This window comes from Panthera tigris, chromosome B2, assembly GCF_018350195.1.
Source record: "Panthera tigris isolate Pti1 chromosome B2, P.tigris_Pti1_mat1.1, whole genome shotgun sequence".
NCBI classification, from domain to species: Eukaryota; Metazoa; Chordata; class Mammalia; order Carnivora; family Felidae; genus Panthera; species Panthera tigris.
The window spans coordinates 137,425,838-137,497,926 of record NC_056664.1 but is presented as its reverse complement, the minus strand read 5'-3'; positions in this window follow the sequence as shown (position 1 = coordinate 137,497,926).

The window sequence follows — 72,089 nt, the reverse complement described above, 5'->3', positions numbered from 1 at the left end:
TTGCAGAGTTGGGGTTTCTGGTGGTGTTCTCTGGTCCTTTCTAATCTTTGTTGCTTTTGGTATTTATTTATTTGTTTATTTATTTATTTATTTATTTATTTATTTATTTATTTATATTTTCATCTTCTCTCCCCTTAGATAGTCCCCCTTAAAATTTCTTGTAGGGCTGGTTTAGTGGTCACAAACTCCTTTTATTTTTGTTTGTCTGGGAAACTTTTTCTCTCCTCTTCTATTTTGAATGACAGCCTTGCTGGATAAAGAATTCTTGGCTGCATATTTTTCTGATTCAGCACTCTGAATATATTCTGCCACTCCTTTCTGGCCTGCCAGGTTTCTGTAGATAGGTCTGCTGCAAACCTGATCTGTCTTCCCTTGTAGGTTAGGGACTTTTTTTCCCTTGCTGCTTTCATGATTCTCTCCTTGTCTGACTTTTTTGTGAATTTGACTATGATATGCCTTGTTGATGGTCAGTTTTTGTTGAATCTAATGGGAGTCTTCTGTGCTTCCTGGATTTTGATGTCTGTGTCTTTCCCCAGGTTAGGAATGTTTTCTGTTATGATTTGCTCACATAAGCCTTCTACCCCTATTTCCCTCTCTTCCTCTTCTGGGACCCCTATGATTCTGATATTGTTCCTTTTTAGTGGATTAACCTTATCACTGATTTATCTAATCCTTAAATCATGCTCTTTTGTCTTAATCTCCCTCTTTTTTTCTGCTTCAGTATTCTCCATAAGTTTGTCCTCTATCGCAGATTCTCTGTCCTGCCTCATCCATCCTTGCTGCCATGGCATCTATCCATGATTGCAGCTCAGTTATAGCATTTTTTATTTCATCCTGACTAGTTTTTACTTCTTTTATCTCTGCAGAAAGGGATTCTAATCTATTTTTGACTCCAGCTAGTATTCTTATTATCGTGATTCTAAATTCTGGTCAGACATCTTGGTTGTATCTGTGTTGGTTAAATCCCTGGCTATCATTTCTTCCTGCTCTTTATTTTGGGGTGAATTTCTTCATTTCATCATTTTGAAGGTAGAAAAGGAATTAATGAGGTAGAAAAAATTAAAATTAAAAAAAATTAAAATTAAAAAATTAAAAACACACACACAAAATTGAATAAATGATGCTAGATCCTAGGTATGTCTTGGCCTGGGTTTTGACAGTGGCTTGATAGATTAGAGATGAAGGGGGAAAGAAAAAAAAAGAAAGAGAAAAAAAAGGAAATCATTTGAAAATTTGAAAAAATGAATACACTGAAATAGACCAAAATGAAATGATGGAAGTAAGATAGAATTTGAAAAAATTTACACAAAAGTAAAGAATATAGTAGAAAAAAATTAAAGAAAAATATTTTAATAAAAATTAAACTAAAAATGATTTTTTTACCTTTCTGTGTTCAAGAAAAAGAAAAGAAACAAAAGAGAGCAAAAAAGGAAAATCGTTTGAATATTTGAAAAAGTGAATACACTGTAGTAGACTACAATAAAATGATGGAAGTAAAATAGACTTTGAAAAAATTTACACAAAGTACAAAATGTCGTAAAAAAGGAAAGAAAAATATTTTTAATAAAATCTGAAAATAAAAATGAATTTTTTCTTTTTCTGTATTCAAGAAAAGAAGTGAAAAAGAGAAAAAAAAGGAAAATTGAATAGATAGATCTGCTAACATATTGAAATATGACTGAAATTACTTCGTTTTCCCCTAGAAGTCAGCCTATGAAACAATTTAGAGTCCATAAACTAAGCAGGTGGTGAAACTTGTGTCCTTGAAGAGCGAGGTTGGCCCAGTTGGGCGGGGCTTAGTGTAACATCTCCATTCTCCACTAGATGGTGCTGCTAGCCTACTGGGGTGGATTGTTGTGGTGTTCGTAGGTGTGTATGCCCATGCGCGGGAACGGTAAAAATGGTGTCACCCAGCTACCCAGTCTCTAGTATCGGAACTCTTCTTCCCAATCAGCAATCATACACCATCCTTTGTCTTCAACTTTCGTCCACTGCCCACTTTTACACTGTCCATGACCAAGCCCCAGCTAATACGTCTCTCCCGAGTTTTGTCTCAGATGCGGCTGTTTTCCCCGGCCCCTTACTTCTGAGGGACTGCAGCTTTGACCTGTTCCGCCCCTCTCGGGAGGGTCTCATGGAGCAATGGCTGAATGTAGGCTGAACCTAGGAAAGTTCGTGAGACTGTGCTGCTGCCAGTGCCCAGAGACTGTGGCCGGGTGCCAGCCCACCCCAGAAAAAGTTCACGAGATAGTGTAGCAGCAGCATTTCAGGGATTATGGAAAATCACAACATGCATCTGGCACCAGGCTTCACCCTTAATGACCTTGTTCCCGCACCGGTGAATGTGGCCGTTTTCTGGGGTCTGCTGGGACCAGGTGGCCTCAACAGTCTCTACCAAATGTCCTTCCAGCCGTGGAACCGCTTCTCCCCAGTGGCCCAAGAACCTCCCGGACCCCACTTTGCTCCTGGGGATTTGCCATTCCCACCAGAGCTCCACCAGGTATTGAGCTGCAGAGTTGCAGACTGCGCTCCCCTTGTTTACAGTCTTAATGGAATTTAAACTCTCTCCTTTCTCCTTTCTCCCTTTTTATTTCAGTCTGTGTGGCTGTTTCCAATTTTCCACTTTCCCACCAGTTGCTTTTGGAGAGGGGTGCTTTTCCTGTATTCTCCTCCCCCTCCCCCCCGCCATCTCCATCCTCTCTCCGCACACAAAAGCAGCTCCCTTCCCCTCCGTGGCTTCTCTCCCCACAAGTTCACCTCTCTGTGCTGTGTACCTGCTGAATTCTGTGGTTCAGGTTGTGCAGATTGTTGTGTTAATCCTCCAATCAGTTTTCTAGGTGTGTAGCATGGTTTAGTGTTGGTCTGGCTGCATTTCATGGACGTGAGACACACAAAAAACTTCCATGCTGTTCCGCCATCTTGGCTCCCTCCAGATTATTTTTTCAAATGGGAGCTTCTGTATGAACACTGCTAGACCTTAAATGTTCCTTTGACCCTTTCAACTTTACTTCCTATTTTGAAATACATTCAGCTATATATTTAGGAATATTCACTCTGGAGCATCCATACATACAGAGTAGATGATAGTTAAATAATGAGATAGATATTCTAATAATAACAGAATGAAGGAAAATCTAACATTTTTGTCTGTGTAGTTTATATATTATGTTTTGTGTTACTTTATTTAAGAAAGTGGCTAACTGAACACTGAACACTCTTTTTTTCTGAATGCTAGAATGGTGATAATTAACTGCCCAAAGTTTTGAGTTAAAAAATGAGCATATATCATAATGTCAGTAAAGCAAAACATAGACCATGTTCACCACTGTAAACATCAATTCATATTTGACTCAGTTATAAGGCATTTGTTAAAGCATTACAAATTAGATAAGAACTGCTTTTGGCACAACATTCATCATATCAATCACTGGCCAAGTAGATATAATGGTTCCATTAAAAAACAGGAAGTTCTGTTTTCTTTTCCTTTTTTTCTAGGTGTATTTATTTTGAGAGAGAGCATGTGCGCATGCACACATGAATGTGAGCAGGAAAGAGGCAGAGAGAGAGAGGAAGAGAGAGAATCCCAAGCAGGCTCTATACTCACAGTGTCAAGGCCAACATGGGGCTCTATCTCACCAAATGTGAGATCATGACCTGAAATGAAATCAAGAGTTGAACACTTACCTGACTGAGCCACCCAGGCACCCAACAGTTCTGTTTTCAAACATGAGTTCTTTGGACCATCTTCCAAGACCCTCATTACCCTGGCCTGACACTGAATAGGAAATTCTTCTCCAACTCTGGCTGCTCCTTTGTCTACTATGTGTTCTTTATCTCCTCAAGGTGTAATCATTGGAGTGCTTCCGAGTAGGCCTCATGGCTCTTACTTCTTAGTGGTCTCTTATGGCTTCCTCACTTCCTCTCAGCATCACTTCTAATTCCAGCCATGACTATGGCAGTATTCCCCGTGTGGGTGTCTGCTACTTCATGCTGCAGCAATGAACTCATCTTTACTTTCTACCCTGGGGCTTCTATTATCAGCGTTGGGACCTGCCTATCCATCACTCTAGCTCAGCCTGGAAGTTTCTGTGAGTTAACCTCCCCACCCTTTCGATACACCCTCAACCACTGGAGTGTAGAAGCTGATAGGTAAATATCTCTCCCATTAGTCCACGGTGGGACAACACCATGAAGTATTTTAAATGATTTTCAGAAGGCACTACTGGAATGAAACGGATTGTCTATGCTGGTAACTGACTTGATGATGATGATGTATTATTGTCTTGGCTTTTTTTTCCCTTCCCTCTTTTCTTCTCCATGGTATTTCATCCTGTTCCCTGGGACTGACTGCGTCTTAAATAAACTACTTGCCCGTAAGTCCTGATTTCGGGCTCTTTTCAGGGGAAGCTCAGACTCCGTGATTTCATCCAATCAAATGAATTAAGTACTATTAAAACAATGGTCAATTCTAAATATATATTCCTGCTGAAAGCTTTGCCCCTAAATCTATATTTGGGTAACCAACTATTTACTGGCTATTTCCACTTGGATAACTAGTTGTTTTTGTGTGTATCTCAGGCAACTGGATTTCAGTAAGCCCTTCTTAAGGTGCCCATACCTGGGTCAATGAGAGACAGTGTGTTTGCTCAGTAGTACCTTCCACAAACTGGCCAATTCACTGATGCTGCCACTGCCATTCACACTGATTTTAGCTGAGACCATAGCACTCACTTTGATTTTGGGGAGGGGGGGCAGGGCATTTGTTGGCAAGCATGATTTATTTAGTTTTGCCTTGTCTAATAATTTTTAATTGTCTCTCTGTGTTAATAGTTTCCACCGTCTATTTTTAACTACAGTCTAGAGTTCAGAGTCCCAGGACTTCTGCCCCTAGGACAGACTGGGTTCTCCTGGAGTATCCAGTGCTCCATGAATGACCATGTCTTTCCCTACATGTGGAGGTCAGTCCTCAAGTCTTATCAAACACACAGGAAAAGAAAGAGTGTCAGTGGGGGTGGATAAAGAAGCCGAGACAAGTATGAGTAGCCCCTTAGGAGGGGTCCCAAGAGCTTCTGGAGGTTTCCTCTTTGTGTCTAACTTTAAAAAAAGTTTTTTAAAAAGATGATACCACATAACTTGATGTTGAGTAAGTATGAATATATAGCATTCTCATCTGCGCACTGTCATGGCCCTTTATGTCCTTTATTTAACATTTTACAAATGCCTTATTGTTAGCTGCATTTATGGTAGCATATGTGATTCACATCTCATCTCTCATTCTTGCTTGAGGAAGACCTTCTCAAGTGACTTTGTTTTATTTACCTCTAGCTACCACTACTCTGACCTCTTGCATTGTTGGAAACGTGGTACATATCAGAGTCCTAATAAATATTTGCCTAAGTCACTAACACTCTCAAGAGCTGACCTTGATTTTACGGTTACCGTGTCCATGCAGGATTAGTGACGGCAGCTGTAAAAGTATAGTTAAAGGAAACTGTTGTTCTGTCTCAGTATCTAATCAAAGAATACAGCAAAGAAAGGTTGCATTACTCAAAAATAAATGGCACGTAATTAATAACATAAGTACCAGGACTTTGGAGTGTGTAGTAAAGGTCTAATGAAACTTAGGTCATAAAATAGCCATAGTGGTTCTCCCCTACAAAAATATTGTTAATATCTTTTCTGTGTTTGGGAATAATTTGTGCTGAATCTTTGTAAAAGGAGACCCTAATGTGTGTACTCAATTTGTTATTTTGCACCAATCTCAATTTAATCATAAACCACCCTACAAAGTATGTGTTATCAGCCCATTCTACAGAAAACAAATGGCAAAGTTCAGACCTAGAACTTTCATACGTTGCATCATAATTGTATTTTAGTTAAGTAATCTTTTTGGTAGACATTATACCAGGAGAGTTTTTTCTTACTTACACTTGAGTAATCTAGCTAAAATTATATGAAAAGGGGGATGGTGGAAGAATACAGTAGCTCAAAGAATCAGAGGAAAAAAAAAGACGACCCAGTCTCCAAAAGGAAAGATAGGAAAAGTACATGGGTTTATATGTAGAAGCTGGCAGTCTTAGCAGGACATTTTCACTGGGAAGAACAGACATCTGTGCTCTTCAGATTCTGTATGATTTTGCTGAAGATGAAAATTCCAGGGAGACAGTTTCTGATTGACTTAATTTGGTTCAGGGGTACCATCTCCGGATTTGCAGGGGATGGTCGGACATGTCTGTCAAGATTGCTTCAAACTGGGAGCAAAGCACAGCATCATGGGAAAAAATCAGAATGCTATTACAGCAGGAGAGGGACGCATGCTGAGTAGGCAAAAGAAGATGCTCACCATACACATAAACCCCTTGGAGCTCCGAGCCTACTTAATCAACTCACATGCAATCGCAGGACTAGAAATGTGCTTGACGTACACTGTGCAAATCAACAGTCGCTGAGTGAGCTGCCCTAATTTGTAGAGCCATGCACTGTCACTACCGCACTCTGCCTTATTCCCATTTCCTGCTCCTATTGCACTCTTTTATGTAGCAGATCAAAGATTGCTTTCTTGGACTATTAAGCAACATACAACTAAGACTTTAACTATGTTTTCCCATTTGCCTTTAACACAGTGACAGAATAAATGATATAGTAAAATATCTCATAAAGCATAATTTCAGTAATTAAAGACTATTTGTGGAAAGGTCAATCTAAATTACAGATGTCTATCTTATGGACTAGTTTCATTCTAAATATCTTTTGTAATTAGAAGGACTCGTGGTAAGAAACTTGCCAAATAGAATCTTTTAAGGTCAGTTTTAATTGAACATGCTTTTGTAATTAACACATTCTAAATAGAGATGTTAAAGTCCCTGGAGCCATTTAGCCAGTTTATTCTTTTATGCTTTATAATATTACTCTTAATTTACTTTTAAAATGCTTTCTTCAGAGTTCATGCATAAATTTTAGTCCACGTCAGTTGAATTATGACGAATTTTAGTTGATACATGCTGACGACATGAACATTTAGTATACTTGAACAGAAATTGCTCACAACACAAAAAAAGTAATGTAGCAAATAAATAATGAGCACCTACTGTGTGCTAAACACTCTTCTAGGTGCTGGGGATGCATTAGTTAATATGTTGACATTACCTGACTTCATGGAGCTTAGACTCTAGGAGGAAACTTTCTCTACATAATCAATTTCCTTCTTGCATTTAGAGTTTGATTATGTAACTACACAAACTTTTTATATTTTTAGAAACTCATCGATTACACAAAAGGAGTCTGCATATTAGTAACAAAACAAGACAGTAAGACATCTCTATACCATTTTTTTTTCCAACAGAAATTTCTGCATTGATTGAAATATTTTTTATACGTTACTGTCCAGTAATATAGCTACCAGCCAAATGTGGCCATTGAACACATGAAATGTCACTACTATGAGGACCTGAATTTTAAATTTTATTGAATCTTAATTGGTCTAAATTTAAGTTTAAATTTAAATAGCCGCATGTGACTAGTGACTACCATATTGGACAAAGCAGCATCATGTATTTACTCTAAACCTGGTTGTTGGCAATGCATTCACAAAATCAGTAGAATTTGCTGGTCCCAACTTTGCCACATATGCTTTTAAAGCTAGCAATGACATATACATTTTTCATTTTCCTAGATCCCCGTACCGTTGAAAGTTATCTGCTAAGTACTTTCCCTTGAACTATTTGACTCCAGTTTCTTGCTGTGACAGAGCCAGGGCTGTGATGAGGAGGAAATATGTTCTCATGAATTAATTTATCTCTCAGATCCTGGGAATGTCGTAGTGAATACAATGTTTCATGTTCTAGTTTTGCACTCTGAAGAGTTGAACTTCCTGGGGGCCAGCAGTTACACGTTATTCAGACTGTGATACGTGTGATATTTTCTAACTTTAAATTTTCTTCTTTAGAGAAACTGTATGTGCAAGTGTGTTTCATGATTACCTAAAGGATGACGTATGTAATACCTTGCTCATCTATGACAGTACAACTTATATACATATTCCTTATGGTGTGTTCTTTATTGCTATTTTTTTTTTTGAAAAAATCTTGGATGGGTTTGAAAGAAACCATCAACATGATCCAATGTAAATAGAATATCTTAAAAAAATTTTTTTTTACATTTATTTATTTTTGAGAAACAGAGTGACACAAAGCGTGAGCGGGGGAGGGGCAGAGAGAGAAGGAGACACAAATCTGAATCAGGCTCCAGGCTCTGAGCAAGCAGTCAGCACAGAGCCTGATGCAGGGCTCGAACCCACAAACTGTGAGATCATGACCTGAGCCGAAGTTGGACGCTCAACCTACTGAGCCACCCAGGAGCCCCTAGAATATCTTTAAAAATATATATTTTTAAGTAGGTTCCATGCCCGCCCTAATTCAGGGTGAACTCAACCTGAATTCACCATCCTGAAATCAAGACCTGAGCTTAATAGGGGCACTTGTACCCCAATGTTTATAGCAGCACTTTCAACAATAGCCAAATTATGGAAAGAGCCTAAATGTCCATCAACTGATGAATGGATAAAGAAATTGTGGTTTATATACACAATGGAGTACTACGTGGCAATGAGAAAAAATGAAATATGGCCCTTTGTAGCAACGTGGGTGGAACTGGAGAGTGTGATGCTAAGTGAAATAAGCCATACAGAGAAAGACAGATACCATATGGTTTCACTCTTATGTGGATCCTGAGAAACTTAACAGAAACCCATGGGGGAGGGGAAGGAAAAAAAAAATAGAGGTTAGAGTAGGAGAGAACCAAAGCATAAGAGACTCTTAAAAACTGAGAACAAACTGATGGTTGATGGGGGGTGGGAGGGAGGGGAAGGTAGGTGATGGGCATTGAAGAGGGCATTTTTTGGGATGAGCGCTGGGTGTTGTATAGAAACCAATCTGACAATAAATTTAATATATTAAAAAAATAAAAATATAAAAATAAAAAAATAAAGAAAAATATTTGATCATTATCAAGTAAAGTAGTGTTGAGGAATATTCTAAAAAAAAAAAAAAAAAAGACCTGAGCTTAAATCAAGAGCTGGATATTTAACTGACTGAGCCACCTAGGCACCCCTAGATAGAATATCTTAAAATGCATTTGAGCTCAATACCATATTTCCTGGAATCTATGGATCATGCTTGATTGGATTTGGGAAAATAGCACTTTACTTTTGGAATTCTTCTGCCTCCCATACCTATGGGCTGGGTCCCATAAGATGTATATGGGAATTATAAGAATTAATTTTTGTTAATAATTATGATCTCTTACTTTCTAATTATTTATCTGGATCCAAAGATAAGCTAAGGATTCTCTGCCAGTATCCAAATACATCCATTACCCTATTGCTCTGAATCCCTCCCTTATGTTATGGATATCTGTAAATTCTTTTCAATTAATTCAATTTATTTTTCAAATAGCTCTGATTGGATTACTTGTAACTCTTTGCTATTGAAAGTTTTTGAGATCTTTCTTTAAACAATATCACAAGCAATGATTATGCCTAAGAAAAGAAACAGTTTAATTTTGTACACTCTTTGAGGCTTAAGAGGTTTATTTGAGATATCTAGGGAGTTGAAAAAAATGTAATACTCTGCCTATAACTTGAACACTCCCAGCAGTCACACATTTTCTGTTGCATTTAAACTATGCAATTGAAAATACAGGCAAACCAATCAATTATCCAGTATGAGAAGACAGATTGAAGAGAGGTGCAGAAATGATTTAACTTTGTAGTCAAGTAATAATAGTGCTTAGGAAATGAAGATTGCTCCCTTGTGAATAAATCAGAAAAAAGTGAGATTTGAAACACTGTTATATAATTTTCCATTTTCTCTTTAGAAAATAACCATGTAGGTTACTTACAGGACAATGCTTCCTACATTATGACCAGCTGGAAAACAGATGCAACCAGCCGAACTGATTCCTGGTTAGTTTCGAAGTTAGTAGCTGCGGCTGGTAATTTAACCACAGTAATAACATGAAGTGATTGAAGACCAAGACATTTGACATTTTGACCAAGTAGGATCTCCTGCCTTGTATAGGATCAAATAGAACACCGTCTTAATGTCTTAGAGGTCTGATGTTTAGGTAATTGATGACACAGAATATTGAGAACGGGGTTTGATGTGCACGTGCCCAAAAGCCCTGTGTCAATGGTGAGTAGACAAATATCTGGCAAAAGAAATAATGTGGTTTGGGATGAGAGGATAGACCGTAAGATTTCTAAAATTCATTGAGAACCAAGAATTGTCTTCTTTCCCATTTGGACTTAGTAACAGAAGATTTGTGTTCTAAGTTCGTGTTGTGACACTTCATTTCTAGCGACTAATATGGTACATGTAATAATTATAGCTTCCTGGATAAGGAAGGTCATTGCCTTCTGCACCACAGATGGTTTAGGTCAAATCTAGGTTCTTTTACTTTCTAACTGTGTGACGTTGGTAATTTACCTTTCTGATATTTAGTTTAATCTTCTATCTGTTGTAACAATAATACACATGTTGGGGATATTGTGAAGAAAGCATATGCAAATGTAAATAAAGGATTTAGCACAGTGTTTGGCACTGCAGAATTGGGGAAATTCTTAGCCGAGTGTGACCAAAGGGAAACTATTTTAGATTCTTTTCTTTACTATCCTGTGACTTTCCCAATACCCAGCTGGAAGTTAATGCCAGCTTTTCATGTGCATTGGTTATAGTTTATACTATACGATTCTATTTTAATGAAGTGTTGAGTAGATTGAAAAGATTATGTCATGAGTTTTCTCAATTATCTCATTGTTCTTTTATTTTTTATTTTTTATTTAAATGTTTATTTATTTTTGAGACAGAGAGAGACAGAGCATGAATGGGGGAGGGTCAGAGAGAGAGGGAGACACAGAATCGGAAGCAGGCTCCAAGCTCTGAGCTGTCAGCACAGAGCCCGACGCGGGGCTCAAACCCACAGACCGTGAGATCATGACCTGGGCCGAAGTCGGAAGCTCAACTGACTGAGCCACCCAGGCGCCCCTGTCTCATTGTTCTTTTAAAGCTCTGGAGTTGGGGCGCCTGGGTGGCTCAGTCGGTTAAGCGGCCAACTTCGGCCCAGGTCATGATCTCGCGGTCCGTGAGTTCGAGCCCCGCGTCGGGCTCTGTGCTGACAGCTCAGAGCCTGGAGCCTGTTTCCGATTCTGTGTCTCCCTCTCTCTGACCCTCCCCCGTTCATGCTTTGTCTTTCTCTGTCTCAAAAATAAATAAATGCTAAAAAAAAAATTAAAAAAAAAAAAGCTTTGGAGTTAAAAGAATACCTCTAAATATTTGTAAAAACAAATATTTGAACCTATTTAAACCATATTACCATTTCAACAACAGCAAGAACAAATTATACCACCTAGACTGTGTAGGTCTTTGAAAAAGTGCCAGAATGATGCTTAGTGCTTTGAGGGGTTGCTATGTGTTAGCAAAATGCAACATGTACTTTGAAAGCCATCTGATCTGCTGAACTTCTTACAACGGCCTCCTTCTTTTTCTTACATGTTTATTTATTTATTTTGAGAGAGAGCATGAACCCAGGGAGGGGGAAAGAGGGAGTGAGAGAATTCCAAGCAGGCTCTGCGTTGTCAGCATGGAGCTCGATGCAGGGCTTGCACTCAAGAACCGTGAAATCATGACCTGAGCCGAAACCAAAAGTCAGCTGCTTAACAGATTAAGCCACCCAGGTGCCGCCACAACTGTCCCCTTCAAAAGTGTATAGTGATGACTGAACTATATAGTTTAGTAATTGTGGAATCAGATAGACTTATTCTGTTACATACTGGTTGTGTGAGCCAGGGCAAGTCCCTTAGGATCTCCAAGGTTTGGTTTCTTCAGCTATAAAAGAATTGTTTAGAGAATTAAATAAGTTTATGTACATACACTTCCCAATATAATGTTTGACACATAGTAAATTATCAATAAATGTTCACACTTTTAATATCTTTATTGACACAAAAATGACATACTGTAAAATTGACCGATTTGAAACATACATATCCGTCATCGTTAGTATCTTAACTGACTGGTGCAACCAACACCACAATTAACTGAAATCATTTCATCACCCAAGAAGAAACTCCCATACCCATCAGAGGTCAATCCCGACTTTCCCCAGTAGGGATCCACTTGCCAAGCTTGAAGTTACCACGAACCATTTTCTGTCTCTACAGAGCCACATGTTCTAAACATTTCATACAAATGGAATCATGCGATAAGTGTTCCTTTGTGACTGACTTCTTTCACTTAGTAAAGTGTTTTCAAGGTTCATCCATGTTGTACTGTGTATTAGTATGTCATTTCTTTTTACTCCCAGATAATATTCTACTGTATAGATATACCTTATTTCGTTCATCTGTTTATGGATATTTGGGTTGTTTCCACTTTATGGCTGTTACGAATAATACTACTCTGAACGACATTCCTGTATAACTTTTGTGTGGCAATGTGTTTGTATTACTCTTGTGGTCCTTAGGAGTAGAATTCTGGGTTTTATGGTAAGTCTGTGCTTAGCATTTTGAGGAATTGCCAAACTGTTGTCCAAAGTGGTTGTATCATTGGCACTTTTTTTTTTTTTTGTTATCTGGATGATCATAATCAATTCTCAGGTGAGAATAAACTTGGGATCACCCAAGATTTGGGATGCTTTGAGAGCTGGCATATAAGATGTATCCTCAGACATCGCCTAGAAGACCCCAGTTTTCCTAACACCTGTCTCTGCTAGGGGCTTGGTAGGATTGACTACTACTACATTCCTTTGCTTTTTTTAATCTCTAACACCTAGAGAGATCAGAACACATAGCCCTTAATGAGCTAGTTTTAGAGTCAGCAGAATGTTGCTGGCTTTGAAGAAAATTAGTTTGTTTGTTTTTTTATTAACTTGTGACATCAGGGAGACATCAGAAAGCTGAAACATATAATTGCCTTTTATTACAGTAAGTACCAATAAGGTGGCAAAATAATATTTTAGAAATGACTATTTGGTTGCTATAGTACCAAATGAAAGAAAAATTCTAAAACTTTTTTTTCCAGTAAAATCAGCATAATGGTGGTAATCCAGGGGGATTTGGACACAGAAGTATTCTGATAATGAGGTAACTTACATAATAATCTTATGACCAGAGCCTCTCCACACCTGATGTAGTGGTTATTCAGGCAAATGCTATTCAGGTAGCTCATGTCATTTACATCCTCGATTCACACAGAAGTCTTGCCCTAAGAGAGGGTATTCCTTGTCAGGTCAGTCATTTCTCAAGAGGAAATAAGACTTGTTATAAGTGAAAGTTAGTTAGATTTAAATATACTATATGTAGTTTGAAGCATTGCTAGAGTGGATCATCCATGCTTTCTAAAGTTCTTTCACTCTCCAGCATTTATAGTCTCCTGATTAGTTCATTTTAGCCACTCTGACCGGCATGAGGTGGTATCTCAGTGTGGTTTTGATTTGTATTTCCTTGATGAGGAGTGACATTGAGCATCTTTTCATGTGCCTGTTGGCCATCCGGATGTCTTCTTTAGATAAGTATCTACTCATGTCTTCTGCCCATTTCTTCACTGGATTATTTGTTTTTTGGGTGTGGAGTTTGGTGAGTTCTTTATAGATTTTGGATACTAGCTCTTTATCCGATATGTCATTTGCAAATATATTTTCCCATTCTGTCGGTTCCCTTTTAGTTTTGTTGATGGTTTCCTTTGCAGTGCAGAAGCTTTTTATCTTCATGAGGTCCCAATAGTTCATTTGTAGCAACATAGATGGAACTGGAGAATATTATGCTAAGTGAAATAAGTCAGGCAGAGAAAGACAGATACCATATGTTTTCACTCTTTTGTGAATCCTGAGAAACTTAATAGAGGACCAGAAGGGAGGAGAAGTGGGGAGAAAGTTACAGAGAGGGAAGGAGGCAAACCATAAGAGACTCTTGAATACTGAGCAAACTGAGGGTTGATGGGGTGTGGGGGAGAGGGGAAAGTGGGTGATGGGCATTGAGGAGGGCACCTGTTGGGATGAACACCGGGTGTTGTATGGAAACCAATTTGACAATAAATTTTATATGTGTGTGTGTGTGTGTATACATACATATATGTATATATATATTACTATGTTAAAAAAATCAAGTTCTTGGGCGCCTGGGTGGCACAGTCGGCTAAGCGTCCGACTTCAGCCAGGTCACGATCTCGCGGTCCGTGAGTTCGAGCCCCGCGTCAGGCTCTGGGCTGATGGCTCAGAGCCTGGAGCCTGTTTCCGATTCTGTGTCTCCCTCTCTCTGCCCCTCCCCCGTTCATGCTCTGTCTCTCTCTGTGCCAAAAATAAATAAAAAACGTTGAAAAAAAAAAAATTTAAAAAAAAAAAATCAAGTTCTTTCACTCAGTGTTAGAGAAATCAGTCCACTTTGTTTTTCAGTGTACTGTACTGTTCAAATGGTGCTGGGAAAACTGGACGGTGACATGCAGAAGAATGAAACTAGACCACTTTCTTACACCATCCACAAAAATAAACTCAAAGTGGATGAAAGACCTAAACATGAGACAGAAAACCATGACAATCCTAGAGGAGAACACAGCCAGAAACCTCTTTGACCTTGGCCTGAGCAGCTTCTTACTGGATGCATCTCCAGAGGTGAGGGAAACAAAAGCTAAAATGAACTATTGGGACTTCATCAAGATAAAAAGCTTCCGCACAATGAAGGAAATAATCAACAAAACTAAAAGGCAGCCTAAAAATGGCAGAAGACGTTTGTAAGTGACATATCTGATAAAGGGCTGGTATCCAAACTCTATACAGAACTTATCAAACTCAACACCAAAAACCAAATAATCTAATTAAGAAATGGGCAGAAGACATGAATAGACATTTTCCCAAAGGAGACAGCTGAGTAGCCAACAGATACATGAAAAGATGCTCAACACCACTGATCATAAGGCAAATACAAGTCCATGATGAGATACCACCTCACACCTGTCAGAATGGCTAAAATTAACGACAGAGGAAACAACAGATGTTGGTGAGGATTTACAGGAAGTGAAACCCTCTTACACTGTTGGTGGGAATGCAAACTGGTGCAGCCACTTTGGAAAACAGTATAGAAGTTCCTCAAAAAGTTAAAAATAGAACTACCCTATGATACAGCAATTTTACTACTAAGTATTTACCCAAAGTTTACAAAAATACAGATTCGAAGGAGTAGATGCACTCCAGTGTTTATGGCAGCACTATCAACAATAGTCAAACTATAGAAAGCCCAAGTGTCCATCGACTGATGAATGGATAAAGAAGATGTGGTGTATATACAATGGAATGTTACTCAGCCATCAACAAGAACGAAATCTTGTCATTTGCAATGATGTGGATGGAGCTAAAGTGTATTATGCTAAGTGAAATAGTCAGATAAAGACAAATACCATATGATTCCACTCATATGTGGAATTTAGGAAACAAAACAGATGAACATATGGTAAGGGAGCTAAAAGAGAGAGGGAAGCAAACCGTAAGAGACTCTTAACGTTAGAGAACAAGTTGAGGGTTGCTAGAGGGAGAGAGGTGGGGGATGGGCTAGATGAGTGACAAGGAGGGCGTTTATTGGGATGAGCACTGGGTGCTGAATGAATCACTGAATTCTATCCCTGAAACCAATATTACACTGTATATAAACTAGAATTTAAATAAAATTTTGAAAAAGAAAAAAAAAAAGAGTGCTATGTTGTTTGCTTTAAACTTGAAAATAAGTGTTTTGATTTCGTTCAATTCCTGGCATTAACTCTTACGAAGCAACTCATTGAGTGGAACGGTGTGAAAGTAGGATACAGTTACAAGACAGAAATCCGAATAATCGGCTGAAAATCTTCCACTCCCTCTAAACCCTATCAGTTACATCGTGAGTTAAGTCCTCACTATGATGTAAGGTCGTTGGACACCTTCACTACATGTTTTTTACTTTATAAAGAAATATGTACTTGCAAACAACCCTCATGCATTTTACAAAGAACTGCTAGCAGAGCCTGAAGCAGGAGAAAGCACACCATCTGTTTTTATTTTGGAAGAGACAAGCAGAGCACTGTACAGTGAAAATAACTGGAAATAAATGAACACACACACTTATTTCAGCTGCAGTGAAATCTGTGAGTCCTCTTGGCGTGTCATCTGTCAAAGTCGGGTAGGTTCGATTTAAGTGAGTGTTTGTATTAAATAAGGAAAGCAGTTTATAGACTGAGCAATCCATTAATGTCATGGAACAAGAGAAAATTATATGTTCTGCACAAAATACTTTTGAAAAGGCAATCCAGGCCACAAACAATTTTGGAAATGCATTGAACATTTCAGAGATTTTGCCATATCACATACTATGACCGTGCCACAGCTGTGCATCGATTGCTGGCAAAAGAGGGGCTTTAGTGATGGCAACGATAGAACCACACACTGTTTAATATACTAGCTCATGCCTCAAGAAAGGTTGATGAGATAGGAATGTATGGATCTGCCGCCACTTATGAGGTCAATGCTGTAAATAAAACTGGATGAAGGGGCACCTGGGTGGCTTGGTCGGTTAAGCGACCGACTTCGGCTCAGGTCACGATCTCACGGTGCGTGGGTTCGATCCCCGCGTCGGGCTCTGTGCTGACAGCTCAGAGCCTGGAGCCTGTTTCAGATTCTGTGTCTCCCTCTCTCTCTGCCCCTCCCCTGTTCATGCTCTGTCTCTGTCTTAAAAATAAATAAACGTTAAAAAAATTAAAAAAAAACAAAAAACAAAAAAACTGGATGAAGAGCCATAAAATCCGAGATATAATTATTGGTGTAAGAATCATAGTGTAGTGTTCAGGACTTACAGAAAAACAGCAGTTAAAAAGGGGCAGGTCAACATAATCATAATCTTTTGGGAAGCTGGGAAATAAAAATCAGGAAAACTTTAGAAAAGATGATTCTTATTTGGGGGGCTAGAAGTGTGCAGAACTGGAATCAGTTCCCTCTAAATTGATGAACTGTGGAATAGTAACTCAAAAATAACAAAACACTACTAACAACACATGTATCAGTTCTAGTTTTTTGGGGTACTATTATAATTTAGTCTCCATGTGGACATGGTTTTGTGTGTCTAAGTCTTCATCATATGGAGAGTTGTATAATTATAGATTCTCTTAATCTTGGTAGTTGAGAAATCAAAGACACCTTACTGTGTCCAGCATGTGGTAAATTTTCTGAGTGTCAGGTGATGTCATTAATAAACCATCCCAAAGGGCTCTGGCTTGCAGTGGTCTTGATGTTGAGTGTTTTGGGAGAGGATAATTTGGCAAATGATTAACAGGCAGATGGGCTGTACCCCCACTTTTGTTCTTGATGTCCTATCGCATAGAACCTGTGTTCTTGATGACAGTGTTCCAAATCCATCTTCTAAATAAGTTGAGGCTGAAGCATTTAGAACTGTGAGTCATACAGTGTTGTTATACATGCATTTGCTTAATAAAAACAATGTGCTTGCAATTTCATAATTCCCATCACATGCTAAATCTTGTGTTATAAAAGTGATCTAGGTGACGGGACAGTATGTGGAATATAGTCCATTGTTTATCAGACCCTCAAGTAAATACTGAGATGTGGTCATTTAGTTCAAAATGACTTCCTACCATCTGGAACATGAGGTGACATGTTACACAATGGAACACTTGGCAGGCCCAGTTGGCCAATTTCCTTTAGCAATTTGCTTCAGGGCATCCTTAGTATTCTGCACTAATCTTTCAATATAACCATTTAATTCAGGGTGACAAAGCATGATATTGACTGCTTGGATTAACGTTCTGTTCACAAAACCTTTACCTTTATTTGAGATGATCACAGAGCCATTGTTAGAACAACTGTCTCTGGAAATCAGTGCTTCTTAAATAGCACATGTCAAGCTATGTCTCTGGTGGTAGAAGGTTAAAATGGAAGTATGTGCCTTATGAGGCAGATGGAGATGAAATCCGTCTCGGTTAGGAAGTTCCTCTCCAAAGTATTTTTACAGAATAAAGGAGAATTTACAACAAAGCTTCCTTGCTTGTATTTCATGGAATGGTATCCTAAACCATCTGGCAAGAATCATCTAGAACTCACTGACCTAGAACGTGGGATCTGATTGCAGTAGAAGTGTTTCTTTCACTCATGGTGCAGGTCAACTTCAAGAGGAATGTCACAGTAACTAAATCTTGTAACCTGCCATTACTTACTGAGTTTGTTTCAGTGTGGATTTAAATGGTCTGAATATGAACTTAAAAGTTTTGGTACATGAACCCAAGAAAGTAGGCTAGAAAGCATTCAGTAGACATAAAAGTATTCAGTAAATACCAAATAGCCATGTTATGCAGAGTTTACTGAAGTACTACAGTGGAAGTCATTGGTTTAATGTTTAACCAGTAGCCTTATAAAGCGCATCAACCTTCCCCATAGTGTCCCAATTTTTTTCCTGCGGGAGTGTATCTCATTACAAATAAAAGAGATGATTATAGGAAAGGAATAAGTGGAATTTCTACATGATCTTTATTTGTAAAAACAAAAAAAAATTAAAAATCACTTCAGATAAATCAAAGGAAAAATTCCCTGTGAGTCAGTATTAGAGACAATATATAAGAAGAAAACTGACATTGAACCATACGGTGCCCTTTGACATATAAAATAAGTGCATCCCCAAATTTTTGTGGCCCTACCAACTTAAGTTAGAAGTTGCATATTATTTTGGCATATATATATATATATACGTATATATATATATATATATATATATACGTATATATATATATATTAAAGTTTACTTATTTATCTTGAGAGAGAGAGAGAGGCAGAGAGAGAGGGAGAGAGAGAATCCCAAGCAGGCTCTGCACCAGCAACGTGGAGCCTGATGCGGGGCTAGAACTCATGAATTGCAAAATTGTCACCTGAGCCAAAACCAAGAGTTGGATGCTCAACTGATTGAGCCACCCAGGTGCCCCTTTAGTAGTATCATTTTCCATAAACATGGAACTAAAATATGAATTGAAGTCAGGCAAGGCAGAACAGACAGTTTTCTAAGCACTTTTTTGTTGTTGTTACAGAACTTCTGTACATCTTGTTTTTTTTTTAATATAAAGATGAGGGTTATCTGGTGGTCACAGCTCTCATATCATTGATTTCAGAAGATATCAAGACAATGTGACTAGTGAGCAGTTGTTTCACTCTGTCTGACAGCGTCCGATGCTGCTCTCCAGAAGCTGTGAGTTTTATGCAAGAAAACAGTCCTCTCTGACAGAAGAACTGGAATGTTTTCTTGCAGAAATCTGTTCTTTGTAATAGCTTTCTGGGTGAGTTTACCATATAATAGTGTCATTGTTACAGTGTGCAACATCCATGACAGAAATCTATCAACATCATATTCATTCACGTAAATATTGAATGAGTGTTAATATATAGAATAGGTCCTCTGCTAAGCACTAGAGATTCAATAATGGACAAAAATCACACTCTCTAGGTAAGCACTTTAGGAGCTTATAATTCATGGAAAAGATAGATTTTAATCAAATAATCAGACCAGCAGACATATAATTAAATGTATGTCATGTTCAGTGAAAGAAAAATGCAGGAAGTTAAGAATGTCTATAACAAGGAGATCTGACTTAGTCTGGAAGAATGTGGCATATTGCAGGGAGAAAAGTTGGGTCAAGGTCAGGGAAAACTTCCCAGATAAAGTGATGATTGAACTGAAATCTGAAGGGTGAGAAGTAGTTGAATAGTGGATACTGTGATACTCTGCCCAGATTCTGTCTTCAGAGCCCATGCTTCCACCCCCTAGTTGCTGAGAATAGTGGCTGCTGTTTGTTCATGGCTGTGCCCTTCACTAGACATTGCCCTGAGCCTCAGGGAACTATATTCCTTCTGATTACAGCTGGTCTGTCTTCCATGGGTCAATGGTAGATGTGGAAATACTAAGACCCTGCTCCTTTACTTCTATGTGAGATAAACCCAAAGGATGTTCCCAGCTCCAAATCTTCCCTTAGGATTGTCTGAGGTCTCAGTTAAAACTTCAGTGTAGATGAACTTCTCCCTATGCCCAATCATGCCTCCTTTACTTCCTTGCATCTGTACCTCCTAAGATCACTTCCCAACACATTTCTGCACACAATTCTGTGTCTCAAAGTCTGTGTACACGTTGCCCAACTGAAGGCAGTTGTTAGTGCTGGTCCTAGGAAGCCAAATCTAAAATGGAATTCTGGAGATGGATCACTTGCCAGTCATCTGGCAATGAAGACCCTATAACCAGTGGCCCTGGTATATTGAAATGATATAGCTGTTAAACATACACCTGTGGAGAACCAGAATGGGATATTGGTGGAAAGAGGTGCACTGACTGATGCATGAGTTTTGGTACCTGAAAGGGAAAAGAGAAAACTATAAGAACTATGAAATTGGATTAATGAGTGCCACTGGTTCATTGAAAAGAGATTATTACAGGTTCAGGATGATTAATCATCTACTTTAGGCAACATTTAAAACTGGAACATCTAATCTACAAGCAGAGGGTACAAGATTAAGGGCACTAATCAGAAACTAATCATAAAAGAATTCCAAAAAGGTTGAATTCTCAATCTTGATAGTCTCCTCATCAAGGTCAAGCCCCATAATTAAAGAGAGGAACCGTGAACACTGGGATGAAAATATTTGGGAAGTCCAAAGTTGAGAATCTTGAAGTCACAGATTCCCCTTATCTGGCTGGTCCTGCAGAACTGGACAACTCCCCCTTATTAGGAGATAGGTCCCTCTAACGCATCCTCCTGTTTTGGCATTTTGTTGAAAATCACGTAGAGGTCTCAAATGAGGTAGACATCCTGCAAGACAATGTATGCCCCTAATGAGAATTCATACTCACCTTCTTGCTTGGAGATAGACCAAAACAGAGGTCAAATCCTAGCATAGCTTGATGAGATGTTCTGGGCCTGCTAAGGGAAGACAGGGGCTATTCACCAGTAGACTGCCGGATCTGCTAATACATACGAGGAGGAGCTGAAAGAGTTTGTATGGGAAAGGATACCAGTGATATTGGATCAAGTGGGAACCTATAAATATAGGACATTCTTCTCTGACATAGGGTTTATCAGCCCAAGGACTCTGAGACATGGCCCTTATTAATTTTTAAGAACGTGATGTCTCACATTAAATGCAGTGGAGATGACAGAACTATCAGGATTGATAAAGAAAACAAGGATCAATAGACTCAGAAAAGTGATGTACAAGGGTAGGTATATCAGGTTGGAAAACCCACTTGCCTACTATGTTCTACAGAGGACATCTCATTTACTATAAAGATGCTGTGCCGGTGAGAGGGGCATTACCATCATTGAGAAGGTCTGTGGCTAGAGCAGGGATGCAGAACTGGACTCCCTGAAATAAGACAGATCACGTGAGGTGTTTAACTGCCAGAAGCATGGAGGGGGTAGCACAGTTACTGCAATGAGTAGAAGGACCAAAATTGTATCTAGAGAGTCTCAATCCACAAGGAGCTATGGAGGTGGTCATAGACACTGAGTTTAGGGGCAAGGTAGATGGGACACTAACAAGAGTATTGCTTAATGCTATAACCAAAGGAAATCAACCGAAGGGTTAGATGATTAGATGTCTGGATGCAATCGCCAGATTCTGGACCTGAGATTGTTTAAGAACTGGCATCCCTCTACTGAAGGAGAGGCCAGGTCTCTAATAGGAAAGAATCTATAATACTGTGACAGGCATAGTCAGCAGGAATTCCTTTACTCTTCCCCAAGGGGGAAGATCCCCAAAGGGATCTCTAGCTATTTATACAGGTAATTAAGCATTAGGAAAAGGGCAATACCCTCCTGTGTCTGGGACTGTGAGAGTCTAAATTGACATTGAGGCCCAAGTACACAAATACTGCTTTAGCCCCCCTGTTTGAGTGAAGGGAAGGCATGGAGAAGCCAAGTTATAAACAGATTCCTGGCCCTGGGTTTACAGACCTTCTTGGTCTTAATACATAGTCCCTGAGTTTACAATTGGAATGGATATAGTTGGTAGCTATTGTTGTCTTGACCCAGGGCTGGGGGTGGAAATGGTGTGAAAGCACTATTATAGTGGCTTGCAGATGACCTACTTTCCAAGTAAAATAGCAAATCAAAATGAACATTACATCCCAAGAGGAATGACAGAAATCAGTAATATTTTCATTGATAATGAAATTTATATTTCATATAATAGGTCACTGTTATATCCTCATTTACATTCGCCGATCTGGCTTCTATTAAGACTGGGTGGATAATGGCAGTTTACAATGGACAACCATAAATTTCAGTTGCAGCTGCTGTGTGAGATGTGGTAACTTTACTAGAATAGATAAAGACAGCATCTCTTGGCGATGCATTCTTTTCTATTATGTCAGAAAGAAGATTTACAATCTCTGCTAATGTCCTGGCTAGTTGGTCTGGAGCCTGAAAAGAGAAAGATTAGAAGCCCTGGACAAGATGGTCAGAGGAAGAGGCACATGAATGGATATATAGGAGTGGCCACAGAACACGAAGATCTCTGTATCACAGTTCACAGATCACAGTGGCCATCAGAGGAATTAAAATACCAAAACCTCCAAAGTCCTAGTCACTTGTTCATCTGGAGCAGTGGTATATGCTGCAAAGCGATGACATATGGACCAGCATCTATCAACTGGCCACAGAGCTGGCCATAATGGACACATAAATGGAGGAGCCATGGTGGCAGAACCCAACAGCATGGTTGGTATCTAAAACCCAACAGCATGGACATTCACTCAACAAGGATGATTTTGCCATGACTGCTGCAAAAAGTCCAATTTGCAAGTAGCAGACAAATATTTAGCCCTCAGTATGGCCCATTCCTCCATGGTAAGCTAACCTCACTAAAAAGTTGGCTGCATTGGATATCTTTCACTCTTGAAGAGGCAGTAATCCATCCTTAATGGGTTTGACACATAGTTTGGAGTTGGGTTTTCTTTTCCTATAGCAGGACCTTGATACGCATCACTATAAAGATTTCTAGACATTGATATGCTAACATGGGACCCTGCATAACCACTCTTTACGTCAAGTGAACTAAATTGTAACACAGTTATATACAGACACTGTAGTGCACACAGGACCAAGACTTCCACTTTTTTACAACACGTGCTGTAGACTGGATGGTATGTCCCCCTCCCTGCCAAAATCCATATAGTGAAACCTAATTCCCGATGTTATGGCATTAGGAAATGAGGCCTTTGGGAGGTGATTATGATATGAGGGTGGAGCCTTTATGAATGGCATTAGTGCTCTTAAAAAAAATACCCCAGAAAGTTCCCCCATTCCTCTCATCATGTGAGAACATAGAGAGAAAATGGTCATTTTGAGCTAGGAATCAGATCTGCTGGCCCCTTTAGCCTGGATTTTCCAGGCTCCATAACTGTGAGAAATAAATTGCTTATAAGATGCCCAGTCTATGGTATTCTATTATATCAGCCTGAATGGACGAAGACTGGTGGTTCTCACAAACCAGAAGATGTCAGTCTGATATATCAGTGGAATGGTGCTTTAAACATGCAACCGAGGTGCCAGCTTGAAAATCATACCTTATAAAGATGGAGTGCCATACTTCAGGACATGGTATACACTGAAAATTAAGGACTATCTTATTGTCCTATATACTCTGTGTGCTAGAATTCATGGGACTGGGAACCAAAGCATGGAGTTAGAAATGGTGTCACTTACCAGAACTCCCAGTTTTTCTCTAGGGCATTTGTGATTTCTGTCACAACAGTTTTAGGCTCTGTGGGTCTAAAGATCATGGTTCTCAAATATGTCATGATTTCACCAGGAGAGACAATAAAGTCCCACTAGATTTTAAGATATGTCTTCCAACTGCGGTCTTCTCATAACGAGGGACTAGCAGTGAAAGAAAGGAGTGAGCAGTGATAGGGGCAGCTGGCTCAGACCGGCAGGAGCAGGTAAGGCTGTTGCTACATGATGGGGAAGGGTAGAATGCGTTTTGAGCTCAGGTGACCTACTAAAGTCATCCAGTGTTAAGATTAAATGCATAAGTACAGTAGCCATTATCTGAGAAGGACATGGTAACTACTAGGACTCAGACCTCTCAGGGATGAGGGGCTCAGTCACCCCACCAGGTGAGCCATCAGCTAGCCCAATAGAGGAGTCGGCCAGGGGGAAAGGGGATCTGGCATGAGTCCTGGAGGAGAAGATGATGGGTATCGGTTACAGCCTTGAGATCAAGGACAACAACCCAGCTTGGGTTTCTTTCCATTTATTTTTGAGCTCCCCAACCAACACCCTGGGAAAGCTCTTTCCACACAGGCAAACTCCCTACAAACAGCAAATGAATCTGACAGTGGTTCTTCCCTCACAGACCTTCTTCGGGGCCGGTGTGCCCCTCCCCCAGCAGGTGGAAATATGAACTGCTGATAGGTCAAAGCTGTATCCTTCACTGGGAATTGTCTTCAGACACAAAGATTGCTCAAGCCGTTTCCAGTGGGCAGCTTGTGACTAGTGACCGGCTCTTGTGAGGATGCAAACAATGGACCGTTTCTACCACTTGGGACTGGTCTGAAGGACTATCCTAGCACCAGAACTCCCCTTAGATGGGCAGATGCCTCAGTGGCAACCACACTGCTGGTCGGCTTCTCCTTTGCCCAGCCCAGCCTTCTATACTTCCTTATGGATGTAACCCAAGAATGCGCCTCCTTAAACCCCCTGGCTTCACTTTCCCTTCTTTTATGGACTGAACACTTTTGTTCTAAAATTTATATGTTGAAGCTGTAACCCCTAGTGTAGCTGAATTTGGGGACGGGGCCTCTAAGGAAGTAATTAAGATTCGGTGAGTTCATAAGGGTGGTGCTCTGTTCCGATGATTAGTGTCCTTTTAAGTCCTTTTAAGAGACACCAGAGAACTTGCTCTCATTGTCTGCACACATGCACCGAGGAAAAGCCATGTGAGCATGTGACTAAGAAGGTGGTTATCTACAAGCAGGAAGAGAGCCTTCATGAGAGATGGAATTGGCAGGTACTTTGATCGTGGGCTTTTAGCCTCTAGAACTATGAGAAAGTAAATTTCTGTTTTTTACGTCACCCAGTCTGTGGTATTCTGTTATGGCTGCCCTAGAGAACTAAGGTAGCATCTCAGGCTATTACCAGGAAACACCACCTAAGTACCCACTAACATGTGCCCAGAGGCCATTAGCTCTCTGAGTCTAGAGTTCACAAGACGATTTTTGGCTGTAAAGTTTTGGATATTGTTCTGGACCAAAGAATTCTGGTAATATTTTTTAAAGGATCTGGCTTTTAAAAGTGTATTTGGTGACCCTTTATTTGAAGAGGAAAGAGGAGCCTATAAATGATTTTTAAAATGAATACTTTTTTCGGCAAAGGCTTTACTTCGGCAGCTTTACAGCTACCATGGTAAGACCTCCAAAGAACAATTTTGGCCATACAAAACAGGTGGACTGTTATTACCCTTATGAGTAATATGAGTATTACCCTTATAAGTACCCTTATGAGTAACCAGAGGCAGGCATACATAAGTATGCCCGTCAGTGAGCTGCCTTTTATAAAATTGCTTGACACGTGTTTAGTTCAATGTAATGTATAAAACATGTGGGGGTTGAACAGAAATCATGCACAAGGATCATGTTCCCTTTAACTTGACCCCCTATAAACTCTCCAACCTGCGGAAAGAACCATTATTAGGGTCTTAAATGTAGAGGAAGAGAAGAGAGGTAGAGTAAAGCAGATGGAGGTATTGAAGGGAAAATTAAATCTAAAAAATAAGATAAAGGGATATGGTAGCAAAGAAGATTTAAAAAGAATCTAAGGTGAACATGAAAGAAATATTGTATTATAGAGCATCTGCTCACATACCAGGGAGAAAGGCCACACATACACTGAAGACTTCTGGCAAGAACACATCCACCCGCCCACGTATGCACGCCCATGCCTGCGCACACATGCACCAATAACTCAAGCCTTCTATTTCAACAACTGTATCCCTTAGGACACGTTAACATATCCAGTTTGAAGCCAAAACAAGGGAAACCACTCTACTTTCTTTTCCCTCATATTTCCGAACATAGAATCGGATACAACATGGGTTTTGATGGGTGCATACAAACACTATGCCCACAGCAAGCCCCTAAGGAAATAGGTCCCCTAACAGAAGTGGCGGTCAGGGTCTCTTTCTGCAATAGGAAATCCCTCCCTCTTATATTAGTTCATTCTATAATTCAATATTGATTTGGGGGGACCATCTCAATATTGATGGAGGAAATTTTCTTCCAAGTCAAAAATGTCCCATTATGTTCCCCCCCCACCCAATGAATTCAAATTACACTGAGTGAGAAGAGCTGCAGAAAGTGAGTCCAGTTTAAACAATGTTCCATTGTGTGCAAAACCTTTCCTCTTCATCCATAAAATTCATTCTTCACAGACAAGGTAGCTTAGTTCTTGTCGCTATTGCCAAATAATGGATACCGGGTTTAACAGTTTTTCGCTTGCTTTGGATTTAAAAGAGTTATTATGTTTTCTTTTTCCATAATCTTGTTTTCGCATTTTAGGGTACAAAGTATGTTGCATCCAAATAGAGTTTCTGAGTCACTATTTTAATGGAAGCCTGTGGTTTCAGATTTACCTGGTTCATGCTTCAGGAGACACAGCTACCTTCAGCATCTCAGAGTTTTCCGTCTGTTAGGATGTGCCTTACATCCGGAGCAATTATACTTCACCTATAAGATCCTTCAGGCAAAGACTTGATTATGTTTCTTTCTCCCTAGAACATAATATGCTGATAAGCACGTAACTGCTACTTTTGCAATTGGAACTGATTGCTTTTTTTTTCTACAATCATTTATTTTCCAAAGTCTAATATAACATGTGCCTGGATAATGTCCCACTCTTGCTGCCCTTCTGTCTTTTCTGTATGTTGTGGCACATTTTTCCCTCTGTGAATTCCGAAATCATTCCAGAGTTCAACCTGAAGTCGCCTTAAGCTGTTCCCAGCTTTTAAGACATATTTCATAGTTATTCTTTCTTATTTTCACAAAATTAGTTTGGCCTCAATCTATTCCATGACAATGAGCCAACTATTAAATATTTATCGAGCAGTTTCTAAATGGATAGCAGCACCCTAGATGACATATTTAAAATGGAAATTTTTTGTATTTTAAAATTATTGCACAGCCAGAGAGGTTCACATTGTATATTTTTCCTACAGTGGTTTTCTCATCCTGGCTATGGACACGCATTAGTTTCCTAGGTTGGCGGTGGTTCAAATACATTTTTTTCTACTAAATAGTCACTTCTTGAGGCAATTTTTTTTAGAAAAAATAAGTAAATGCATCGAGCCTGTCCTGCAAACCTCATCACCTTACTTGTGAAGGAAAACTTATATGCATTCAGAATTTTCTTCTCCATGATCACAGATTAAATTCCCTTGAAAACACTCCATATATTGAAACCGAAAATGTTTTCTTTCTCTGAAGGGTCTTGTGCTGCTGTGAGGTCATGGCTCACGGTAATTTCCTTTGACTGTACATATGCCTCCAGGCCACCTTCTCATTCACACACTGGAACCTTCCACCGGGGATTTAGGTCATCTTATTTATACAGGAATAGAGCCTCATTCTGGAAAGGCTGATATATTCTTAAGTTCTCCTGCAGGTAATATAATTTGCTGGAAGAGAAAAAAAATGGGGAGTAAATACAAATACACACAAATGTAAAGGGTTTGTGCTTTTTCCCGTGAGTCTGGTACTTAAGATGAGACATTAGCTACTACACAACTTGCCAGTGTCCCTGATACCGCTGCTGCCACTCTAACGTGACCTATTTCACGTTTGTAAAATTAAATCAGAGAACATCACCTAACATTTTTGGGTAGAAAGGTTATTTTCACTGATATTCAATGTGAAATAATGATAAAATGAGCCCTGTGACTGACAGTTCTCCAGCATGGAAAACCTTATCAGTACTTTGTATAGGCGGACAATAAGAAGATTAACAGAGGTGGAGTACTGAAATTAACAAATACTGGGGTCATGAGTAAACATTTTTCCAAGGAAGACATGCTAACAGACATATGAAAAGATACTCAACATCACTCATCACCACGGAAATACAAATCAAAACCACGATGAGATGATGAGATGCCACCTCACAACTGTCAGAATGGCTGAAGTCAACAACACAGGAAACAACAGATGTTGGCTAGGCTGTGGAGAAGGGGGGACCTTCTTGCACTGTTGGTGAGAATGAAAACCGGCACATCCACTCTGGAAAACAGTATGGAGGTTCCTCAAAGAGCTAAAAATAAAATTTGACACAGTAATTACACTGCTAGGTATTTGTGCAAAGGCACAAAAATACTGACTCAAAGGGGCACATGCACCCCAATGTTTATAGAAGCATTATCAACAATAGCCAAATTATGGAAAGACCCCAAATGTCCATCCATTGATGAATGGATAAAGAAGATGTGGTTTATATATGCACAATGGAATATTACGCAGCCATCAAAAATAATGAAATCTTGCCACTTACGACAATGTAGATGGAACTAGAAAGTATTATGCCAAGCAAAATCAGTCAGTCAGAGAAAGACAAATACCACATATGGAATTTAGGAAAACAGGTGCACATATGGGAAGGGGAAGAAACAGAGGGAAGCAAACCATAAGAGACTCTTAATGATAGAGAAAAAAATGAGGGTTGACTGGTTTGGTGGGGAGGGAGTTGGTTGGGGGTTGGGATAACTGGGTGATGGGCATTAAGGAGGACACTCGTTGTGATGAGCACTGAGTGTTGTACGTAAGTGATGAACCACTAAATTCTACTCCTGAAACTAATATGATACTATATGTTAACTAACCAAAATTTAAACAAAAACCTGAAACATTAAAAAAAAATACTGGGGTCATCGGCCCTGAGTCCCTGTGCTGTTTCCACTGCATGGCTATTACTGGACAGCACCCAAAGTCAAGCAATATACTTCCCCTGACGTAGAAAGCAAATTAGAAAGTATCCTGAAACGTGGCAGCGTTCCTTCAGTGTCTCAGCAATGTAAGGTCACCCAGATAGCATTCCTTAGTCTCTCGGAATAGTATTTGCTTTAACTTTACTTTCTCCAAACACACTTACTCTGCAAAGAGGAATAAAAATTTTTAACAGAATTACCATTCTCCTCTCACTTAGCATCTTGCTGTAAAGCGGTATCCAGTCCCTAAGGCTTGTATTTGAAGTGGCTCAAAACAGGTCCTTTATGATTGATGACTTCATGCCTATAGACTTTTTGAATAGCCTACTTTATGCTAAAATTTATTCCTCTAAAACCTAAAACATTCTATCTTGGTGTCAGGAAAAGAATCTTTGATAGTGTCAGTATGGAATAAAGTCTCCTAGCTTGACATCTTGTTGAATAGAATAGGAAGAGGTCAAAGATACTTTGGGGACTTTGAGCCTCCATGCTGGAGAGGAAGGACACATTTAGAGGGACAATAATAAAAATGAATTTATATTTTTAGGCAGCATACTTAAAAGAGAATGTTGGATGAGCAGTGACAGCCAAAATTTGAAAAAAAATCCTCTGGCCTCTTTGCTAAGCTGCTTTCCTCACCTTTCCATTCTGTGCATCCCCAGGTTATGGGACACATGCATTTGGCAGGAGAAAACAACAGCAACATCTTGCTCCCCCAAATACCATTTCATTTCTTGTCATAGGTTTATATGGAAACTACTCTATAAATTTAACATATTTTGGACACCGTCCATGTTCTAATTTCCATATTAGTCACACCTACATTATTTTGTTTAATTTTTCAAAATAGCTCTATGAAGGAGGCATCATAACCCTATGAAGGAGGCAGTTGCAAAAACCAGGCCAGAGAGAGCTTGGGGAAACTCATTTGAAGTTATCAAACCATTCAGTGGTTGAACCAATGTTTGATTTCAAGTCTCTCCAGGAAATTCTGTGTTGTCTCCATTATCAGTTGTTGCTTTCTGCTCAACTAGTTGGCACATCCACAGTTCACAATGTTAGTATTTCTACCTTAGTTTCCATTGATCTCAGTGTGCGTTGCATGCTTACTTACTGCCGTAGTCTCAAATACCATTGCTCAGTGGGTGTATACTGAGAAAACGGATGTCTGGCCTTAGCATCTGCACACTGCTTTCTAGTATTCCTTTCATGATCCTGTCTCTGATGCTGCAGGTTCATATATCCATCAAGTAGCAATCCGAATTCTTTTTTTTTTTTTTTTATGTTTGTTTATTTCTGAGAGAGAGTAACTGGGCAGGGGAGGGGCAGAGACAGAGAGGGAGACAGAAGATCCAAAGTGGGTTCTGCGCTGACAGCAGAGAGCCTGATGCGGGGCTTGAACTCAAGAACTGTGAGATCATGACCTGAGCTGAAGTTGGACACTTAACTGACCGAGCCACCCGAGCACCCCTAGCAATCCTACTTCTAAAGAGCCATTTGAAAAACACTCAGAATCCTCTGCCACAGATGCAATCAGTCACAGAATAGGGCTTTACAAGTGATTGCTCTTGTGATAATATGATACCGTAAGAGGGAAAGACACTGAGTATAAGTCATTGCTCTGTTCCCCCTAGAGAGCAATCTGTATTTCAGAGTGGTGGAGGGTGACCTTGCGTAAGAGTATTATTGAAAATTTTGTACAGGGTTGGCCACCCCTTCTGATATACACACCATTACTCTCTCTAAACCTGATTTTTCCTGTCAGCAGGGATGTGGGTGTATATGTCAGGTGCTGGGCCAGATAGGGAGAAATGAGGTAGAATAGAGTCCCAAGAGGTCAAGTGAAAGACCCAGTTTACTGATTCAGCACAGACTTGGCCTCCCATAAGCCGAGAGGGAAGAAGAGTAGACATTCTCAGGTTCATATCTTTTTCTCCCTTTCCTTCCATTACTTCCTAGTATGTGGCCTTAATCTTGTCTCTTCCATACTGTTACAATTGCTTGAAAACTGTTCTCTCTGCCTTATGTGTCATCCCATCCAATTACTGAAACATGTTATAATGTTGCTCCTCTGTCTAAAATTCTTTATTAGCTTCCGCTTCTCATATGATACAATCCAAGTGCCTTAAGGGAGTAAACAAGGACTTATATGATCTGGCTTCTGCTTACCATTAGCATTGCCTCCAGCCACACACAAACGTGGTTGCCATACTGTAACTGTCTCATTTTGTTTTATTTTTCTCTATACATAAAGCTGCTTCATGGTCAGTGGATTTTCTCATGCTGGCTCTTACTTTTTCTGAGCTAGCTCTTCTGATAACTTCCTATTCATACTTCAAGGATCAGCCTTAGTGTCAAACACTTCTTGTTTGAAGTGTTCCTTGATCGCCTCAGTGACAATTGGACATGAACTTCTCCACCCTTCTCCCAGGATACTTAGACACATTTTTTGCACCTTTTTCATACTTTATTCACACGTATCTTTACATAGGCTTGATTCTACCCTTAGTCTTCCAGTTTTTCGAAAAGCAAGAACTGTGTTTTATTCATCCAATGTGGATGATTTTGTTTCCGAATAAGAAAAACCCCAAGTGAAACTAGCCTGGTGAGGAAATGTGTGTAGAGTGGGGGAATGTATATTAGTACATACCTTTCAGAAATGTAAAGGGTAGGGGAAGGATCTAGCTTCTTGCAAAGAGGATTCACATTTCAGACAATTTTGTGCATTCTTATCTTTTCATCTCCTTTTCCATCTCCATCTTTATCTCTGTATCTCTTGGATCTGTTTGTCTTTGTTGGATTTACCCACAGTCAGACTCGCCTTGAGTTCATGTCACCTTTAAGACTTAAACAACAGAGGAAGAGAGAGGCTTTCTTCTTCCAGATGTTTCCAGGTAAATGGCATGGACAGATTTCGATTGACCAGGGCCAGGTTCTGTGTCTATTCCCATTGCTAAGGTTTGAGTATTGTATTATTATTATTTGTAATGTTTATTTATTTTGAGAGAGAGAGAGATCAGGGGAGGGGCAGAGAGACAGGGAGACACAGAATCCAAAGCAGGCTCCAGGCTCTGAGCTGTCAGCACAGAGCCTGATGCGGGGCTCAAACCCACGAACCATGAGATCATGACCTGAGCTGAAGTAGGATGCTTACCCGACTGAGCCACCCAGGCACCCTGAGTATTGCATTATTTAATTATTCCTCTGAACTACATGGATTGGGAAAGTGGCAGTTTTCCAAAGAAGGAGAAACTGAGCAAGAAAATAGAAAATCTACTGCAATTGACCTTTGAAGAACATAAGGTTGCAAACGTTTTACAGTACTGAACTGTCAATCTATTTTCTCTTACAATTTTTTAAATTTAATTTATTTTTTTTAAATTTACGTCCAAGTTAATTAGCATATAGTGCAACAATGATTTCAAGAGTAGATTCCTTAATGCCCCTTACCTATTTAGCCCATCCCCTTCTCACAACCCTTCCAGTAACCTTCTGTTTGTTCTCATCAAAATAAAAAGCTTCTCTTACAATTTTATTAGCAACATTTTCCTTTTTTCTGGCTTATTTGATTTTAGGAATACAGTATATAATACATATACAAAATGTGTATTAATCAACTACTTATATTATTGGTAAGGCTTCTGATCAATAGTAGGCTATTAATAGTTAAGTTTATAGGGGGTCAAAAGTTATATGCAGATTTTTAACTGCATGGGGGTGTCAGTACCCCTAACCCTTGCATTGTTCAAGGGCCAACTTTACATACAAGAAATCTGCAAGGTAAAGGATTTGTTAGATGAATGCATCATTGGATAAAGGTAAGTGTTAGTCTGACACAGAGAAGCATATGGATTAACAAAAGGCGGTCAGGGAATGAAGAAGAGGAGAGATGTTTCCTGGAATGATTAGACACAGTCTGTGAGTTATATGATTATTGTTAATATTACGATATTATTTTTTTTACAGCTCAGTGGTTTTCAGTATATCACAAAGCTATACAACAATCACCATTAATTCCAGTATATTTTCATCATCCCAAAGGAAACCCCATAGCCAGAGTGTAGTGTATATATTTCATAATGATATCTTAAAATGCATGCTTGTCTACGTTGCACCACCAGAAAATGGGTAGTGTAAGCAATGAGAAATCATTAATCAAAACAAATGGGGGGAAATAGAATGATTTGGTTGTTTGTGCCTTACTTCTCACTGAAATGCAAGGAACATGGTTATGTGAATGACTAACTTTGGTAAAAATGAAGAAGTCCCATTTCCCTTCAAAGGCTGACTCAACTTCTTCAGGATTCATCTTCCTGTACTTGGATGTTCTTAGACCATATTTCTCTGTAAGGTTGATAGAATAGGAAAAGTCAAACCTCAAAATACATCTTAATCATATCATAATCAGCATATATTTTTATGCCAATCAATTAAAAAATTAGCATCTTGATATAATTTATTAGTGTTCTATAATGAATAGCTATAGTTTTAGACAGTGGAAAGTGTTACAGCAAATAGCATGTTCTCTTGCTGGGGTGCAAAGAAACACTGAGTCTTTCATAAGACCCAGAGTCTGTTTCTGTAGATGCAAAGGTCACCTCTAGTTGTTATTCTAGATTACTGCTCTCCTGATGATTCTTACCTTCCTTTTCATGAGAACAGGATCCAACAATTTAACTTCCATTTGGCTGCTACCACTAAATCTAAGCTCAAGGACACAACCACCAGTGGAGAAACAGAATTTTAGTTTGAAATACATAAAGAGAAGGAAAGGGAAATGAGAATTGCATTTCAGCATCGACAAAAGAAATTCTGCTCAAACATAGAGTATGGGTTCCAACAGTAGATAATTTAGCCATAGTTCCTTATTTAATATCATCTACTCTGTTTTAAAAACTTGAAACACTAGAATAATTCAACAAGCACTGTTCAAGAGTTGGAGGAAAGTCAGTACATGAAAAAGCAGAATATTGTGTCATGTAAGAGAGAGAAGTTGTTTTAATGCTGCCAGTAAGTAGCTTTGTGATTTTTAGCAAACTACTTGATTTTTTTTTGGCTGTGTTTGTGAAGGGACACAGTCATATGGAAAGAAAATTAGAACTTTCCTGTGCTTCCCCAGAAGGCAGTCAAAATGTACCAGTTGGAAGTTATAGGGAGCCCATGGTGGACACTCAATATATTGCTTTGAATTATGGGGAAACATAGAAAAGACCTACTTAATAATTAGAATTGTTTAACAAAATAAAACAAGAACTTCTCAATCCTTATAAATGTTGCAGTAGAGTTTATATGACTGTCAAGCCTATTTAGAAGGAGAAATTATTGCTAGGAGATGTTACTAGAGAGAAGAGTTTGAATAAGCAATCTCAAAATCACTCTTTAACTTTAAGGTTATAGGGTGCCTGGGTGGCTCAGTCGTTTAAGCTTCTGACTCTTGATTTCAGCTCTGGTCATGATCTCACGGTTAGCGGGATAGAGCCCTCTGTTGGCCAATGCCAACAGTGTGGAGTCTGCTTGGTATTCTCTCTCTCCCTCTCTCTCTGCCCCTTACTCACCTCAGAATAAATAAATAAACTGAATTTTTTTTCCAAAAAAGGTTACCACATATAATAATTATATCAAGAGAATGCCCATGAATCCATAAATATGCTTTTCAGATGAAGGGGGTCTTATTTTCATCAATGAGTCAGATGTTATTTAGTGCCTACAGAACGATCATTTTTCTTCACAATTTCTTTGTAAAGAGGGCACTAATATTCTTTTGACCCTGGACAGCCAAATGCTTCATCTTGATTTCTCAAAGGTGATCATATGAATTCCAGCCACCTGACAGTAATTGGCCTGGTAATGGACAAGGGATACCATTATGTCCAGTAAGATATGAAGAAAACTTATCTAGGAAGATTCATTGCTGTTAAGAATGGATCATGAGAGGGGCACCTGGGTGGCTCCGTTGGTTAAGTGTCTGACTTTGGCTTAGGTCATGATCTCATGGTTTGTGAATTCAAGCCCCACATTGGACTCTCTTCTGTCAGCACAGAGCATGCTTCGGGTCCTCTGTCCCACCCTGTCTCTCTGCCCCTCCCCTGCTCACACACGCTCTTTCTCTTTCTCTTTCTCTTTCTCTTTCTCTTTCTCTTTCTCTTTCTCTTTCTCTTTCTCTTTCCCTTTCTCTTAAAAATAACATAAAATGAAAAAAAAAAAAAAGAATGGATCTTGAGAAAAGGATATACATTCCTTAATTTAGGCTTTTGTAAATGAGTGAGGAATTGATGCCCGGAGTCTGTTGCAGCCTATCTCATTATTTCTGTAATATGGGTGTTGTGATAGTTAAGTTTATGTGTCAATTTGACTAGGCCATGGGTGCCTAAATATTTGGTCAAAAATTATTTGGGCTGATTTCGTGAGAATGTTTTTGGACGCACTTAATATTTGAGTCAGTAGACTGAGTGAAACATTGCCCTCCCTAATGTACATGGGCCTCTTCAATCAACTGAAGACCTGAATAGGACAAAAGACGAACGGTGAGTAGGAGAGAATTCTGCCTGCTGGTCTTTGGTCTGGGACGTTGGCTTATTCTGGCTCTGTAGCAGCTTCTGGTTTTTGAACTTAGCTGGAACATCAGCTCTGCGGATTTTGGACTTGTCTGCTTTCATGATCATGTGAGCCAAATAAATCTCTTTCTCTCTATGTACACAACCTATAGGTTCTTTTTCTGTGTAAATCCCTGACTAATAATATAGGTTCACATATCATACAAGGATGATGAACAAAATGTAGAGAATGCCTGGTTTTTTGATGACTTCATCGGCAAATTGATTAACCAACCCTGGTACCAGATTACTTGCATATTTCTTGTTATGTCATAGAGACAGTGTAGGAGAGATTTGGCTCATTTGAAACTGGATCTTCTGTTACTTGTTACTTTAGCCAAAAACATACCCTGACTATTAAGTCATGGAAACTTTATACTGAGTGTTCTCTATGGTTCCTTCTTGCTCTAAAATTTTACGATTTATCTGGTTTGTTCACCTCACAGTGTCATGAAAATAAAATGAAACATTTTTATGGGAAAATTCACTGAAATGTATAAAGTATGATGCAGTTGTCGACAACTATTAGCATTTCTTTTACGACGACTAAAATATGTCCCTTGGCTCCTGAGTTGACAAATCTTCATGGATTTTTAAAGAAAACATCAAATATCTGTAGTAACAAAATAATGCAGGCACAAATGAAGAACAAGGTGGGTTGAAATTCAGCAAAACTATATTAGAAAAACCTATTCTTTGACATTAGTGAGGTAGAATCTTCAACTAGAAGGGAGAGAAAATTCCATGAAGGGAAAAATCCCATGAAGATTATCTTGTCACTAAAGACCTAGGTCATGTCAGTGGGAAAAGGGCTACAGTAGGGAGAGTGGAGAAATGTAACAATAAATGCACCATAAATTCTGTCATTGATGAAAACAACAACAACAACAACAACCAAGCCAAAAAAACCCTGTACCGCTGAACCTTTCCTCTAAGCTTGTTCTCTCTCAATGGTGCTGATTTTTTTTTTCACAAGTTGAAGTGAACTCTAAAATGATCCTTAGCTATTCATGCACCATAAAATAAAACCATCTCTGATGTTATTAGGTGCTAGGTTAGCCAATAGCTCTTCATTCTGCCATCTTCTTGTATCTTTATTTCTGCTGCATTAAGCACATTTCCCCCTACACTTTCTGCTCTGAAGCTTCCGTTTAAGTATCCATAAGCTTCCTCTGCTTACTTCCAGTTGCATTCCACTGGCTCATGGTTGTTCCCAGATACAAACAGAAAGAGCCCATGTAATTCAGTTTTTATCTTGCTCAGTTATGAATATTGACAGAACTGCAGTCACACTTAAACTATCCCACTGACAAAATCTGGACAATGAAACGGCAGGGTATTTATTGCCTCACTCCGAGTTGATTGGGCGTGGTCTTTCAACATTCGTGATTTTCAAAGAAATGCAATGTCAACATCAAGTACTTTTCAAAGATATTTTGTGAAGCTTCACAGATTAAAAATGTGCTTCGGAGTTGAACGCTTTGTGTGAGAATATGTAGAGTTAATTATGCAGAAAGGGCACACCAGTCACAGTTGAATAAAACCTGTAATGTACTCTATTAAAAATGCAGGAACAGCTAACATTCATAGAGACCTTATTCCATGTGTATCGCTCACTGGGTACCAACGTGTACCAGTTAGCATTGAGTCAATGGACAGAAATCACACCGACACTTTCAGCACAGATAAATTCATACAAAGAACTACAAAGTAGAAATTTAAAAAAAACGAACAAGCAATAATGGAAGCCTTAGCATGAAGGTAGGAACTGTAAGAAGAAGCTATCATTCCTAGGGCTGAGAGAACAAAGGGACAGGGGTTGACATGATGAAAACATCGAAGTTTGAAGGTGGAACACTGGACTTGAAACTTTGACCTCTGAGGAGGGTTTTTTTTTTTCTCTGCAGGTAGCACCTGTGAGGGGAACACGAAGAATTTGGTTCTGTAGGGGTTAGAAAAATTCCAATCTGAAATCAATCGTTGCTAGTGAAATAAATTGTCATTATCCAATTGCAGATAATTTGCGAGGCTGATTCTGACAGGTACAACCAACAGAAAAAGAACAGGAAAGACCCAGGAAGGAGTTGTGCTTCTCTGTCTCTGGTGCCCTCTCCCAGCTAAAAGCCTAACAGGAAGCCACGGGGATAGCTTGTCACCACAACACAAAGGGTGAAGGGTGGGTTTGAAGCTGAGAGACCATGTCTTAGTAAATGACACATAGAGAATTCAAGATTAATCGGATATTTACTTTGTCCTCAAAGAGTTCTCATTTTAGTAGGAGATGAGGTAATCTAATCTAAATCTAATCTAAAAATAGGTAATCTAATATTGTACAAAGAATATAAAAAATCTACATAGAAGAGATCCATAGGTGTTCATTTTGAATAACAAACATGAAAATATATGTAACTTTGTTAATACTTATATTGGTATATTTCTTCTTCATGGGAAAATATATAACTACATAATAATTATAAAAGTTATATCTAGACCAACCCTTAAGAAATAATTTGACCCTGTTCCAAATCTTCATTTAGATAAGGGATTTTTGATATGATTTACCCCAGATACAGTGATGAGCTTGCTTAGGGTCACTTAGACAGTAGAGTGGGGAAAGCGAGCTAGAACTCCATTCTGCCTCACAGCACAGAGTGCCTCTGTGCCTCTGAAGTCAGACAGAAAATAACAACTTTACTTCAATTTTTAATTTAAAAATCACTGCTACCACCAAATATTTCTAACACAGTGCGATATTACATACAAATAAAGGTGTTGTAAGCTGGACAGCTAGCGCTGTTTATTTTTAAATCTTTTTGTCCCTTTGACAGGATCATTCTAGAAGTGCCAATCTGATGATGCTTATATCACCCCGACCTGCTATCCTTTTTTGGTTTAAGTCTGTCTGTATCTGAAAGAAATGCGTAGCTAGAACACATCAACAAATGTATAATGATCTTGCCTAAAAGTATGCCCTAGAATATTTTATCATAAGGGTGCCTGGGTGGCTCAGCTGGTTAAACATCTGATTTCGGCTCAGGTCATGATCTCACCATTCATGGGTTCGAGCCCCTCATCAGGTTCCGTGCTGACTGCTTAGAGCCTGGAGTCTGCTTCAGATTCTGTGCCTCCCTCTGTCTCTGTCCCTCCCCTGCTTGAACTCTGTCTCTCAAAAATAAATAATAAACATTAAAAAAATTAAAAAAAGAATATTTTATTATAAAGCATCAATTGCTAATGTATATGTGTATATGTGTGTGTATATTTGCATGTATACAGGTATCTATATACATATATGTATACAGATACAGTGAAGAGCCAATATTCTATGTCTTTTTCTTTTCCTATCACAGTTCTGTAAATATTATATCATTCATATTTGAGAGACTGGATATTGGTAGCACCAGACATCTAGCTAGAACTCACTAGCTCTTGTAAAATATGTCAATTGCCCAAAGCTTGTAAATATCATATAAAGATATTGTTTCAGTTATTCAAGTTTTTCTTCTAGTTAGCTGTTTAGTTCACTTATATATGCCTATTTATTTAATTTTAATGATAATATAGATGTTTGATATTCCTCGAAATTCAGATGAATGAATCTATTTATTAATGGAATAAAGTTGAATTCTTACTTTTCTGTTACTGGATTACTTCTTTTCTGGGTGTTCAGCATGTATTTAGAATTAGCATTAGGGGTGCCTGGGTGGCTCAGTCGGTTAAGCGTCCGACTTCGGCTCAGGTCATGATCTCACAGTTTGTGAGTTTGAGCCCCACATCGGGCTCTGTGCTGACAGCTTAGAGCCTGGAGCCTGCTTCGGATTCTGTGTCTCCCTCTCTCTCTCCTCCTCCCCCTCTCATGCTCTGTCTCTCTCTCTCCTTCAAAAATAAAATAAAAACATTAAAAAAATTTAGAATTAGAATTCAAAATTCCCATAAAAATAATAAAATGAAGCACAGTACAATTTTGGAGTTGACCAGATGCCTTTTTGCAAGGAGACGGATTGAGACTCTTAATGACTTTATTCTAATGTCCTCGCCTTCAGTTCTGTCTATGGAAGCTAGGAAGTGGAGACATGTCAGAAGGCTGTCTAGCGTCTCTAGTTTCTGGTGGTAACTCTGGGGCCTAGGCAGAGAGAGCATGCATCTGGTATGAGATACGGAGTTACTCTCAAAAAGGGCCACACGTATTTCTTAGCTGAGAAAAGAGAAATAATGAGGACTACGTCTGGGAACATATTCTCCAGGAAAGTTTTAGTGATTCCAAAAGAATAGGAAAAGGGGAACCATATAGAACTTAACCATGTACCAAGCACTATTTTAAGAATTTTATGTTTATAACTCATTTAATCTTCATACAAATCCTGTGACGTTGGTATTACTGACATCACCTTTATTTTACACATAAAGGAACTGAGACGCAGAGGTTAAAACACACAGCTGGCTATAGGAGAGACAGGATTCAAACCCCAGAGGCTTGGTTCCAGTATTTGTGTACTTGACCACATACACTACTGTTTTCCAAATACTAGAAAAATATATAAGCATTTCCTACTTTTCAGGTCCTGTGCCGATTCGTCTAATATGTTAACTTATTTGTTTCCTGACATTTAAAGTAATATAATTAGACACTATAAGTAATATTCTCATCTCCATTTCACAGGTGGGGAAATAGAAGAACAAGGAAACCAAGTGAGATTCCCAAGATTCCAGGACTAGTAAAGCTGGAACATCAGGACAGATCCCTATGTCCAGAAATGTTGAATCCGAATTTCTGGTGGCAAAACTTAGGGTTGGCATTTTCTCCAGCATTCTGAGCAGTTTTTGTAGATACTAAAGTTTGAAAGTCACTGCTCAAAGGCCAAGATGCCTCTAATTTAGAATTGGTATGAATCTTTTTATTTTACATTAGAATAGCACCATTTACATACACAGACTACTTTTAATCAACAGTTAATTAACTCAAGATACTTTTAATGAGCTCCTGCCATGTCTCAAGCACTAGGCTAAATTCTTAAGCTAGGAAATTGCGTAAGAAATTGCCCTTGCTCTCAAGGTCATAAGAAAATAGTAGGAAAGCAAGATAGAAAAAAATATGTACTTATAATGTGATATGGAAAGCATTATAATGGAGATTCAATTAAAATGCTGTTATCATTAGAGAGAAGGGAATAGAGAGAAGGGAGTGTCCAGGAAAATTCACAATGAAAATCACCTATAAACTGAATCTTTAAGAATTCATAGGAGATGAAAGAAAACAAAAGGCTTTCCAGGGAGAGTGCAAATCAGGTGTCAAAGTATAGAAATATGAAAGAATGCAGTGTGTTTAAGTTGCTGTGGCATATTGAACAAGGATAGGTGCATAGGTGTGCGAATGAGAGCACAGAAGATGTAACTGATGTAGGGATGGAGGACTGAAGGCATTTTTCCTGAGGCCATTGTTGTATTTGGTGCCAGCAAACTTTTGCTGCAGAGAATGAAACACACAACTCAAATTGACCTATTGATGATAAAGGTGTTTATTATTTCCTAAATCTGAAAATTCTATATTGAGTGTTGACTGGTTCATGGCCCAACAGTGTCACTGACGTCCCAGTTTCTGTGTCTTCACTGTCCCATCTGGTGTTTGTTTCATCCCAAGTCTGGTTTTTCTTCTCATGATTGTACCTAATCATGATCAGTGTTACAATCTCCTACATAGTGAAGTGAGTATTTCTATCTTGACGGGCCAGGAAATCATCCTAAGATTCATACTTGTTAGGTTGGCTATTAGGTACAGTATTAGCTCTCTGTTACCCTGTAACAAATAAACTCAAAACTTAGCATCTTAAAACAATAAATATTAATCATCTTGCATAGGTTGTATGAGTTAGGAATACATGAGTGGCATAGCTCAGAGGTTCTGGCTTGAGATTTTTCACGAAGTTGCAATCAAGATGTCAGTTGGAGCTATGAACATCTGAAGACCTACCTAGCTGGGTGAGAGGCTCAGATTCCAAGATGGCTCATTTACATGGAGAGCAAGTTGATGTGAGCTGTTAGCAGGAGGGTTCATCTTTCCAATGGTCTAATTGAATGTCTCGAGTGAATGAGAGCAAGGAAGAAGCCCCAATGTCTTTTATTACCTGGCCTATAAAGTCACACTCTCATTTCTACAATACACTATTGGTTATACAGATTATCTCTATTCAGTGAGGGAGACTACATTTCACAATTTATTGCAAATGCCTTCTTGTGTCTTGAAATTTACTTTATGAAAATTATTTTAATGACAATATTGTATTAATATCATAAAGATACACCAATTTTACCAATTTTCTATTACTAGGTATTATAGGTTACTATTGTGATTATTATTATAAATCAAATAATCATTGCTGATAAATGTATGTCCACAGTCCTAATTTTTTTCTTTAGGTTAATTTTCTAAGTTTTTTTTGAAAAAATTTTGATAAGTATGCTTGATTGTCTTTCAAGATGATTTTTTAAAATCAATTTCAGATCTACACATAGCCCTAGATATTATCATTTGTAAGTACCACCAATATCATAAAACTTTGTTTTCATTTTATTTTTTCATTATTGGTGAGGATAAATATTTTTCATATGGTTAATGTACATTTGCCTTTCTTCTATTATTAGCTATTCACGTCCACATCCTTGGTTCTTTTTTTATTGGGGGTATTAGTTATTTTCTTTCTTCTTAATTATTTCAAAGAGAACTTTTTATTAAAAGACTAGATATTTTTGCCATTTATTCTGCATTTTAAAACAAATTTTTCATTTGCCTTTTATGTGTATTTATGAAATTTTTAATAAAGGAATATTTAATTCTAATTTATCATAACATAGTTACACTTTCCATTATGGTATTTTTGCACTGGCTCACATGCACGTTTGACTAGATTTTTAACTAAATCAGTTAACATTTATCTGCCTTTTTACATTTAACTCAACATCCCAATTGGAATTTATTTTGGTGTACAACGTGAGTTAAGGACCTATGTTTTTCCAAACATAGATAAATTGATAAAATGTAGAAAAGTAAGTTTGTATAAGCTTTTTTTAAGTAATAGAAAAATTCTGAGTCAGTAATCCTGCTTCTTTGTCTTCTTACTCCTGGCCATTGTAATCCTATGTATATAGTTTTATTTTAGGGAAGTAACACATGAAACCAAGATATACACACAAAAATATGCATAACATTATTTATTAATAGCAAAACTTAGAAGCAACATAAATATACAACAATAACATTAAATAGTTGGCAAGTTAAAAATTATAATAAGAACTATGTAACGACTGAAATCAGGTATTTGAACAACATTTAATTATCTTGGAAAACTTCTTAAGATATAATCTTAAGTAGAAACAGCAGGCCACAGAGGTGTTTTTGCAGTATAATCTACCTTCCATAGATTACATTCAAATTAAATTATATATATATATATATATATATATATATATATATTTTTTTTTTTTTTTTTTTTTTTTTTTTTTTAGAGAGAGAGAGAGAGCATGAGCACGGCGGGGTAGGGGGGTGGCAGAGAGAGAGAGAGAGAGAGACACACACACACAGAATACAAAGCAGGCTCCAGGTTCTGAGCTGTCAGCACAGAGCCCGACGCGGGGCTTGAACTCACAAACCTCAAGATCAGGATCTGAGCCGAAGTCAGATGCTTAACCAACTGAACCACCCAGGTGCCCCTACATTCAAATTATATTTTATTTGAGATATGTTCTGTGACCTTTAGTTTTTCAACATGACTATGTATTGCTACGTCAAATTTAAAATGTGATGATGATTTTTGAAAAATAAATATATAATTATAAAAGAAAAAGAAATAACTTTTTCCTTTTGGATACAACTTTGCAATGATTAATTTGAACTTGTTTCTGATTTTGGGTAGCCTCAAGTGTACATTCCTAGGTTTAGTCACTGTAATAAGCAAACAAGCATGTCTTGTAATTGTAATGACAGAAGTATTTATTAACTCATTAAGATTTATGATGAAACATAGTCAGTGGTAATTTAAGAAATGATTCCTGAAGCTGCTTCAAGCAACAAAACAACAGAAACTTTTATATTGGAAGCTTCTCTAAAAAAAAAAAAAAAAAAAAAAAAAGAAGAAGAAGATAATATCTGGTTAGCACTGGAAAGCAGAATTTTTCTCAGGTTCAAGTATACTCTATAACTGAATTAAATTTGCTTTCATCTGATCTGCTTTTCTTTTTTTTTAATTTTTTAAAATGTTTATTTTTGACACAGAGAGAGAGAGACAGAGCATGAATGGGGGAGGGTCAGAGAGAGGGAGACACAGAATCCGAAGCAGGCTCCAGGCTCTGAGCTGTCAGCTCAGAGCCCGACGCTGGGCTCTATCTCACGAACCTCGAGATCATGACCTGAGCCGAGGTCAGATGCTTAACCGGCTGAGCCACCCAGGCGCCCCAATCTGCTTTGCTTTTCATGGAATATTTTTTTATAAAGGTACTTCTAAATATTGTTTTAATTGTTTCTTTCCTTGTATAGTCATTACCTTACATGTTACATAACATCACTTATATGTGTAGTCAAAACACATGTTAATTCTTTTATCTACTGGCACAATGACCTACACATAATAAGTAGGAAGTAAATGTTAATGAGTTAGATTTTAAACATATATGATTGTATTCAGAGGCAGCTGCACAGACTCCTGCCCTTGGAGGGATCCCACCCTTGGTTTCAGGTCATGCTGTCGGGGTGTTAAGATTTTAATAATTTTTGGAAAAGGACTCTGCATTTTACTTGTGCACACAATGCTGCCAATTATGTAGGTGATCCCGACAGTATAGGTTGGGAATTTTTTGGAGTAAGCAACAATAATGTCACAACTGCAACTTCAACTAATCTAAGCCGAAAGAGGAAATTTGGGGAGGGGCATATATCAAATGTTTTCAGAGTGGGTAACTTCAGGTGACACCTTATGCAGGGCTCACACCGTGGGAATCAGTTTCTGCTACCTCCAGGCTGGCTTTGTTCTCAGACCCACCAGTACACAGGTTTTGGAAGCTAGATTGCTACCAGCAGCTTCTGGGACTGCATGGTCTATTTTCTTTGCCAGGGGGGAAGACTATCTCTTCTCCAGGCCTTTAACTCAAAGTTCTGGATTTCACTCTGGTTAGCTTAACTGAGTCTACTACTAAAAAGATCAGAAATCACTAAGACAAGGAAAGGTAGCGTGTTGCTGTTTGGCCCAGGTCTGAATCATAGGAATGCCTCTAAAGATAGTATTGGGTTGTCTGTTCCTGAAGTTGCAGGACACAGGAATGAATGACATCGGGAAACTCTTACCAATAAAAGAGGAGATGGGTGCCAGGTGGATAAAATTTGTTTGGATGACTTTATAGAGAAATTCAAAGTTTATTGACAAAAAGAAAAAGCCACGTCACTAATTTCATTTGGGAGAACTGTTTGAGAGAGTGGGAAAAGGTATGTTATTGTCTGCGATGTAGCTGAAATGCAAATATGTGATGGTTGGCTGACCAACGTGGATTCAATAAGCTGGAATGAGATACTTTTACATATTAACAATACAGTAAGAATAGCATGCTCCCTTGCTACACAGAGATAAAATGATCCATTGAAAGAACAGAATATTTATAAGGCATCTGCTAGCACTAGGGCAAGGTATTTCGGGATTTAGGGTATCTGTAACTTACCATAACTAAAGGCATGTCATACAGTCTTTTATTTTGTACAAAGCAATGAGGAGCCACAATGTTGGAGCATTCTTCTTGCAAACTATAATTAGAAGACTTTCTTCTTTCAATGAAACTAAATGCTGTATGATTTGTAAGTCAGGCTTACAACATTATTCTTACTGTACAAGGTGTAATAATTTTCCTTTTCCAGTGACATTAATTTGCTTAACTAACAAGTTAGATTATTGTTTTTTATTATTATTTAAAATTTTTTTATTTTAGAGAAAAAGAGAGAGTGAGAGAGAGAAAGAGAGAGAAAGAGGGAGAATCTCAAGCAGGCTTCATGCTGAGTAGAGGCTGATGTGGGGCTCAAACCCATGACCCTGGGGTCATGACCTGAGCTGATCCCACACTTAATCAACTGAACCACTCAGGAGCCCCAAAGGTATTTTATTTCTAGTGGAATGGTCAAAGTGAGGAAAAAGAAGTTAACAGGAGGGTGAAAAGAGATATCAATGATATAGATAACTTCATATTGGAGAAAAATCAAGAGCTCTGGGAAGCATGTCTTAAATGGGTGAACAGAATCTAGAAGGGAGAAAATTATCCCTTCCCAGGTTTACAATGGAAATGAGACCCAAAGCTTAATTTTCTCCTTTCAATGACATTGTATGCACAGATATACCCTGATCTTTCTTACACTTTCTGTTTTCTTTATTTGAAACGTACTCAGTCCACGTTAATACCTTCTGAAGATGATGGAAGTGCCAACATTTAGTTTTGCTTATCATCTCAAAATTGAAGCCCTATAATAATCACCAGACGCTTGAGATTTTGAGGTCCATAGCATAGGAACTGAAGGGTATTTAGCTAAGGGACAAAATGGATATGAAATTGTACAGAAAAAGAAAGCAGTATGTGTGTTTCTTAGCCATTCATTCCATAGGCACTTTGAGGATACATGATCTGTCCCAGGCATTGTGTTAAGACAAGTAGAGTTTCCATCCCTAAAGAACTTGAGATTACAAGAGGGAAACAGTCATGTAAACAAGTCTAAAGTAAATATAGATGGAATTAATATAGATTTTAGTAGAAAACAAAACAGATCTGCTCATTTATATTAGAAGTAAAGAAGAAAAGGTTTCAAGGAGGTTGCCATGATTATATTTTGGGGGGTTGTCTTGGGTAACTGAGAATTTGAAGACAAGACAAATGTTCTCTGCCCCATTCGTTACTATTCGGCAACTAGTGGTATTAGTGTCAGCCACAGAAAGAAAAGGTCTAAGTTAAGGGGATTCAGATACTACCTAAAAATGTGCTTTTGCCCACCTAGTACATCACATGGCACACAGAGGACACCCATGGTTGATAAATGTTGGATAAATGAAGGAACGAATAAATAAATGGAATGCCCTTGCTTTGCATGAGCTCAGGGTCTCTAAAGGAAATATGAATCAGGTCTTGTATGTAAGACTGTCGGAGAAGTAGCGCTAACTGGCACAGGTGAAGGGAAGATTTCACAGAAGAGAGTGAATTCCCAAGGATGAGTTGGAGTTTATCAGGTGGAGGGGGAAGAGGACTTTTCGAGGCTGAGGGAATCATTGCAGAGTCTTGGAAGAGAGGGAGGACTTGGTGTGTTGGGGGGCTGCTGTGGCGAGGTACAAAAGTGCATGAGGGAAGACCAGCTTGGTGATGCCATTGACTAGGTAGGTAGAGAAGGGGTTTATTTGTATGCAATAGCAAGAATGAAATGAAGGCCAAAGAGAAGCTTTTAAAAGGAGGGATGTTCTTGGAAGTTTTTATGGCTCTCAGTCTTCAGGCTCTAACTGTGTACTCCTGAACCCTTTGCTTTTTGGTTTATATGCATTATCTCATTCAAATACCTCCCCCTGACAATAAGCTGGGAAAGTAATTCTCTTATCTTAATTTAGTAATGGGTAAACTAAAGACTGAAGAATATAATTTCCCAAAGGACACACAGCTTGTAAAAGGCAGTAAAATGCAAAGTAGCAAAAAGGTGACATTCACCTACATGGGCACAGGCACATGTCTGTGCAGCTCCAGAGCAGGCCAGTGCAGGAAAGCATGTTATGGATGGAGTTTACATTTTCCTTCCCTGCACATTGCATCCACAGCCCATCATCCCTGTTTGTGCCCAGGCTTTCCTTTTTCACAGTTTATATTGTACATCTAATACATACATATGTATTGTACGTACGTAATACGTACGTTCACAGTTTATATCGTATGTCTATTGAAGCTCCTCCTTGCTGTTTGAGGCCACAGTTCAAATTGCTTTATCAAATTTTAAAAAACTATGTACAATGCTGTTCTGCACAGAGAGTAGACATTTTAATCTACATTTTAATTTCATTTTGTTACCCTCCAGGGTCTTACTTGAATGCCATCTTTTACTTGGCTAATTCATTGTTCATTTGTCAATGTGACAAAGTATACCCAGTGCTCTCTTTCCAATCTCTTCTTTCTTACTACTTAAAGACCCAGGGAAGCTCCAGGTATACATGAGAAAACAAGAGTGGTGATGGTTCAATAATTTTTAAATTAATGTGTCTTAGTAATGGCAATCTGGCTGGAAGGATTAGAGGACAAGAGGATTGTCTTGAGAATTCATTTGCATAGTTAGATGACTCTGTGTGTGTGTGTGTGTGTGTAAAGCGTTGTTCTGAAGGCTTTATCATTATAAAACTATAATGAACAACATATTTGTTAAATCTTTCCACCTCTCATTTTAAGAGCACAGCCTGCTTTCTTGAAATAAATCTTTTGCAACACCTTTCCAATTTTTAGCAGCATAGAGCTCCGTAAGGGGTATGTCCTGGTGAGAGAGTCAATAATTTGTCGGTCCTGAATATCTGCCAAACCTCTGTTCCTCCTAGAACTGATCTATTAAACAAAACCAGGCCCAATACAAGGACTCTGAGAATGAAGGACTCTCAGATCCTTACCAAAATGTTGTTTTCTTCTAAAGCTTTGTTTTCATCATTTTCAAGGACATGTCACTTACAATACCTGTACTTTGTAGCAAAATGTCATTTATTCCAGCTCCATTAATCAGTCAAAGCAGACAGTTTCCGGCTGTAGTTAACCTTTGAAACCAATGATAATGAGCAAGTGACAGGATAAACATATTCCCAAAATGTTTATCCCACCTTATTTAGAAGGTCATGTTTTTAAACACTTCAAAAATTTCTATTTACAAAAAGGTATATAATTTGGAGATTATCCTAATTTCTTAATGTCACAGTTTCAAGACAATCTTTGACCACACCAGAAAAAGCGCTGGAAATCTGAGCTGTGCTCTTTACTATTATGTAGCTTTGCATAAATCAGTAAATATTCCTTATCTGTTTCTTCTTCATTTTTAAAGGATATAGTGTTTACCTCCTAGGATTTTAGTGAGAATTAAAAACTATCTGTGAAAACCTCTGAGAAGTAAATAATACTAATTAAAGATAAAAACATACGACTTCTCTGAGACCCTTTTCAACACCATGAAGAATTAAGCATTCATGTATTTTGGTCTCAGAACTTTCACATCAATAGATACTGCTTACTGCCATATTACTATGTCAACTTTGTATTTTTCTGGTTCCCCAGTTTCACAAAATTGCTTGAAGTCAAGCCTCGTCATCTTATTTATTTTCATCCTCAAAAGCTAATTCACTTAGTAGGCACTGTTACAACAGCAGCTGATAAAACAAATGGAGTTAAGTAAATAATAAAAATGGTCGACTTTGTGTTTGATGTTTTCCCAGCTGCCTTTAGAGATTGTGTGTCTGTGACCACTCTTCCCCTTCCTCCCTCCATCTGTCTACTTTTGATGAGTCCGTCTCTCAGGCAGGTGCTTACTCATTCCTAATTAACTGGTACACAGTTTAGAGTGTGTTTGCATAGTTTCAAACTTTCAAAAGAAGAGAACTCTGAATTCTCCACAATGACTTTACAAAAATGTAAATTCAGGCAGTATTTTGAGTAGTGGAAGTCAGAAAGGGCATTTAGGTGTTGAGAGGACTGAAAATTATACCTAAAACATGGCCACCTTCTTCCAAGATCCATCCTGCTTTTTTGGGTATTCCAGCCACATATTCGTAGCATCAGCTCTGTATTCAAATAGATTTTGGTGAAGCTGATTATGATAATGTAATTAAAATGACCCCAACGTGAAGAATTAAAAAAAAAAAAGAAAGAAATGATAATGAAGCATGAAGTTCTAATTTCAGGACCACAGGAAGAAAAAAAATAATGTAGATATCTGTTTTTGGAGAAATATGCATGGATGAAAATACAGCAGCTGAATTTTTAAAGTATGAACTTTATAAAAGATATTCCCTATCTATTTTTCCATAGTTATAACCTTTACCATCAGTTAAAATAGGTTTGTGGACCACAGTTTGCAAAAAAGTTCTGGCATGCATCCACAAAATTGTGGCAAACACTTCACATTTTCATTCTCCTCAAAAAAATATATTTACCACAGGTGTATAGATATTAAACTTCTAAATTTTTAGATACTTTGTTATTGAAAAAAGCAGACACTTCACTTATATAGACACCTATGGGAGTATATTTTGCTTGTAAATTGAAGGACATAATAGTTTAAAATGCTAGGGAATACATTGTAGTCCATTTCAAATATTAGAACAAGTATGTGAATGATTTAGAAAAGTGCTCTGTGTTTTGACAGGTAAGATATACATTGTACAAAGTGCTGAAAATGAAAGCAAAAAAACTTTTTTAAAGAAGTAAATTTAGGAAGTTATTTAGAAAAAAAAATAAAGCCCCTAAAAATTTTTCATGGTGCTTTATTTTTAAAGCCCATACACTTAATAATTTTCATTCACTTCTCATCTCAGTAAAAGTGGGTCCTGAAGAGACAAGTAGGGTTTATTTTCAATTTGATACATCTTCAGTGTATTCACACAATGTCAATCTATGTGGTGTCAGCTGTTCCAACATGGCTGTTGTCCTAGGTGACATTCTCAAACCCAGAACAGAATGAATAGAAATCAACAAGCACAATTGGGACAGGGTTACGTTTTTAAAAATTGGACAGAGTTGTTATTAAAATACTTAATGTTTAAAAACCTCTTGAAACTAGAGCAAGCATAACACTAAGAATCATACACTAGCAAAATGCTTAAACCTCTTAATCTTATTTATTTATTTATTTTACAGAAGCAACTAAAGCTTTGAGAAATGAAAGAACTTGCCCAAGATACCACAGTTTCTTTGTAGCAGAGATGGAGTAAGAACTCAGGTGTTCTTTTTCCAGTCCCAAATCTTTCATGTGATGGAAAGTTATGAAAGAAATGTAAAGTACATCTGGAAAATGTACATGGTAGCATGCTAAAAGTGCTTTACAATTACAATAAAAAGAACAAAGATAAAACACATTAGTGAAAGTCCATAATTTGCTCTTAAAACAAGATGCTATCAACCAGAAGGAAAAAGAATAGGCAAATCCAAGGTAATTCTCTAGAAAAAAACAAACAGACTTGCCATTTTTTTCCTAAAGGATAAGAACACAGTAGGAACAAAGCTGAAGCCTAAATTTTTAAGCTGGTTGTCAAAATAATCATGGATTTGCTTAGAGAGATTGATTAATTCAAGGGTTGGAAGCCATCACTAACCATGAAAAAAACTTGCAATTTCTACTTTAGAAGATGGAGTAACATGAAGTTAGATTTATCTTCCCTCCAGAAACAAATAAAATACTGGACAAAATATATGAAACAACCACTTTCAAGTCATTGAACATTAGGGAAACAAAGGACAGGTATCTTTGAGAATGGCAAACAAATGAAGTGAGTCCTGTTATTGCCCCAGATTACTCCTTGGAGAAAAATTACAGGTGATAACTCTGGGATGGGAAACCTAGGCAGAGTCTGGTAATCTTTCTCATTTGAAAATATGGAGTTAGAAGTCTGGGAAAGCCAACATGACTAGAATTCTCAGAGCAGAGAAGAGAGAGCTACACAAGGAGAGAACTTGAGATCTACAGAGCATGCACTTGAGAGTTCATCTGAGAACTGATCAGTGCACGCATGTGGGGAAACTGAGGCTGGGAAAGATCCACCTGTAAGGATTAGAGAGAACAGTGATTTAACAGGTCTGGAAATACCACCTGTTTCTGACAGCCAAAGTGGAGAACTTCATAGTTCTCAAAACACTGATTAGGGTAGGGTTTTTTTTTTCCTTCTAGGACAAAATTCTCCTGAGATTAAATGTTCTGGTACTGCCTAACAGTGTAAAGGAAAGAACTGAAAAGGAAGAAGAAGAAGAAGAAGAAGAAGAAGAAGAAGAAGAAGAAGAAGAAGGAGAAGAAGGAGAAGAAGGAGAAGGAGAAGAAGGAGAAGAAGGAGAAGAAGAAGAAGAAGAAGAAGAAGAAGAAGAAGAAGAAGAAGAAGAAGAAAGAAGAAGAAGAAGAAGAAGAAGAAGAAGAAGAAGAAGAAGAAGAAGAATTATTAAGCTGTTTGCAAGTTACTTAGCTGAATCTCAAAACAAAGCTCAGGATTTACTTTTAGAATTCAAAATTATCTAATAAAATACAATTCAATACAATTCAAGGTGTCTGGTATCCAATGAAAAATTGCCAGAGAGACATGAAAAGAAGCATTAATGTACAATGCATTCTGAGGAGATAGATTATTCATTCAAAACCTATTCAGAAATAATGTGGATAATTGATGTAGTAGAGGACATCAAATTATTATAATTGTCTTTCTCCATTTGCTGAAGAAGACAGAGATGAGATGAACATGCTAATTAGAGAGATTAAAGGCATAAAAAAAAGACCAAAACCCAAGTACTAGAGATAAAAGCTGCTATGTGTGAAATAAATGCACTGGCAGATTAGATCTTGCAAAATATTTAGCAGTGGCAACTGTACAAAATAAAATACACAGAGAAGACTTGGGAAAAAAGTAAACAGCATGACTGAACTGCCAGACAAATTTAAGCTGTTAAGCATATATGTAATTGGAGTTTCTGCAAAGGCTGGAGGTGATTTTCAAAGAAATAATGGTTTAAAATTGTCCAAGTTTGAAGAACACTATAAATTCACTGATCCAATAAGTTCAGTGAAACTCAAGCGCCATAAACATGAAGAAAAGTGTGCCACAATGCATCAAAATCAAATTCCCTAAAGCTGCAGGTTAAGACGAAATATACCAGTCAGAGGTGAATAAAAAAATTACAGAAATGAAAAAAAAGATAAGGCTGATAAAAATAAGACAGACTTTTCATCAGATGAATGAAAGCTAGAAGCAGTGGAACGATATCTTTAAAGGCCTGAAAAAAAAAAATAACTGACAATCTAGAATTTTTATGAAACAAAAATACATTTCCAAAACTAAGGTGGAATGAAGATTTTTTTGCACATATAAAAGGTGAAAGAATTTATCATCAATACTATAAATATACTAAAGTTAAGAGAATATACTAAAGTTAAGAGAAATATACTAAAGTTAGAGAATATACTAAAGTTAAGAGAAATATACTAAAGTTAGAGAATCAGGAGGAAAATGATACCAGATGGAAACTTGGATGTACAAAAAGTAAAAAGTTTACCTCTAAATGACTTTGAAAATGTGAGCTACATGGGTAAAATCATATGTAAAATGTTAAATCTCTTTAAAATATAATCATTATTTTAAAGCAAAAATAATAACAATGAGTTGTGGGCTTTATAAAATTTGTAGAAACAGAATGCCTGATATCACAAAGCCCCAGAGGGAAAGAAATGGAAGCACACACTTGTAATGTTTATATACTATATGTGAAGTAATAATAATCCTTGGAGGCTAAAGATGTGTATTTAAACCAGAAAACAACCATAAAGTCTAAAGTAACATGACAAAGAATTACTCCAGGTAATCCAACAGAAAAGATAAAATGGAATTATAAAAACTACTCAATTAATACAAAATAAGGCAGAAGGAGAGGAAAGGGGGAAAAAAAGAATAGACTGAACAAGTAGGTAACAAATAACAAGAGGATAGATTGAAGCCTAGTCATATCAAAAGTCATACTAAATGTAAATGGGCTAAATTTTCTCATTAAAATAGACTGTCAGTTCAATTAAAAAAAAAGCCTGAACCATATGTTGCCCATAAGAAACTCATTTTAAATATAATGACAAAAAAAGCTTTAAAGTATGAAAAACAATATGCTATGCTAATACAAATTGTAAGAAAGCTGTAATAACTATATTAATATCAAAGTAGATTTAAAAGGGAATGAAAATTATTTCATAATTTAAAAGTGTCAATTCATCGACATAAAACAATTCTAGATTGCACCTGAGAGCTTCAAAATAGATGAAGCAAAAACTGACAAAACTGCTAAGAGCAATAGACAAATTCCCATTTACAGTGAGAGATTTCAGTAACCCTCTCTCAATAACTTATAAAAAAGGAGGCAGAAAATCAGTAAGATTACACACCTGTATACACTTATACAGTTAAATGACCTCATAAGCCAATTGACCTCACTGAAATTTATATGGAAAGTAAGTCTCTATAATTGAAAAATATTCAAGTAGTACAACTGAATTAAATTAGTAATCAATAACAGGAAGACTTTGGGGAAAATTACTAAACATTTGGAAATTAAATCACATAATTTAAAATAACCTATGAGAGGGACATCTGGGTGACTCAGTTGCTTAAGTGGCCAACTTCAGCTCAGGTCATGATCTTGTGGTTCATGAGTTTGAGCCCTGAGTCAGGCTCTGTGCTGACAGCTCAGAGCCTGGAGCCTGCTTCAGATTCTGTGTCTCCGTCTCTCTCTGCTCCTCCCCTGCCCATGCTCTGTCTCTCTCTCTCAAAAATAAAATAAAAAAAAAACTAATAAGATAAAAGTAAAATAAAATAACCCATGAGTAAAAGAAGAGACAAATGAGAAATTAGAACTTTTTTAAATTTAATGAAAATAAAAACATATAGCAGAATCTGTGGGATGCCATTAAAGCAGCATTTGGGGGGAAATTTGCAATACTAAATGCCTGTGTTAGAAAAGAAGAAACAGTTTCAAATTAATGACCTCAGCTCTTACTTAAAGGAACTCAGGGGCACCTGAGTGGCTCAGTATGTTAAGCATCAGACTCTTGATTTAGGCTCTGGTCATGATCTCACAGTTTGTGAGATCAAGCCTCCCATGAACGCAGAGCTTGCCTGGGGATTCTCTCCCTCTCTCTCTCTCTCTCTCTCTCTCTCTCTGCCCCTTCCTTGCTCTCTCTTTCTCTCTCAAAATAAATAAATGAACATTTTAAAAAATTTAAAAAAACAAGCTCAAAAGAAGAGCAAATTAAACACAAATAATCAGAGCAAAGGAAATGGTAAAGATTATAAATAAAATTAATGAAATAGAAAAGAGAATTTCAATGTAGGAAATGAATACAATTTTTATCTTCTTTGAACAGGTAAATAAGATCAGTAAACTTCTGTTCAGATAGATCAGAGCAAAAAGAAAGAAGATACAAATTACCAATACGCAAATGAGAGAAGTGATGCCATTACATATTCCAAAGATAGTAAAAAGATAAGGAGACCATGGGGCAGTACTAAGATAATACTAGGCATGGTGAGAGATTGGTAATCAACAATTTTATGACAATAAATTAAACAACTTAGATTAAGTGTACAAATCATTGAAAGACACAAGCTAAAAAACTTCACTTTAGAAGAAATAAATGGGGTGTCTGGGTGCCTCAGTCTGTTGGATGTCAGACTTCAGCTCAGGTCATGATCTTGAGGCTCATCAGTTCAAGCCCCAATGTCAGGCTCTGTGCTGACAGCTTAGAGCCTGGAGTCTGCTTCAGATTCTGTCTCTGTCTCTCTCTGCCCCTCCCCTGCTTGCACTCACACACACACACTCTCTCTCAAATATAAATAAACATTTTAAAAAAATTAAAAGAAGAAATCAATAATACAAATAGCTCTATATTTATCATAGACTTTCAATTTGTAGTTTATAAACTTCTCACAAAATAAACTCCAAGCCCAGATGATTTTGCTGGCAAATTCTACCAAAAAAATTAAGGATGAAGTAATACCAATTCTACACAAAGTTCCCCAGAAAAGTTGCATGACCAAAGACCTTATAAGAAGAGAAAGTTAGTATTGTCTCTTATGAATATAAATGCAAAAATTCTTAGTGATATTTTGTAAATATAATCCAACCATTGATAGAAGCCTAACACATTATACCAAGTAGATTTTCTATTTCCAGGAATGCAAATTTGGTTTGCCACTAGAAATTAATCAGTGCAACTCACTATAGTGACAGATTGCAAGAATATAAAACATATGGTCACTCAAAAGACTGAGGAAAAAGCATTTGGAAAATTCATCATTAATTCTTGATAAAAACTTTCAACAAACCAGGAAGAGAAGGGAACTTCTTCATCTCAATAAAGGGCATATGTTAAAAAACGTATAGCTAACATTATTCTTAAAGGTGGAAGATTAAATATTTCCCACCAAGATTAGAAACAAGGCAAAGGTATCTGCTCTAGTCACTTCTGGTAAACATTTTCCTAGAGATTATAGTATTTGCAATGGGGAAGAAAAATAAATAAAAGGCATGCAAGTTGGAAAGTGAGAAGTAAACTGTTTTTATTTGGCATCTAAACAAAGTGAATAGAACTATTGAATGAGTTTAGTATAGTTAGTTTGGTGAAGTTAGAATGATATAGGTTCAATTATACAAAATCAATTGTATTTTAATATGTTAACAACAAACATTCAGGAATTAAAATTTTGAAAACACCATTTACGGGGCGCCTGGGTGGCTCAGTGGGTTAAGCGGCCGACTTCGGCTCAGGTCATGATCTCGCGGTCTGTGAGTTCGAGCCCCGCGTCGGGCTCTGTGCTGACAGCTCAGAGCCTGGAGCCTGTTTCGGATTCTGTGTCTCCCTCTCTCTCTGCCCCTCCCCTGTTCATGCTCTGCCTCTCCCTGTCTCAAGAATAAATAAAATGTTTAAAAAAAATTTAAATTAAAAAAAAGAAAACACCATTTACAATATCATCAAGAAATGTGAAATACTTAGGACTAAATATGACAGAAGATGTGTAGGATATATGTATGAAAATACAGAGCATTGTTGACAGAAATTAAGACCCAAATAAATAGATAAACCACATTCATGGATTATGGGCGAGAAGATTTAATTTTTCCCTTTATCTGTACATTCAACACAATTTCAAATGGAAATATAGTAGGATATTTAAAAAAAAAAATTTAATGTTTATTTCTGACAGAGAGAGAGAGAGAGAGAGAAGAAGAAGAGCATGAGTGGGGGAGGGGCAGAGAGAGAGAGGGAGACACAGAATCCCAAGAAGGCTCCAGGCTCCAAGCTATCAACACAGAGGCGGGGCTCGAACTCACTGACCGCGAGATCATGACCTGAGCTGAAGTCGGGTGCTCAACTGACTGAGCCACCCAGGCACCCCAGGATATTTTTGATAGAAATTAAATAAGCCATTTCTAAAACTCATATGGAAATGCAGAAGACTTTGAATTGCCAAAACAATTCTGAAAAAGAACATTGCTAGAGGGCTAATAATACTATCTGACTTCAAGGCTTATTATATACTATAGTCACCAAAACAGTGTGATAGCGGCATTAATATATACCAATAGATTAATGGAACAGAATAGACAGCCCAGAAATAGACCTATACATATATGATCAATTGTTTTTTGACAAAGTTTCAAAGACACCTTTGCCTTTCCACAATTCAGTGGAATGCGGGCAGTGTTTTCAACTATTGGTCTTTGAATAATTGGAGATCCATATGTAAATAAAAAGTCCCCAAAGCAAAAAACTCACTCTAGTCTATACTCTGCACCCAGTAGAAGAATTAACTCAAAGCTAAAAACACTTTGTTGAATATGGTCCCCTAAGAGGTGTGGCAGACTGTCAGTATTGCATTTCATTTATTCCCACATTTTTTTTAATTTTTAAAAACATCTTTGAAATTCATTTTGCGATTAAATTGGTGACAACTTATAGTTCCTGTCAGGTGGCAGTCCCCATACAGTTGTGATGTCCTGCATGTGTGTGAATTTGATCACAGTTACAATGGTTTATTACAATTCAGGCGATAGATGTATCTTAACATAAGAAATGTAACTTGACTTTGACCATATTTAGAATTGGCAATCTATATTTCATTTTGAATTTTATTTTTGCCAAATTATTCTGAGCTAACTTTGGTGAATAAGATTGGGCATCCATCCGGGGAATTGTTTTAGGTCAAGAGTGATATAACTATAAAGAGAGAGTATTTCTTGTGTGGTTTAGAAACTGTCTCTAACAGCAGTTCCAAAAAAGTGTTCCTAGCATATTTTGTGCAGTACAAGACTTACCTGAATCTGTATTCAGAACTTCATGAAGAGAAAGACAGCATTTCTTTACATGTAAACATAATGATATGTATACAAAAAAGCTTATTACTTTGTAATCTTGCTTCAAGTAGTAATTATGTAATTACTAATTTTACCCAACCAAATACAAATAAGTGACTACTCTGTAGGGTCATCCTAGGAACCATAGGGAAGACGATACTAATCAGTAATAATATCAGTCATGGATGAAGCAATGTTTTGTATTTAAAGAAGATAGTTTTCAAGTATTTAGAGACATTTGTTATCTCATTTAATTACTACAAAAACCCTGTGAAAAATGCATTATTATTCTCAATTTCTAAAGGAGTTAATGCAGAAGTAGGTTAGATAATGTTCCCAGCATCACTCAGTACTTAGTTAAGACGAGAACTAAGTAGTGAACTTCAGCGTGACTTGTGAAACTCAGATCTTAAGCAACTTTCATTTAATAAGGGAACAAGGTTATAAGTGTCATAGAATAGCTCATGGTTTCAGAAGGATATCACATCTGGAAGGAGTTAAAAGAGGACATTTCATGAAGTTAATTTTTTTAATTTTCTGTTTATTTTAGAGAGAGAGAGAGAGCATGCAAGCAGGGCAGAGGGGCAGAGGGAGAGAGAGAGAGAGAGAGAGAGAGAGAGAGAGAGAGAATCTCAAGCAGGCTCCACACTCAGTGCAGAGCCTGAGGCAGGGCTCATCCCATGACCCTGGGATCGTGACCTGAGCAGAAACCAAGAGTTGGATGCTCAACCAACTGAGCCACCCACGCACGTCTCATGAAATTAAAATTTTAATTGAATCTAGGGACACCTGGGTGGCTCAGCGGTTGGGCATCCGACTTCAGCTCAGGTCATGATCTCACAGTTTGTGGGATGGAGCCCCAGGTCGGGCTCTGTGTTGACAGCTCAGAACCTGGAGCCTGCTTCAGATTCTGGGTCTCCCTCTCTCTCTCTGCCCCTCCCCCACTTGCGCTCTGTCTCTCAAAGACAATGAATAAACGTTAAATTTTTTAAAAATGTTAATTGAATCTTGAATTATTTCAATAGGTATATCCAGAAGGAAGAAACAAGGTAGTGAGAAGGGAATTATAGGAGAAGAGGCACAGAGGTCATCAAATGCAGGGCACGCTTGTAGAAATTACATTTAACTCATTGATTTTATAGCATGGGTCTTTGCCTTGAAAGAAAGGTAAGGACTCCATCTTCTAGTGTCTAAACACAAAGGGAAGAGCCCTTTGTCTATTTTATTAGGTTTGAGTAGAAGAAAGGTGTGGACTCCAACAGCTGAGTTTTGTTTAAGAAGCTTAACATGGCAGTTGAATATAGTCTGGATTAAAGCAGTAAGTCAGGAAGAAATATTAAGAGGCTGAGCTATGATAATGGCTTTGAAAATGGAACCACAGGGATATTACAGGCAGATAGTGTATTTGTATGAGTAATCAGTGTGCTACCAGAGATAATTTTTTTTTTTTGAGAGAGAGAGAGAGAGAGAGAGAGAGAGAGAGAGACAGAGAGACAGAGAGGTGGAGGGAGGAGGTATTGGACACTTACTGGATGACTGTTATTCCTTATGAATTCTTAAAGTTAAATTCTGATAGAAAATAATTGTTTTTTCTCTTGTATCCAGAGAAAGGTACCCTGTTGAAATAGTAATCTAGCGTTTTAAAGAGTATGCAGCTGTGAAGAGATAACACATTATTCTTGGGTTATCTCTCTACCATCTATTTACTATCTATCTATCTATCTATCTATCTAGACTGTCATCATCTATCATCTACCTTTAGTTTATTGGTTAAAGGCTGAACTTGGTGCTAGACAGATTTTTTTCATCTCTGAAATTTCTACCATATGTCCTTGAGCAAAATTCCCTTACTGTGTTTAGCCTAAATTTTCTCGTATGTAAAATGGGGACATTAATGGTGCCTTCCAAATGAGGTTATTATGATTAAACGAAATAACACATGCATCATATTTATCATACTCTTTTGTCATAGCACTAAAAATAAATGAGCATGCAAATACGTGCATATTTAAAAATGTATAAATACATTTACAGATGGGCCATTGATTCTACTGACTGTGTGTTTATTTCTTTTGGGGACTAATTACACTAGTGACCAAGACAGGTTGTTGAAAATATTATCCCATGGGGAGAGTTAATGTTTCATGCCTTGTCAATCCTTTTCCATTTCCTTTGGTGGTTCAAGCTAAAGCACTGCCAATTCCCTAGGACCTCCCCAGGATTCTCCCTCTGGCACTATCTTTCAGTTGTTCTTGGAATCAAGAGACCTTCCTAATCTATCCCTTTCATTAGTAGAATCAGGTTTTATTCTTGGACATCTTTCTCAAGTAGTTAATAAGATAACTTTATGTATGTATACATGGATTACGACTGCTTAGTGAGTTACTCTTTCCAGATAATGGATTTTTATTTAACCGAATTTAGTAGTTGAAGATGATGGTTTTCTCAAATTTAGGTCTGCATCAGTATCATGTGAGGTCAATAAAGCACAGCTCGTTGAACCCCAGTCCCATCAACTCTGCTGAGTAGGGCTGGAGAGAGACCTAGGGATGTGTATTTCTAATAAACTCCTAGGGGGTTCTGATGCTGTTGTATGGAGACCACACACTGAGAACCTCTGCTTTGAGCTAAACAGATACTATTATAAAGAGTTTCTAGAATCACAATTAGGTTACTAGGGGAGATATTTGGTGGTAAGAGAGACTTTGAGTAGTACTTCTAGAGAATAGTTGGAGATACCCTGACAGTCAAGTGACTTCTGCTGTTAACAGCAAAGAATTTTGTGTGCCTTTATTTATTTATTTTAGCTCCCTGGTGTCTGATGAAGATTCAGCTGTCAGAAAAATATATTTTATATTGGAAAACTTGGAAAAATTTTTTTTGCCATAGTTAGTCCTGAGGTTTCTTTGCTCCACAGAAATTTCTGTGTGTATATACCACACTGACTTCTCCAATTTGCATGCATTAGCAATCTAGTGCCTATTTCTAAATACATTTTATTTAGATTTATATTTGTTTTCTAAAATGTAAAAAATCTGAAAAAAAAATCCCTGCCTTCTTGAGTCCCCTCAGTGATCCCTGTGTTGCCATTAGAATGGAAAGGATGAAAGATAAATTTGAAATTTGTATCACTGCATAAGAGAGCTACTGACATGGGAGCTCCTGGGTGGCTCTGTCAGTTAAGCATTTGACTTCAGCCCAGGCCATGATCTCGTGGTTCATGAGTTCAAGCCCCACATCGGGCTCTCTGCTATTGGCACATAGTCTGCTTCAGATCCTCTATAACCTCTTTCTGCCTCCCTCTGGTGCTCTCTGTCTCTCTCAAAAATATTAAAAAAAAACACATTAAAAAAGAAGAGAGCTACTGACCTGAATCCCCAACCTTAGGGCTTGTTTTTGGAGTCCATAATGAATACAGGTGAAATGAAAGGGAAATGCGCCCAGTGTTACAGAGTTGCCTTAATACTCTGAATTGTTCAGATGATTGTTTCTTTGTAATTGTCCACATAATAACTTCAATTTTCTACTTTATTTTGCTTACATAAGCCTGGCTGAAATCCAACGACTGAATTCTTTAGGACAATTATCAGGAGTGTCTTGTAACAGTTGGCAATTGCATGGAAATTCATGTTTCAAAAAGAATAATTATATGCACAGGTATTGAACAATATGTATTCTGAAGTACTCATTTGAAGCCATTATAAACGATTGGCCAAATTACACTGAACTTTCCTACTCTGAATGCTCTGTTCCAATCCAGTCCAATGCTGAGTTCCAACCCAACTCAAGCTTAGCTTCAAAGCCTCCTTTTGATCTCTCAATGCCCGCCGAAAATAGTTCATCTACAGATATCCGTCACACTAGCATATGCTTTCATCTCCTCTTTCTGTGTGCCCCGTCTCCTCCCCACAGCAAACTCCTATGTCTCACCAGTCAATTCTCCTTCTGAAACATTTCCTTGTCTCTGTGAAATTTCATTCATGTATTTGATGCTATGACATGCTTTCTTGGTACACATCTGTATCTTGCTGCAATTCATCATTTCAAAATGAGCCTGACTGGCCTCGATTTAGCTTTAAATTTTCTTCAGTTTTTGAATTTAATTTCCTGTCGGTCATCTCACCTGTCTGAAACGTCGTAGATATGTTAAAAATAAATTATTTAAAAGAGACGGCTGTTAGATTTAGGTGTACATACTCACCTCTTTCATCCTTCCCTGCTTTTGTTTTCTCCAAATCCAATCTGTTTATATCGGCATATTTCATTACACTTAAGTCCCATCTGTGCTTCTCTTTTGTGCATCTCTTCCTACATGTAAGAAACTGATTGTAGATATTAACAACAGAGATGAAAATACTACTTTTCTTCTTTTTCTTCCACGCTGCAGTTTCTTTAAGCATTAGGTCCTTTTGCAAAGGGAATGCTGGTCTTATTAGCTCTTTGTGGAAATGGCCTAAAATCCTCTAAGGAAGACAAAGCTGGAGGACGTGCTGTTCTCCTGGAAATATCACCACCATTAGGCATCCGTAGTTAATAATGTCAAACATACAGGTGGTTTTGAGGTACCTTGAATCTTATGAACTTGTTCCTCTTCTTTCCATACCTTTCATACCTTGTGGATTTATATGAGCAAATGCTGAAAATTCATAGTGAATTATAAAAATAAAGATTTTACAATGATTTTAAAGTAAAAGAAAAACCTTGCCTTGAGTTGACTGGTTAGGGTGTAAGAAATGTGATGACCATAAGGACAGGCAAAAGGATTTTGTTGAAAGGATTTGAGTGGAAGCATTTTGTGTTGAAGGGGGAGTAGGGAGAATGCATATCTATCATAGGTTTTAGTTCTCTGGCCAGTCCTCATGGTTTTTATCTCCTCTGAAGACAATTTGTATAAGAATCTGAAAAAGGGATTTGCACGTAAAAATCTCTGTGTGACGAATGAATTAATGGTTGACATAGCTCAGATTGCCGGACCCACAGCTGGTGCTGCTGCATCCATGGTCTAGGACCATTTAGGGTCACAGGCTTTCATCATGGGGACAAAGCCAAAACAAATGCTAGAGCCTTGTGGCAGGTAGTAACATTGGAGAGCTGTTGGCTTTGGATGACATGGTTCTCCAGGAGTTCATGCCTCGCATAGGTGGAGTAGATTTGTGTTAGCAACACACAGAGCTGTGGTACTGAAGGCAAGACCTGATATTGAAAGTTGTAGACTGCTTGTAAAATCATGAGGGGGACTCTACCAATGTGGAAACGTCTTTCCTAGGGACAAATCATGCACTGGGAGTCTAAAGTGTGGGAGAAAGTTTAGTTCTGGACTTTGACTCACCTCTTTGGGAATATCAGCTTACTAGATTGGAAAATGGATAAATAGTGTTCTCTTCTTCTGGAAATGTCATGTGTCCACTTGGGAGAGGAATGAAGGCTTATAGACAGCAAGGTTTGCCCAGTCCCCTCTGGCTGGTCTTTGCCACACCCTGAGTAGGAGTAGCCTCAACACATGCTCTTCTTCATAAGTGGTGAAACATTCTAGCTCTCTGGACACCCCAAGGGGGGCAGAACAAAACTGAGCCTATCAAGTGAGTCCACCAGGGGAGCAAGTCCACAGTGTATGCTGTCTACTTCTTCAGAACCTCGTTCTCATGTGATTGTATATGGAACCTCTTACTAAAACTTTCCCTTGCAACTTAAAACATAAACACTGTTTTAGGCATCATTTATCTTAAGAGTCTACCATGGTTGGAAATGTGAAAAGTCCGTGGAATAAAAATGAAAACAAAAGAAGATAAAAGTGATTAAAAAAAAAAAAAAAAGAAAAACAAAAATCTCCATGTGAGACTTTGGTGGTGAAAGAGGGTACTCCTTGGCACCTGAGGGGTGGTGAGTGAGGTACCTCAAGCACCAGTGTAAGGGGAAGACAAAAACCTCAGTAATAAAGATACATAATATTTTAAATCTATAAGGGACAAATACAAAATTTTAAATAAAAACTGGATCAATATTATTGATTTTTCTTTTTGCCTCAATCTCCAATATGGCACTGCTCTTAGGAATTATTGTGTCAAAATGCAGCGTAAATCAATTTGCATATTTATTTGTGGGTGTTGGGTGGGATAAAGAATTCTACTTTAAGCTTCACCTCAGCAGAGAATTGACATAATAGGACTATGGAATCCATCAACTAGAAACAACTCTCTTGGAGGAAGCAAAACCATTAGTTTGGGTGGAATATTTCCATCTTTTGGGCGGCAGACAGCACCATCAAAGATACTGAAGATGAAGATAAGACAAATTATCAGCCTGACAACAATTGTTCAGGACAATGAGCTGGAACATTTTGAAACTTCTAGAAACATCCACGGAAAAAGTTGGGTCGCCCTGTGTATTCTCAAGTAGAAAGAGGGTAAGGAAGAGATACATGTACTGCTTTTATTTCCTTCGGGTAAATACTCAACACTAAATGATCTTAGAATCAAAAGAGAGTTTAGAGAACAGAGAGAATGGGAAAGTCAAATAAGCCCTCATCACCAACCTTTAGGGAGAAATGAGCATGTTAGCATCGTCGAGTATTTTAAGCGATGATTCCCCCCACCTCGTGCATGTCTTGACAACATTCTATTTCATATTATGTATTCTTTTGAGCACTTTTTCTTAGATAATTTAGAAAGCTAAACAACCTTTTGGAATTGAATAAAAAAACAGGGCTATTTTTTAGAACAATCCTAGAAAAGCTAGCGAGATAATTGAAGGTATAATATAATATTAATAATGAAAAATAATCACATCTATAGTAGTCATGCTTTTGTTATTTCTGGACACAAAACATCAAGTTGCTATTTTTATAGCAACACATGTTTGAAATAACAGTTATTGTTCACTTAGAAAACTAGAAAGTTATTTATTAAAATAACATGATATGCAATATTCTTCAAATTTAGGTGAATAGTATATGCATATTTAGCAACATTGTCAGATTGACCTTGTGGGATATCCCACAGAAAGTTATGAAAAGAAACTGAAACGTGGTGTATTGTACTTTCCCTGAAGAGAATATGTGCTAGTCCCTATTTTTCTGTATAAATTATGCTGACATTATTGTTGCTTCACAATTTGTGTTTGCTGGTTTCATTTGCATGTTGTCTAGTGTGGAAAGACCTTATAATTGACTCAGTTTATCCTTTTAATGTCTTTTGGCTTTGGCCTCAGAAAGTTTTGGGTGACTTCTTCAGCTCCTGGCGTTGCACCTGTTTCAACAAAATATTTTTGAGTGCCTTAAAAATGTCAGATATCTCCCTGCACCCTGGGTACGCAAATATTAATAAGACATATTCATCGCCCTAAGGAGCTGGAATTCTCTTGAGGACAGGCAGCACTGTAAGGGTTATAACAATAAGAAACACAATGCCGCTGAAGTATGAATGAATATTTAATCCCCTGCATTCTGAATTATTCACTGTTGTTACCACTGTCTTGACATAGCTCACTCTTTCCATTTCCTCTTTGTGGTCATATGTAATAATAGTGGACAAACACCAAGTTCTAGGGAAAAATTCATCCCACAGGTATCTTGGATTATTTTTTTAAGCTCAATACATTACGCCACGAAACATTTTTTCAAAGACCACCAACTTATTTTTTCAAACGTTCTATAGCATTGAAAACATTCTTACAGAAAAAAAAATAAACGATTTCAAAGGAATACTTATATTGAAAGCATTAAAGAAAAAACACACCAACTTCTTCATCAGCATGGATCAGAAATTGTCACGATGAAATCTAATGCACTTTAGTATTTAGCCAACAATGTCTATAAATATGTGACTTATAATAACTTCCATGTATCAACCAACTAATGTTCAGCAGTATCGTCTAGTAAGAGAGTGGCCTTGAAGTACATGTTTGTGCTATTGTAAAAAACTACCTTCTATTGTAATAATAACCATTTCAGACTGAAGGAAAGATTCTAAGCCATAAGAAAAAAAGGAAATCACTTCTGTTTTGCTGCTGAAGATATTTTGCTTATGTTTACACAAGAACGCGACAGAACTGAGAACATTTTAACTCTCACATTAAAATTATCTTTTCTCTGAAAATGTTTTTAACAAACTCCTTTTCAACTCTAGTGTAGAGTATATCTTGCCAATATGTTCAGAGAATCACGAATATTGCTGTTACCAACTCAGGATATTACTAATACTGGGACTGTAGTTGTTCCAACAACTATAACAGGGTATCAAAACACATTTTTTCCCAACAATTTTTTTAAGGGAAAGATCTTCTCACTGTTTGGAGGCAACGATGATGAAACTGTTCTGCCAACAGTGGGGATGGAATCAGGAGGGGAAAATCCTTGCAGAGCAATGTTCTCTGGGATTTCAAGGTAGGTAAATGTGGCACCAGCAGGGGATTTCAATAACCAGGGCTGGCTTTGTGGATCATTTTATTATATGCTTGTGCAATAAAATATTTAGGAGAGGCAATGAAGTTCAGCCTTTCTATTTCTGTGAAAGATCGCCATTGCTTCTTGTTTACCTCTGTGTAAATACCAGTTGGTACATACAGAGATTGCATGACGTGTGAATGCGCTACAAACTAACTCTGTGCTTTAGGTTCCAGGATTACAGGAGCGTCTTTCCAGGCTGGTGAAAACGAAAGAAATTACTTCCGATACCTTTTTAGGTCTTCTGCTACAGTTCGGTGTTGTTAAAAAGGAAATTAAAAGACCAATGTTGGCGGCTTTACCCTGTGTCAGTTCCCAGCTCCTTAATAACTTAGGTTTTGTCTTTGTATCTCTAGCAATAGGTTTAAACTCTGTACTCATTTAATTTTTGTTTAGGGATGCCATATATGCGAATGATTTGAAGTATTAACATATTACTTATATGAAAAAAAAAAGTGCCAAATCTTCCATGCAAGTGCTTAAACATTCTCAGTAACTCAACAGCAACTATTTCACATGGGGATTCATTGCTTTGTTGGATTCCTCTAATAATTTAGAAATTCTACCTTATGCTACACTTGAATCTGCCTTGTTACACCTTTTAACTATGACACATTTTTTTTTTCCTGTAAAAAAAAAGCGGTCTTTCTTTCTCTAAACATTAGAATTTACTTTTTGAGCCTATATTTAACCCTCTTAAGGAATTGGTAAAGCACTTTAAGATGACATTTTTTGACCTTGAGAAAGGATTTTGATATTAAAGTCTATATTTTATTTCATTTTAAAATTAAAAAGCAATCTCATAGGAATGTCTTTTAAAATAAAAATTGAAATGCAGCTTACAATAAAATTAGACTTTTTGCAGACTGTGAAAATATTTCAAAACCATTTATTTCATTAAAATACTAGAATGACTTCTAATCTAGGACATTAAGTATCATTAGAAACATAAAATTTTGCATACTTTTAAAAATATTACATTATTTTATTTTTCCTCTATGCTATAAAATTTAAACCTCCAGGTAAAATTTTGCTTTTGATTTCTAAAACCTAGCTGAACAATATTACGATGGACTACAGTAGTGATTCAGACTCTCCAGCTACACAGAATTTGTCCCACTAGCTATTTATTATTTAAATAAAGTAAGTCTACTACTGAGGCTTGTCAGTTATGGTGTCACATGTTGTTTGGGGGTCAAATAATATTAGTTGTGAAAGAATTGAATCTGCACAATCTCTTTTTTTCCCTCTTTCCCTCCCTCCTTCTTTCTTTTCCTTCTTCTCATTCCTTCTCCTCATCTCTCTCTTCTCCCCCTTCTCCCTCTCCTTTTCTCCCCCTCCTCCTCCTCCTCCTCCTTCTTCTTCTTCTTCTTCTTCTTCTTCTTCTTCTTCTTCTTCTTCTTCTTCTTCTTCATAGTTTAAGAGCAAGTCTTCTCTCTTGCTCCTTGTATTTTTCAGTGTGTGTGAATTAAGGAGAATGTAAACATTACCTTAAATTAAACAAGTAGTTATCTGAGGATCATTGAACAAACCTAAACTGATGTGGTCAATTTTTCTGATCACTCTCCATTTATCATTTATCTGTGTAGTAAGAACTGAGTCATTGCCTTCAGAGTCAGCAGTTTCCAGACCTCTGCTTCTCCTCAAATTGACCTCTTTTTTTTTTTTTCAAATTGACCTCTTAAGGATGAGTTAGGCTAAGTGTACTGGCTGTATAATTTGAAGACTCTTTGGCATTTAAAAAAATTGATTTCTCCTCTACAGATTTGCATTAAAGACCATGTCCATTTACACAAAAGGACAAACCATGTTCCACATGTTTCACCATTTTTGTGCATTCATTTTCTGAAGGCTTGTCATTTTTACTTTGTAGTATGGGTAAATTTTAATTATTAACCATATTAGTATAGAATTTGAAATAAAACTTTTTCCTAAGGTTAAGTTAGCTTCATCACACACACACACACACACACACACACACACACACACACACACTCTCTCACTCACATGTACCCACACACATGCATATATGTATAATATAGTCCAAATAAATATTTGGCTAAACACATTTTCTACTAGAGAAGACTGATTTAATGAATTTCTGTGAGGCCCAGGTTTAGAGCTTGTAGCTATGGGGCACGGCTTAATCAGACAGGGCTCCTGAACACATTATAATCTAGTGAAGGAGGCAGGCACAAACTGAAAAGTGTTATGATGGAGCTTTTAAAAATGAGACAGAGAACAAGGAAGGAAAACTAACTCCAGTGGGAATATGAGAGGATCTTGTGAAAAAAGCAGGATTAGCACTTGAAAAAATGGATACAGCTGACAACCATCAATTGTAAATCGAGAAGAGAGTAGATTTAGGTTTTTCACAGAATGAATAAATTGCAGTTTTTTAATGTAATGACTTACTGTTGGGATTAGGACATCCCAAGATTTTTTGTTACTGTTGGATCATAAACATACTTAGATAAAAATCATTATACGTATAATTTCGGTGAGATATTTGGGTAAATGAACATGAATTACTTTGTACCTCTTGATTACCTAGATACAGCATCAGAAAAATTTTAATAGTTTCTCTTTTCTTATCCTTGGTTTTCTTGCTAATTGGTTAAAAGAGATGCTGCTGACTATAGTGAAATGATTTGCCTCACTTGCTCTCGAGTTTGGGAGATTTTAGAGCCTCTTGGAAATTCTTTCTTCACATAGAAATTTGGAAAAATGCTTTCTAGAAATGTCCTGATGTTTAAATAAAATATAGTAAGTCTTTTAGCAATTGCCTATTTAGCAAGGTTTGATGGATAGGTTTTAGTATTTGTTCCGGTTTGCATTTTTAAAAAAGATTGTAGTGATGCTGAAGGTCATCTGAAGAAGATTTAGATTTCTTAGTGTTGTTGACACTTTTATGCCTACTGTCTCATGGCCATGCGAGGGTACTAGCAATAGACATTACTGAGGAGAAAGGGATGACAGATCCGGGCTCTCTGGTCTTTTGGCCAGAAGTTTCCCTATCAAGGCCACTTTTTTTTTTTAAGTTTATTTATTTATTTTGAGAGAGAGAGAGAGAGAGAGAGAGAGAGAAGGAGGGTGTGAGTGAAGGGGGAGGGGCCGAGAGAGAGGGAGAGAGTATCCTAAAAAGGCCCCATAATCAATCAGCACACAGTCCAAAGTGGCGCTTGACAGGGGGCTTGACCCTGAGATCATGACCTGAGCCAACATCAGGAGTCAGGGACGCTTAACTGACTGAGCCACCCAGGCACCCCCAGTCTCCGCTTTTAAAGACTCTACTGATGGACCACGGCTCCTTCAGTAAATTGTTTTCACATCTCCAAACTGATGATTACAGTATTATTATTATTACTAGTATTATTATTATTATTATTATTTTAATAAGGGAGGCATTTCACATTCTTCAGTCAGTTGCTTCACCTGAAATTGTAGTTACCTTTTGAGTAGCTACCTAGAATTAAAAAAAAAAGTGACCTTTATATGGTCCAGACTACTGTGCAGAAACTTGATCCTAGGGTTCATGGCCAAAGCTCTTGTTTGTTAACAAATAGCTGCTTTACCTGTTTCATCTTCTTTGTATATAAGCACCTGAGGTTTCTCCCAAGGGCAAGAGAAGACTGGGAACAAGTCATATTGGAAATATTATTTGAAAATTGTTCAATGTTACTTCCATAGCTTGTTTAGCTTTGAGAGACCCTGCCAATATGTGAATGGGGGGCAGCAGTTTAGGGATAAATCCTGGACCAGGATGGGTCTATCATGAAATGGACAGTATTATGGCACTGTCATTTTTAACCTTTGAAATTTAAATATAGGTGACTGATGTCTGGTGCAAGATTAGTTATTTCAGTCTGTTCCCTCTTCATCTTGACACCATCTAAACACCACTAAAGGAGCTGTCAGTTCTCGTGATGAGTGGACTGGAAGTAACCTACCCGGTGCTCTCAATTTAGCTGCCCGTATTATTGATTTGATAGCCCAGACCCGGCATCTTGGGAAGCAGGACAGCAGAGACACAAGTGAAAAGACAAACCTTTGATGATTTAGTGGCCTGTATATGAGGCATCAGGATATTCAGATACCCCTCTGTCTCTTTCTGTGTGAAGGAATTATAGTGATGATTCGATAAAACACACTTCCAAAGGAGAAAAATTTGCCCTTAAATTGTTGTCTCCTAACCTTTTGCTCAACCCCCAATTAATTCTAGGAAAATTAATAATCCAATTCATCCCGTTCTAAGATTTTGAGTAGATATTTTCGAGAAGACTAATGTTTTGTATTCAACAGTCAGACACATGTGAATCATCTTCTGTGTGTTCTCTCTTTTGCTCATGCAGCAGCAGAGAGCTGACTCATGACTGGTTCTCTTCCAAACTGGAGCTCAAGATTTCAGACCAATGAATTCCAGAACAGGAAATTCAGCAGCAAACATTTTGGTGGAAATGTCAAGGGTTTCTCTGGCTCCTGCAATCTTCAAGGGCTTCTAAGGATATGGAACTCTAAGATTACCTTCTTCAGTATGCACAGTGCTGAGGGCTGACTGTATGCAGTACAGAAATGGGGTGATTCAGACTTGGAAAAAAAACCCTGTTTCTCATTATGCTTAAGTTCTAGAGCTGTTTCGAAGGTTTGTTTCTCTGCGTACCTTCATGAGAGGAATATGAGACAGGGCCCATTAGAAATGGCTAGCCTCTTTTACCTGGGTTCTTTTAGTTACTGACAAACCCAGAAAGAATGTTTCTCTGCAAAGCTGAAGAAAGTGAGAGAGTTGCTTATTTTTCTATGACAACTAAAATACTTAAATCAGATAATCATTTAAATATTGATATAATTTTTAAAAATTGTTTACCTATATACCTATCAGGTAAACAATTAGCTCCAGGTGAACAAAACAATTTTCATATAAATCAGCTCTAATAAACTGTTTATAAAGCCAAGCATACAGTGATAAAATTTGACCTTCCTAAATGTTGTCTTTTCCTATGTCTTGTCTTTATCAGTGAACATGGAAGGACATGGTCAGTACCTCTGCTTTTCTAGGTAAAAATAATAATGAACTAACCACATGAGTTAGTTTGGAAAAGACTTCGTTGTCTGTCCACACCTAACACAGCTGACCAATGTTATGACATAGAGCACTGTAAGATCTAAATGTAAATCACAAAATGAACCGGAATTTAGATCGGAGGTCTGCAAGCTACAGGCCCAGGACAAATCTGTCCTGCTGCACTGCTTGTTTTTATAAATAAAGGTTCATTGGAACACAGCTACACCCATCATTTTGCTACCTGTTGTCCACAGCTACTTTTACACTATAAAGGCAGAGACGGAATGGTCAGTAAATCTGAAAATATTTATTATCTGGACATGTAAGGAAAATTTTTCAACCCCTGCTCTTGATCAACAACTTTACGATACACAAAAATCAGGAGGACCTATTGGGTGATACCGGTAAAACCAAAAGAGAGGCAGAAGGAAATTTTAAAAAACAGAAAGGAACATTGGAAAAGGAAAAAGAATGGATTGAAAGATATCAAGAAGAGAAATGAGAATAAGAAAATAGGAAAAGAAAAAAAAGAAAACAAATCCCATTTTAGTTGTGGGTTGTACAGTGTCACTGCCTAATAGATTCTATAGAACCTCGAGTATCTGCACTATAAGCTTTCTGATTTTAGTTTAACCGAAGAACATGTTATGTGGCAGTAAACTTTTCAGAGGTTTTGAGGGCAAAGAGGTATTACTGACCAATGGATGGTGTTCAATCGCGTATTCTCCAATACCGTATCAATTTGCTATTTGATTAATTATTGAATTAATCTGAAAAAAATATTTAACGAATGTTGCCAAGTTTCAGTTCCAGTCAGCTTATCTTTGTGACTATGAGATTTCTTAAATTTTAA